Genomic DNA, 72,089 nt, shown 5'->3' with positions numbered 1-72,089 from the left:
ATTAGACAATGTCTGTATTTCCTCACAGAAAAATTCCCTTTCTTTGAATCCCTGCCTGAGGGTGACCCTTGAAAAAGTCTTCAGGCCGGATTCTTTTTTTTTATATTTTTTATAATTTTTTTGGTTTAATTTTTATTTGAATTTTTGTTTTTCCTATTAACTTGATTCTAATACTTTTGTATATATATATATATATATATATAATATAAGTGACATAAACCTTCAGAGTCTTTGTTATTTTTGAAATTTAATATCCATTATTAAGTTAGATTAATAAAAAAAACATATATTCTACCAATAACTACAAGATCCAGTTTCGTATATCCAATCATTTTGTTTGAGAATAAGTAGTAGAAATTTGTGCTCATATAATTTGTTGTTTAATGTAAAAAAAATTATAGCGATTTATTGTTATTAGGATTTGTTGGCATATTATAGCAAAATTGATTCTGCATGTAAAGAATCAATAATTTTAAATACTTTATTAATTGGTATTTAAATTTATTTACTTAAAAATTTTTAACTGTAAAATGGCAAATTTAAAGTAAAACAATTTTAACTAAATTTCTGTTTAAATCAAAAGCAATTATTTAATTTTTTAGACTCAATTGTTTTTCCTTTTCAGATTTAAATTGTTTAAATATATTTAGTAAATGTATTGAAAATATGAAGATAAATGGGGTCTGCAGATTTAAATTTTGAATTTTATTCAAAAATTCAATTCTGTTCATGTGTTTTTTTAACTAACAAACTTTTTAAGTAATTTAAAAAGTTTTGTTTATATTTACACAATGCACCGATTCTTTAGATTTAACATAAAATTAAAAGATATGTTTTCTTGATTTTTTATAAGCATTTTAAGTGCAAAATCTTATACATTTTTTTTTAACTTCAGCACTAAAACACATGTTGAAATTTATTTGTCTTGCTTGTTACATTTTTCATTTTCTCAAGTACGAAGGATAAAAAGAGAAACTATTGTAGTCGTCATAAAATACGAAATAGAAAATTTCGTATTTTGTACGAAATAGAAGAACGAATCTCTGCGGTTCAGATCTCCCTATGTTCGAAAAATACAATTTTGGAATTATATTTTTCTGTCTGGGATTTAATATGTTCAATTTTTCAATCAAACAATTCAATTCTTTTTTGTCTGTTCAATGACTCAACAATGTTTTGAGAAAAACGGATAAAATTTGATATATCATTTTTACATTACAGTCGTAGATTTATGTTAAATTTTGAACGAAATCAATTGAAAGAAATTGTTTCTTGGACAGTCTGAGAAAAAGTGAATATGAAAACTGCAAAACATAAAGATAAGATAAAATTTTATACACTTGTAATATAGATGGAAAGTGAATATGAGAATTGCAAAACATAAAGATAAGATGAAATTTTATACACTTGTAATGTAGATGAAAAGTGAATATAAAAATTGCAAAATATAAAGATAAGATAAAATTTTGTACACTTGTAATATAGATGAAAAGTGAATATAAAAACTGCAAAACGTTAAGATAAGATAAAATTTTATACACATGCAATATAGATAAAAAGTGAATATGAAAACTGCAAAACGTAAAGATAAGATAAAATTTTGTACACTTGCAATATAGATGAAAAGTGAATACGAAAACTGCTAAACGTAAAGATAAGATAAAATTTTGTACACTTGTAATATAGATGAAATGTGAATATAAAAATTGCAAAATATAAAGATAAGATAAAATTTTGTACACTTGTAATATAGATGAAAAGTTAATATAAAAACTGCAAAACGTAAAGATAAGATAAAATTTTGTACACTTGTAATATAGATGAAAAGTTAATATAAAAACTGCAAAATGTAAAGATAAGATAAAATTTTATACACATGCAATATAGATAAAAAGTGAATATGAAAACTGCAAAACGTAAAGATAAGATAAAATTTTATACACTTGTAATATAGATGAAATGTGAATATAAAAATTGCAAAATATAAAGATAAGATAAAATTTTGTACACTTGTAATATAGATGAAAAGTTAATATAAAAACTGCAAAACGTAAAGATAAGATAAAATTTTATACACATGCAATATAGATAAAAAGTGAATATGAAAACTGCAAAACGTAAAGATAAGATAAAATTTTATACACTTGTAATATAGATGAAATGTGAATATAAAAATTGCAAAATATAAAGATAAGATAAAATTTTGTACACTTGTAATATAGATGAAAAGTTAATATAAAAACTGCAAAACGTAAAGATAAGATAAAATTTTATACACATGCAATATAGATAAAAAGTGAATATGAAAACTGCAAAACGTAAAGATAAGATAAAATTTTGTACACTTGCAATATAGATGAAAAGTGAATACGAAAACTGTTAAACGTAAAGATAAGATAAAATTTTGTACACTTGTAATATAGATCCATATAAAATCCGAAACCAAATTCATCAAGGGAGGCCTTTTTGCCAGTATGCACTGTAGCATATCAACTCTATAATTCAGAAATGCAACAAATTAGGTAAATAAAACTTTGTTCTGTTATTTTCATTGTTATATGATCAGAAGTTTGGATTGTTTCACATTTTGATCTAATTTGTCATGGTATTAAACATCTGTAGGTCTTATTTTCGCATATTCAAACATGCAGTGAACTTAAATAAACGAAATTTCGTACATCATCTTGTCATTTGTGGTAGTTTTATGTGAAATTTTATTTTTTTATCGGTCGGAAGAAAGATGTCCAAAATACACCACCGATTTTCTGGTATTTTCTACTAACTAGGACTACTTTGGCGTTAACTGCATTAATCTGGTAGTATTTTACTAATCTAGTACTACCACTTACAAACGGTTAATCGCCAAAGATAACATGTTTGATTCGTCAAAAAATCTGGATTCTCGGGCAGAGTAATTATTGTTCGCCAATAGCATGCAATTAACACAGAAGCAGCGTTTGAATTAACTACAATTCTTTTCTTAACTGTTAACTGCAATTCTTTTCTTAACTGTCAACTGAAATTCATTTCTTACAGTTCAGTTCCCTTTTCTTACTGTACTACGAAACACAAAACTCTCGAGTGTAGGACTAGGAAAATAAAAATCTGAGCACTCAGGGCATTCACGGCTTTGTCACTTTTCCAAATCCACAGTTTTATGTGAGTGGAAGGGGCTGGACATCTATTAGAAAATTTGCGATGAAGTTTCGGGGAAACCACCTCCTCTGATTTCATTATTACTTTCGCATTTAAACGAAGGGACAGGTTTAGAAGACAGACAGTCAGATAGCTCAGTAATTTGGACCAGAATTTAATCAAAATCTACATTTCTAACGGTAAAATGTAGTAATATTATGTAATAAAGAAAATTTATTGTAAGAAAGATTGTTTAAGTTCCTCTTTTGATTCAAATCTTGAAGAGAGATTGTGCAATTTCTTATGCAAGGTATAAGCATTAAGTAAATAATTTTTAAATTGTAAAACACATTTATCTGTTTGAAGAAAACAGGCATTTATCAGGGTGCAACAATTTCTATTTCCTTACTGCAATGAGGCATAAAATGTCATGCAAATTCACTCTATGCATCTAATTAAATTCGTCACGTATAAATTTCTAATAAAATAAAATATTTTATCTGGTTTTCTTCATGAAGCACATATGAGCATTTATTTATTCTTGATTTATAATTTGTTTCATTCCTTGGAAACCCCAGAAGAACAGACGGATTTTACTCAAAAACGTAGTTAAGCTCTAAAATTAAAATAGACCCCATAAATGAGAGCTTCAGTGTGATTGGGAATTCTATGTGGCCATAAATTTTCGGAACATCCAGTCGACATTTTTATGACAAAATAGAAGGCTCTACTGCCCGTTCGAGATATATCTTCTTGACCGTACGTTATTAAGGTTCAACAAAAGAACCCTCATCGTATTTTTAGATTTAGATTTGGCGATTACTTTTTTGTCACAGCAGTTCCTTCAAGATCAAATTCCAGCATACGTTTTCAATACCAAATTTCAATTTTTTAATTTTTACTCCCTCGTATACGTAGTGTAGAAAAAGTGCAGTAATCATATAATTTTTTTTTTTTTTTTTCAAAAAATCGAACTCCAGATTTTGACGAATCTTCACGATTTAGAACTCCCTGAATTCGAAAAACACGTTTTTGGAAAATGGGCGTACGTCTGTCTGTATGTGACAAAGATAACTCAAAAACGCTGCAAGTTGAATTTGAGCTATGCGGTTCAAATTTGGTATATGGTGTTTAGCTAAAGTTGCATATTTCTACCAAATTTTGAGTAAAATGCTGTTCAGAGGAGGTCTATCTGTCCGGCTGTTTGAATATCTAACATAAAAATTAACAAAACGCATAGAGCTAGATGGATAAAATTCGGTACACAGATTTAGCATCTATACTGTAGACACATGTCAAATTTTGAGTCAAATAATTCAACAGGTTGATTGTCTGTCGGTCTATATTTTCTTGACTAATTTAATGTTTTAAATATATTACATTTCCAATGGAATTTTGTGAACACAAATATAGTTTTGTGTCGAATTTTTGTTTTAATCAGTTGGGAAAACAAACCTAAAATGCAAATTCGATTTTGGGATTTTTTTAACGCTTGCCAGGTATGAATTAAAAGAAAAGGATGATTAATACGCCAATTTAAAAGCCAAGGATGATATGATAAATTCAGCAAGAATGCTAAATTCATGCCAAAAGTTAATATTCTGTAATTACTGTACGTCAATGCATGCCAGGCGTTCTCTGGCCTGACAAGTTTATTGGAGAATACGCGAGAAAGTTTTGGGGAGATAACTCCCACTGATTCAAGTTATCACGTTCATAAATATACCCCAAAATAAAATGACCCACAGCTTATCTTTCGATGGATTTAACACAATATCTGATGCAGATTTACAATTTTGATTTAAGGTTATGTGCTAAAACTCATCTTTGAAATAAACACAAACAAATAGGTTGACACCTAATCAAGTCTTCAGCGAATTTAATAAAAAGTTTGTTACAATTCTATTACAAACCTGTAATTTTGCTTCCCAGCGCGAAGAATGTCATCATAAGAAAGACCGTTTTACAGTCATCTGTATTGGATGCTGCCGGATATCAAACCAGGAATCCCAGAGCTTGGTGACCATGTGGCGACTTGGCAACGAATTTGGCGACTTTGGCGACAAAATGAGCAATGCTTGAAACTTTGAGAATTGTATCGATCCTTCCATTAGGAACCAAGATACGCCTGATTGGTGTAGAAGATTCTAGTCCTGCCTCTCGGAACTATAAAAGACCTGCATTCTCAAGCTGCGGTGTGTCGTCGTGAATTGAAGCGTAGTCGGAGTCTTCGAGAGTTTAGCGAAGCAACAGCGGAGTGCCAGTGTTTTGTGGAGTCTGAGCTGAATTGCTGTGTGCCGAATGTTGTTGTCTACCGTGGAGGCAGCGTCGTATATTGTGTGTAGTAGCCAGTTGTGAGAAGTAGTGAGTCGGCAGCTAAAGCAAGAGAAGACAGCGAGAAGTTCAGCCGTTGGAGAGACCGTCGAGCGGAGATCCGAGGAATCCCTCTCCTGCTGGATTCTGTCTGGTCGCTTCGTGTGTTGTGGACGATTACTACTTGTGGGCTACTGTCTGGCGCAGTATGCTGTCCTGTGTTCGTCTCAGCTGTAAATATTTGTCATCTGTGTACTCGTCGTCCTTGTATTTGTGTTTGTCGTCTTTGTGTACTCGTACTCTTCGTGTAAATAAACATCGTCGTTGTTCTACTTAGGCCTGCTGATTGTGTGTTCTCACACCATAAACCCATTATCAAGCGAACCCGGCGGTGAGGAAAATCCGTAACAATTCTAATGATTCATATGTAAAATTTTACATACCAAACTCATTTTGGCCAATGACAAGTAGAGTATGATTTTTTATAGAAAAATGGCTTTAAAAAATCGACCATTAAATATAGGTTTGCATGAGAATCTTTCTATTGCTCTTTTAGAGTGACTCAGTTTCTTAATGGTCATGGTGAATTTTGAAAAATATTCAATCCATAGACCAGTCACATACATATGATCTTTTCTAAAGAGAAATTGAAGAAGGGAGTACTTTTTTTCCGTGACTGCATAAATATTGCCAGAAAAAAAAACTTTTTTTCATTGACCTTTTAACAAAAGATTTGTTAATACCTTTATACTAATTTGAAAAGACAAAATTCTGTTTCTTATCGTTTGCAGAATTTTTTCATGCTTGCAAATATAAATAATGTTATTTCTATACTATAATCTAGAATTTTTCCACCGTTTATTAAATAATTTATTATTATCCAGTGAGAACATGAAGAATCAATTTTTTTCACGCTTTGATCAATCATCATGCTTTGAAGCATCAATTTTTCACTCTTAGGATCATTAGAAAATGATAAAGAAAGTTGTCACATTCGGCAACTTACCGCCAACAAAAAGTTAAAATTTGGCGTCATATCCACCATGTAACCGATTTTCCTGTCTGGCCAATTAAGACAGGGTCATAAGAAGTTATCACCCGAAGATTCGCAAAGAAGAAAACAATATTCAACACCAAACAGCGAGGAGAGATATCGAAAGGTATATATATGTATATATATACTAGCCGCCTTTGGCGACCAGCCGGTTCGCCAATCTTAATGTTCGTTAAAATTTTAATAAATAAATATTTTATGCAATTTCAACTTTAATAGATTCTTCAACAAAATATTTTAAAACTTCAAATTTTGATAGTCATATAATTCACTCATAATATTATAAAGGCCTTCAGTCATAACGTGATATGTATCTCTCTAATTTTCTGTTACCCCTCGTAGAATTTATGCTTTAAATTAAAGTGTAAATGATTAATCTGCGATTAATATAATAATATTTTTTACTGAACCAAAGCATTTTTTTAATAATATGATTACTGATAATAGAGTCACTGAGCGTTTAAACTTTATGGGCACTAAAGAATATCTTTCTTAATTTATGTAATCTCTCAAGAATTTGTCAACAAAATTTTCTCAGATTCATCATGAACAGATCGATTCATTAACAATGTTTAATATTAAATGCATCAAACACTAAGAAAATAAAATGAATCGTTTAAAATAATCGGTCGAAAACAGGTTTAAAAAAACTACTTAAAAAACGATGTACTTAAAACTATAAGCATATACAAAAAAATATATAACTAACATAAATAAAATTTACTTACAAAAGCATGCAACTAACCAAAAAATAATTTAAATCATCCGTTGAGAATGGTTGTCATGACAACAATCAGAATACAATACGCATGCGTGAATTTTCTTCGCCAGTTATGCTAACGCAAATGCGTGAATTTTTCTACGCCAGTTGGGGTAACGCTATGCAGATTATACATTTTTAATTTCCTTTATTCTATGTTATTTTAATTCAAAAGTACTTCAGAATGAATCTGAAACATGGATTAATTAACAATGTTTAATTTTAAATGCATAAAACATTAAGAAAATAAACAGAATCGTTTGAAATAATCCGCCGGAAAATGTTAACCCTAGCCTCATTACTGTTGGAGAAAAGAAAACTGAATTTACTCATTTGGCGGTGGGGAAAATGGAAGATTTTTTTGGCGGGAAAGTTAGTTTTTAATTAATAATTAAAATTTCAAAAAGAGGAACCCCATTGCACATTCCCGACCTCTAAGGTATACATGTACCAAATTTGGTAGCTGTAAGTTGAATGGTCTGGCCTGTAGAGTGCCAACACACACACACACACATTGAGCTTTATTATAAGTATGGATTTAATTTTCAATTTTTTTAGATGCAAAAAATGTTTTGGAGCTCGAATGATTTTGAGATGGAAAAAAAAACCCTTAGTTTTTTAAAAGTAGACGATTGCACACTACAATAGTCACGTGGTCATTCAAATAGAGTTTAAACCAAATTTTCGAAAAATAAATAAAAATATAAATATCGACGCATGCGGAATCTGATAGTCACGTGATTGTTTCAAACCTATTTAAACCGGCTTGTCACGAAAAAAAATTCTGACCTCGAGGAAAAAATTTTAGAACTCGATGGATTTGGTCTAAAACCATTGCTTTTCTAAATTTGGTGATTGCGAAGTATGAATCATGTGAGAACATGATGCTTTTCCGTCAGATTGATACTCCATGACTTAAAAAAATAATGTTTTCACACGATAACTTGAAATTTGAGATAGCAGGTTTCATTTTTTATCATGTGAGAACATGATTTTGTTTTGGTTAGGAGATTTTGAATAATTGAAAGCAATGAATAATCATATCGAAATCGCGTAGGCAATGAATAAGGCATAAATGGCAATATTCATCAATATCTTTTAATCGCATATTTTTTACCTGCTTTTACCAGTATTGCAGTATTATTACGTATGCTTCTTTGACAGCAGATGCGTTTTTAAAAAGTTGACGTATAACTATGAAATCATAGCTGTTATTTTCATAAAATGTAATTTTTTTTCGGAAGAAATTAAATAATTTAATTTTTATAATATGTTATAAAAACTTCACTTGCGTTTAATAACAGTTTTGATAAAAGTATTTTAGCTTTCCTTCAATGGGGAAATGTCACTTCATTCATTATTAAGTGGGAAACATTGAAGAGTTTAACAACATGTTCTAAGGTTAATTTATTATGAAACTGTTTTATGATCTCAGGAATTAGAAAATAGCAGTTTGCGTTTACAAAAATATTGTTTTCATAAAAATTCCATATAAATTAATACGTTTAAAAATTTATTGACCAATAGTTTATCATTTGGAAATCGCATTGCGACGGAAACGCTCGTTATTCAGCTTCCAAATCTGGCATTCCTTTTTTTGAGAACATGATGTTGTTTTAGTTAAGAGGTTTTTAACCTAAAAATAGCATAGGCAATGAATAAAGCATAAATGGCAATTTTAATTTTTTAATTTTTTCTAGGCTGGCAAAAATGTTTTGGTGCTCTCGTTAATCTTGAATAAAAGGAAAAAAAAAGCATCGTTTTTTTAAAAGTTGACGCATGCGCATTAATATAATCGAGTAATCAAAAAAGAAAAATTCTCACATGATAACTTGAAATTTGCGATAACAGATTTCAATATTTTTTCTTTTCTTTTGATTATTTATTTTTTAAAATCTCTTTTTGTATTTTTTCACTGTTAATTTGTACGCATGCGCGCTCGTCTTGCATGTGCACATGTATCTTTCTTCTTTTAAATTTATATCCATGTTTGGTTCTTTAGAACGTTGTTTTCGAAACTGAAGTTCTAATTTTCAATTCTCTTTGGAATCAGTAGTGGTTTTGTATTTATTTCTTTGCATGTCAGTATTTTCGTTTTGTTTTTGTTTTTCTATTATGCGTATCTTGTATTGTTACATTTTGTTTCTTTCATGCAATACTTTTGTTTTGTTTCTAACGTTTGAAAAGAATTTTTATACAAGGTTTAAACTGCTTTTATACTTATTTTTGTAAGCGTTGCATTTCATATTTGTGGTGCATTAGGAATACCTAAATACCCAACGATAAATAAATAAATAAAAATTTTCTATCTAGCTAGAAGAAATTTTGAATTCTTATGTACATAATCAATATTCACAGCGATATAGAGGATGGTTAGATTTCGTAAAAATAATGATACAATTCTGCAGTTTGGTGCAAAATGCACAAATAAAATTTTTTCCCCATCCTCTAGATATGTTTTTGAAATAGCATGTTAATAAATATACCGACACATATTTTCCCAGTTCTCCAAATGGATTTTTTTCTTTGAAGTTCACAATTTTTTATCTCTATATATTTCCGTTAGAAGAAAATCTCCACTGATCTCTCTCAAACTTTTCGCACACTCCCTTATGAGGATTTAACCCCCCCCCATCTCCCCCATAAAAATTATGGATCATAGGCAAAGAAGTGAACGCCTCAAGAACTCAGGTTTTTATATTCAGAGTCCTGTACATGAACGCTTTCTGCTTCGTAATAATGTCAAAGAAAACTGAATAAGCACTTTGGGTGGTCTTTTTATCAAAAGACTAAAACCATAACTGACACAGAACTACAGTTATAGTTGCAAGATCACTTACCAAATTTCATTTATCTCAGCTACTGCGTTTTTGAGTATCAGATTTGCATGTATGCGAATGTACATCTGGACATATGATCAACCCTTAGACAGATTTAATTCAAACTGTGTTACGCATCTATCCTTTAAATTTTGAAACTGTATATTAAATTTTAACCATCTAGTTTCTTATATTCTGCCGTTAACGAATTCACTTGCACTTGAACAACAGGACAGACAGACTTCCTTTCAATGAATTTCCTTCAAAATTTGATAGAAATCTACAAGAAAATTTAATCCGTCTATCCCAAAGTGTTTTTGATTAATCGCTTTCACAAAGGAACAGAAATATTTCCAAAAATGTGTTATCTGAACTCGGGGTGGTGTATAATGTTCAGATTCCTCAAATTATCTGGTTATTATTATTATTTTTTTTTTGACAATTACAATACTTTCGTACTTCGAGTACGTGAAAGTAAAAAAGGAGGAAAGATTGCCACTTACACTCGCTACTATATTTTCATGAAACAACGGATGTTTCTTCTTTTGTTCTTTATACAAGGGGTGTTCAAATGAGAAGGTACGAAAAGACACTGTGGATATAAATGAAGACTTTATTCAAAGTATACACCATAGGCCTGAGTACAAACGATCTCATTAATTAACGAGCCGAAGGATTCCTTGTTCCCAACATACCTGTGGCCGTGACGAGACCCAGTCCTTCACAGGCGTCCTTGAGTTCGCCGTCCTAGTTGAAGCGCTTCCCTTTCAGATGTTTTTTCAAGGTACCAAACACATGAAAATCGCAAGGCGACATGTCCGGGCTGTAGGGCGGATGATCGAGCTGATCCCACTTGAACTTGGCCAGTTCCGCATGTTTGACCCTGGAGAGTGGACGCGCGTTGTCATGGAGCAAAACCACACCGTGAGTAGCCCTGGTCTTTTGTTCTTGATGGACCTGCGTAGTCTTCGAAGTATCTCACAGCACACATCGGAGTAAATGGTTCTTCTGTGCTCGAGGAATTCAACAAGTAGAGGACCTGCCACGTCAATTGAACGGTGCTCTTTATAAGAGTCTCTGCACCCTCCTGCGCTTCCGGACTCCCGCGCATGCTTCGATATACGCCGGAGACTCCAATCGCATTCCTAGATGTCTCGCTACGTTTTCCCATAGCGGCATAGGAAAATATGTTAACGATTATGTTGTTACGACGTTTCGTACCTTTTCATTTGAACACCCCTTGTAATTAAAGAATCAAAGCACCCAACACATGATACCTGTCTTTACTGCATTCGGAAAACTATCATTTATAAAACAGTTTATTATTTTTATGGCAAATATTTTTTCGTCTTCGTTTTTACATTCTTCCTTTGAAAATAGTAATTGAGGCTAGATATAGTTATGAAATAAAGAAGTATCTCAGAATATTTTTCTTCCCTTGGTGATATGACTGTTTAATCTATATGATCTGTAGAATATGATTGGAAGAAATCGAGCAAATGATCGGGAGAAGTTGATTGATTATATCAGCGAATTGATTATATTACTGAATATCCTTCAAGGGAGATATATATAATTTCTAATATACATTCACTGGGATAAAATATGCGGGTATTTCATGAACACAATTTGGCCCAGATTTGTGGTTAAATGATCCATCAAAATAATTTCCTCACGAAAGCAACTGAACAATGAAGTTCAGATAATGACATTCTACGTATTGTCCTCATTACTCAATTTCCATTAGCATTGTTGACTTAATCATTCATTATCAAACAAACTAAGATAATGATATGCGTAGGAGTCACGTGCTCAAGATCAGAAAACTAAAGAAGGCTAAAATCTTTTTAAGAGGAATGGTATAACGACAGAGTAGGGAAAAGTAAATGATAAATCAATTTAAAATTTTGGAGGTAAAATATTATTTCGACCAATTCTTAAAGTATCGTTTTGGATTTAAATCCAAATCACGTAAATTAATGTTTCTCATACAAAATTAATGGAAATTTTTATTACACTTTAAACTGTTATAAACAAAATTATTAGTGGAATTCTATCTATTCTATTTTGTAAATACTGTCTTTTATCAAACATAAATGATTCAAAAGATAGAATTTCATTTAAATACTGTGTATCTTTATTTTGAATAACTGTTATGTTGAATAACTGTTATTTGTTGCTAACAAATGTCGCCTTATTCCTATCGCAGAAGAACAAATGCAATAATTAAACATTATGTATTTTGGTTTGCAGAATGGTTTTAATTTCCTTTTTACTTTCTCGAATACAGAGTACACGAGGAGAAAATATTTTATTCTTAAAAAAAAAAAAGGGATTTGGATTTGATGAAGCTTTTTTTTATAGATCTCTCGAGTCAAAAAAAGCATAAAATTTGGTATTGCGTTCTCTACCTGCCTAAAATGGCGTTTTTTCACACAGACGTTGGAGGCGCTTGCCTCTTGCTTCGAGATCTGGAGTAATTCAAAATCTATTTAATGAATATCTCAGCCTAGTGTTCCTATTAGGTTTGGACATACATCAACCAACAGCTTACTGCGTATTGAGAACGTGAGAACATCATTAAATCGCATAGAACAAGCTTCTTTCATGAAATATCCATTTTAATAACTTGAACGAACAGATCAACTTGATTAATTGAGATTGATGGAATATATTGATGGTTCGTTAAAGCCTTGTATGGTAAGAACATATTTCCAAATAACTCGATGTTACATCATAACAGATATTATAAGGCGGGGATGTGGGATGTTTGCATACTCTAGTAGCCCAATGTGTCCAAATGCATTGTTAGAATATCTTCGTGATATTACTCATCATTCAGAAATCGTATAACATCGTGGAAATATCGTAAAATATCTGGTGCTAACAGGGTAAGTATTGATGGTCATTTACTGAATATTGAAGAAGTAACTATCCACCATTTTTTTTAGCATAGTCAGTCCAACGAAAATTTAATTTCCCCAGACTAAAGCCCATAATTATTTTTGTCTCCTTGATCAGTCAAGCCTTTCTCCAAGGTATATTAACTTCGTCAAAATTTCTGAATTCATATTCCCTAACAAACACTCCCTATTTTCATTATTGTATTAGGTTTATTTGCTGTGCTGTTATGTTGTGAACTAAAACTTAACTTGTGCTGTTCTGTAAACTTTACCCCCCCTTTTTTTTTCTTTAATAAATCTTTCTACGTATATCCATTCAACTGACAGGGAATCCTAGAGATTCCGAGTTCAGAGGATATTCTGTGGCCAAAAGGAAAGAAAGCATAGCCTGATTATTAAATTAATTCCTAAACACAATGTTTTATTGCTTCAGAGATTTTATTTAGTATGACAATATGTGTTGTTTCACAAATACATGGACCAATTTGAAAAACGAAATTGCTCAAAGTTGATCCAATTTCGAACCAGTGCTTGGTGGAAAAATAAGTCTCGATACTTTTGGACCTGTTTTTTTAGAAACGTTTTAGAGTCGATAAATTCTCTTTATTATACTATTTTGGCTTGCGTAACATTTCGTTGTAAATATATCAACGATAATTTTCCTTAACATTTCATAAATAAAGGAATTTCAGAAAGAAAAATAAAATCGTGTGCATTTCACAAAAATATGAAGATTTTTTTATATACCGAGGTTTAATACTAAATTCATTATTTTATCAATGCCAATAAGATAAATTCTATTTATTGTATCATTTTGGTTTGCATAATATTTCAGGTATACGTTTTCTTAAAATTCGATAAATAAATAAATTTCAGAAAGAAAATATCGGTTGCGTTTCACAAAAATATGAAGATTTTTAGATATTGTGGTTTGATATTACATTCATTATTTTATTAAAGCCAATAAGTTCTATTTTGTACCATTTCAGTTTGCACAATATTTCATAGTGAGTATTTCAACAATAAGTTTATTTAAAATATGAAGAAAATAATAATAGGAAATATAAGTTTTACAAAAATATGAAGATTTTTAGATATTGTGGTTTGATATTACATTCATTTTTTTATTAAAGCCAATAAGTTCTATTTTGTACCATTTCAGTTTGCACAATATTTCATAGTGAGTATTTCAACAATAAGTTTCTTTAAAATTCCATAACTAAATGAATTTCAGAAAAAAAAAAAAAAAATCGTTTGCGTTTTGCAAAAATATGAAGATTTTTATATGCAGAGATTTAGTATTACGTTCGTTATTTTATCAGAATCAATAAGATAAGTTCTATTGATTGTATCATTTTTGTTTGCATATTTCATAGTGAATATTTCAACAATAAAGTTCTTTTGAATTCCTTAAAGAAATGAATTTCAGAAAGAAAAATGAATCGATTGCGTTTCACAAAAACATGAAAGATGTTTTATATGATGAACTTCATTAAATTTATTATTTTTTCAAGTAAAATATAACATTCCAATTTCAACTAAATTTATTAAATTTATATTTTTAGTTCTAAATAAAGGGAAAGATTGCTTGCATTTGAAGTTACTGACTGAATTACGACTGACCATGAAAAAAGCGCAGTCGCAGCTGTTCTTTGCGCCATTGATGGTAATGACTTGTTTTCTTTTATTGTGATAAAAAAATCATGCTATAAACATTATTTAAAGGTTTTGATCATTGTTCTGTTACCACTTTTCCGGTTGTTCGAATATTTGTTAACATGAAAATTACAAAACGAAGAGAGCTAGATAGATAAAATTCGGTACACACATTCAACATTTATATTGTAGGCATTTATGAAATTTAAGCCATTTAATTTTGATTTTGAGCAAAGTCAAAATTCTCAGTAAAATTGCTAAATACACGCGATTTTATTTCGTAACTGTTGCACGCCATTACTATAGAATGCGTTCTTTGGAATAACACATTTATTAGAGAATATTCAATTATGTTTTGGGAAGAGAACTCTCGCTGATTAAAAGGCTAGATACAAAACAACATTTCAGAAGAAAAAAAAATCGCGAACAGTATCAACAAGTTTTATGTATGCAGATTTTTTTATAATTAGCATTAATTTTCAAATACCTTGATTTTTTAAAAAAATATTGTAATTTAAAAAAAACTTTACTTTTATAAGATACACAGACTGGGAAAAAATATTATTCTATGCGAAAGGCAAGAGTTTCCGTTCCTTTTCCTACTTTACTCGTACTCTGATTTTAAACCATATAAAAGGAAAGCAGAGCATTTCCAATTGAGAGAAATCTTTCATTAGAATTCTTTGCATTTGTGGCACCATCTGTTGGAGATGAATTCAACTATTCGAAAGATGTAATGAAAGATGTTTTGGAAAGAAATTCACTATTATGCTGATAGATTTTGGAAGTTGGCTTAGTGATCGTTAAATTTAAAAGACTACGAAATAAATGAGATAAAATAATAAAATTAAAATTTATTTATTTATTTGTAACATACAAGTTATAAACAGCATTTTATAATGATTAATATTATTATACCATGACTTTATCGAAAAAAAATTGAAAAATGCAATTGCCTCTGCGATGAGATTTTCACTTGATTATTTTATTTAAACCTAGCACATTAAACTAACATTCATTTTCTTGCATACTGCAAAAGAGTGTTTGATTAAAATATTTTATTTATATTTATATTTCCTTTTTCATGTATAGTTGTTGATATCATAATGATTTTTTTTAATGTTATTTAAGTTACAAATAATTAAACCATGCCTTAATAAAATATAAGATGTTGGTTTATAATTTCGTTCTAAAAGAAACGGAAAAAATTGTTTACAATGTATTAGTCAAAAACTTGTATTGAAGTACTTGTAAATGTATTGAAGATATTTTTTAAGCTTCGTTGACAACTATCTAGCATGTTACAGCAACTATTACAATCACATGAAAATTATAGAATATATCTAGTTCTTTTTTCATTAGGCAATTAATGAAAACCATAAACGAAGATCGAGATCCACTGGTCTAGATCTTATAGATCCAGTGCGACATGACCTCCTTCTGCTGCGAAATGTTCTTATCAATCGGAGTGATATTTATCACTGATGCTATGAAATCGACTATATTTCAGTAAACTTTGGATGTTTCTTATCAGCATGATTCTCTTTTTCTTTTGAGGTGGGATTCTGGAAGGTTGTTTACACGACACTTGACATTTTCAAAAGCTATTTTGGGGAATTTTAAGTTTATTTAAAGTATTGTCTGGCAACATACTTGTCTGTTGACAATCAACAAAATAATTTATTTCCTGTTTTGATAAATATCTGATTAACAATGCTGAAAGAAGAGCCGGCAGGTGAAGAAATTCCAAATTTGTTTCAGGTAATATTTATTGTTTGTGTATTTTTTCCCAAATATAAACAATGAATTTTAGTGGAATCAATAAATTATCATACCATATTTTCGCTTTTCCTTTGATTGTGTTAAATGAAAATATTTTTCTGACTGTCATTACTTATTTATCAGTATGGGATCATAATAGTTGTGTTCTTTGAATTAAATCAATTGATATTTAAAATTGTAGTGCTTTATAACAAATTGTGGCCTAAGTGAAGATTAGTGTGCACCAGCCGATTGTCGCCAATATTGCAACCCATCGGATCCCTCTTATAGCAACCGTACTGCTGTTTTGTTTACTACTTTTTGCAATGGTTGAGTTGTACTTAAACTACAATTAAATTATGAAAAATGTTAAAATAAAAATATTAAAAAAATATCGATTAAAGATTTTACTTTTGTTCTTTATTATAAAGAAATTTAAGCTTATAATTAAAAGTTATTTTCTTCTTTCTTTTTTTAATGTGAATACGAACAGAAAATATTTATTCTTTTGCAATTTTTAATTGTCAGTATTCGCTTTAAAAAAATCGTCTGCATTCTGACTTTCAAAGACAGCTGCAAATGGAATTCTTCGCAGTTCTCGTAATTCTTTTGGTGTTATAACGGTTGGTTCCCTTCATAATTTGTTATGTCGGGATTATTTCGAACCTGTAGAATGGATGAAGAGCGAGTTAAATATGCATACATATATATTTTACGAGTTAATGAAATTAGGAAAGGATGCTTGTTTGAAATTTTGTATTGAGAATGGTTTGATATCGAACCGGCAGAATGGATGGAAGGTGAGTGGAATATATTCTTTTACAAGTTGATGAAGGTGGGGAAAGTATGTTTGTTTGAAATTTTGTATGGAGAATGTTCCGATTGCTTATTTCTCCGTTTTTTCTTTTCTCTTGGTTATGTACTGTTTCTGTTTTCCACACAGTCTTTATGTTAAATGTGCTAGCGAAGCTACTAGGTTCCCGCTCCCGCTGCTAGCGAAGCCGTAGGATGTTTTTTTTAAGTTAAAAAATTCTGCCCGGTGCCTTCTACAGATGCCGAAGGCATCGGGCAGGATTTCCTCTGAAATCCGTTCGTACAACATCCTTCATTCTTTCTATTCAATTGATTATGTACAGTTCATGTTATCCACACAGTCCTTATGTTCAATGTGCTAGCGAAGCTACTAGGTTCCCGCTCCCGCTGCTAGCGAAGCCGTAGGATGTTTTTTTAAGTTAAAAAATCCTGCCCAGTGCCTTCTAAAAAAAAAAATACTTATCAGTAAAAAGTTCTAATTAGATGGCGGGAAATAGTAACCGTAACTGTTCCGCGGAAGTATTTGTTTATTTTGTCCGCCATCTTTATTGGCGACTTGGCATTGTTGGCGCAGCTGGGTGCACACTAAAAGTAACTTTTACCCAAACTGTTTTCATGTTGTCTATCATTCCATTGTTAAGTTTTTTTCAATGTTTTGGAGCGATTCGCGTAAATTTCATATCCGCTTTAAAATACAACTTTATTTAAAATGCAAAATATGTTGCTCTTTAAATGTAGCTTATTTAAAATGCACTATAGTTTGCTGTTTAAAATAAATTTTGATTCCATAAACCTTATTATTAAGTCGTTTTTCATAATTCTAGAAGTAATTAATTTATCTGCTTTAATGTATATTTTGTTTGCAAAATACTTTAAAAATAGGTGGAGTAGATTTTGGATTTAAAGTAAATCTTTCATATTTTATGAAAGAGAGAGTTGAAAAAAATTATTATAAATATTAAAATTTAAATAATATTTCTTGAATCTAATTGTTGATTTATTATTTTGTTGATTTGTTATTGATTTTTATAATTACCTATGTCTGCATTACTAATTATTTCTGTATATCTATTATTTAATTTTTGAGATTTTTTTAAAAGAATATATTTTAAAATAAAGATTAAGTATTCATATTTATTTTCAAGAAAGATTCAGATTTAACTTGTATTTTCATCATTCACATCAGTAATCTGTGATAATTCATAAAAAAGTGAAATTTATTTTATAATTCTGTAAAATGACTCAAACATTACTGTAATTATAATAATTTACTTTAAAACTTTGATTGGAACAGTGTATTGAAAAAAGCATTGCTGAAGCAGCATTTCTTTATGTATATAGTTATAATAATATACATTTTATTTTAATTTTAAACTCAAGTAGGTTATGATTTTTCATATTCTTCATTATGTGTTATATTTCTAAATACTGATTGTAAATTCTTTTTAAATTTTTTTTACGTAACAATGTTTATGAATGTATTTGGATGAAGGATTAGGATTACATAGTTAATTATGCCTTTGATACAAAGTACAATAATTAAGAATAATAATTTATAGTTCATTTTTGTTTTTAAATTTTATTGTGGATTTGTGTAAGTAATGTTTTAACCATGTAAAAAAAAGTGGAATTGTTGCAGTTTTTTCCTAAGTTTTTCATAAAAATTTTTAAGTATGTATTTAAAAGAAGGAATATATATATATATATATATATATATATATATATATATATATATATATATATATATTAGTATTGTATTGTTTGAAGATATTATGAATGCTGTTATAGATGAATGAAATGATTGAGTTTATGGATATTTTTAACCATTTTACTTGTAATGGGACATATACCTTCTACTCACCTTTTAAAATTAGTTTAACTTGTTCCTAGTAAACATAAGTTTTTTTTTTGGAGTTATTTGACCATATTCCAACTGTTGTTATTGTTTATTTCGACATGAAATGTTTATTTTTTAAGTTGTTTATAGTAAATTTGTCTTTTTCTGAAACTATTTTTTTCACTTCCATAGAAAATAAAGGGAAAAAGATTTTAAATTCTTTTTAATCAAATGTTACTATGGAAGATGAAAGGGTTAAGCTAATCATCTTTATACAGTTTCATTTTTTAGACTGTCTTCAACATAATTGTTTTAAGATAATTCTTTATCAGTTTTCTATATTTTATATTATTAATTAAAATTTCTGTAAAACACATAAGCTTTTTTTCATTATTGGGAATAAAAACTGTCATAAAAAGATAAAATCTTTAAAAAAAATTCACTCTAATAAAAAAAAAAAAAAAAAAAAATTAGAGAGGGGAGGAGAGTGTAAAAATTAGCTAGAGAGATAATTAGTTTCATATTGATTTAATAGGATTAACCATAGGGTGACTTTTCCTGACTTTACGTGTGATAAATTATTTTTAAGTTGAAAGTAATAGTTCAAATCTTCTTTTTGATCAATTCATATATGGTATCTTAATCCTTAATATTGGAGATAAATTAATTTGAATTAGAGCTATCAGTTAAAAAATAAAACAAACTTACTTTTCTTTCCACTTTTTTTTTGAAAATTACAATAATATACATTTGTCTTAAATTTTAAGCTAAACCATTTATAATTTTGAAAAAATTATCTCTAAAAAGTTGATCAAAAACTAGATTTTACATTCGTGTCATTTGTTTCATATATGTTATTCTTATTAAAAGGTAAAGAGTTTTATTATTAATGATTCAACATGTATTGGCATGGTTTTTTATTCAACTGGCTTTTTCTTCTAGCCTATTTACAGACAATAAAGAAGCTTTATCAAAATTTCAGTAAGGTAATATATATATATATATATAGTTGTTTCTTGCAAAATAATGCTTTCTTAAAATGCATGTGGCCTTGTTTTCAAGTTAAAATATTTTGCATGAATTAGACTTTAAGATTTTTAAATTGCTTGGTGTGGGGAAAGCTTTTAGGAAATACAGTTGGTGATATATGCACTTAAGAAGTACAGTTGGTGACAATATATCATTGTGATATTAAATACTTATCAGAAATTACTAAATTCTTCATAGAATGAATGGAAGAATAATATTTTTGTGAGATTTTTCAGAACTTCAATTTACTGCTTTTGTGTTAGCCTACTACGGGAGATCTAAAGATTCATACTATCCTTGAAAACTCTTTGAGTTTTATTTTACTATCTTGGAAAAGTATTTAATATTTGATTAGGTTCCTGAAAAGTCCTTACAAGAGTTAAGCAAAATGTACATTCTGTATTTTTTGCGAGTAAAGGTAAAGTCAGTTTGTGAATTGATTTTGCCTTGATAATTCCATCAATAGAAATAGCCTTTATGAAGCTTTCTCCCATACTCCTTACTAGTGATGTAACTATCCCCCCCTCCACTTAAAAATTAGGCAAAGTCATGAAAATTAACCCTTTACAGGGCCATTTTTTTTCTAGTCATATTATGTTAAAATATTTTTAGGCTTGAAATTAGATTAAGAAAAGGGATTCATTTAGCTTATTAGATAAATTTAATTTGATTCATTAATTAATTTGGTTAAATAATAATTAAGTAACAAATCAAGACACATCATTTTGATTGAGATAAAGAACTGAAGCATTTAAATTTCTTTCTTTCTAAAAAAATTTGTCAGAACTTATGCCAACCTACAAAATTTCATACAAAGATTGATAAATTTGGTGGGAAGCATACTTCCCGCGGCCCTAGAAAGGCTTAATGCTCATTTATTTTTAAATCCCTCATGTAATTGTTTTGTAGTTCATATTGCCGAATAGGTATAGACATAGGAAAAATTTGCTGCAGAATTTTAGTAACATTATCAAATTTCGTTCATCTATGCTGTTGCTGGTTTTAGCTATCGCATTTACATGCATGCTAATGCACTTAATGACAGACAGTAGGCGAACTTGAGTTAAAATTTGATAGGAATCCTCATTATTAAAACTGTAAAACAAATATTACCTAACTGGTCAAGTTTCGTTGTTGTTTCTAATGGCACTTGTCCTATATAAGCCCACTGATTTTAAGAAGTCATTTGTGGATTAATCCAAGAATACGTCTGTTGTTTTTTCAGTAGCGCCATCTAAGGTCAAGAAAACAACTTAGCTACTCATACGTCACAACTCGTTTTATGGGGCGGACTTCATTCATGCATTTCATTTTAGACCTGAATCAGAGAACGATCACCCTTAATCCCATTACATCCAGTGGTATTACTCTCGACATGGAGGACTTTATGACTACGACAGATTCCTGCGCGCGTCAGCCACCACACACACAGGGAGTCTTCGGCCGGCGGGGTTCGAACTCGCAACCCAAGGGACTCGAATCCAACGCCCTACCAACCAGGCTATCCCGGCCTTCAAGTTTTGTAGTTATCATGTTCATTCTCAAGCAATCATCAATCCAGAGGCTCCGTTCAAAATTTTATAGAATTCTGTAAATTTAGTATAAAGATAATACATCAAATTTCATTTATCTAATTTATAGCGTTTTCGAATTATAGTGTTCACAAACTGATATAATTCGAAAAATTCTATTTTCAGATTCAGGGCGATTTGAAACGTGAAGATTCTTCAAAATCTCGAGATTAGAATTTCGGACGATTACCATACTTACTAGTAGTATTTCCTTATTCTTAAAATTAAAAGGGGAATGAAAAATTAATAATTAATAAGTAAAATTATCTATTAAGCTGCAAATATTTGTTTATTTATCATTATTATTTTTGCTCTCATTATTATAAAGTAACAGGTAACAATATTTCAAAAGTTCCGATATGGTATTATTTCTAATTCTTTATTGATATACTTTTGCAATACTTTGAATTTCTATGCGAGAAAGTAATCAGCAGGAGTGCTCTTCCCAAAGCTTTCTCGCGTACTCTCTAATAAAGGAATTATCCCAGAGAATATCTTGCATGGCATTGACGTACAATAGTTATGAAATATAAACCTTAGACGTGAGCTATAATTTTTGCTGAACCTGTGGTTACAACTACGCTGCAAGAGCAATTGCTTTTGTATTTTGGTCATGTTACTGGGCTGCGAACCACAAAGTCCCAGGTTCTATCCTCGCTCATATCAATCCCCTACATTGGTGACCTCGGACGATGAACCTTCAACTTTCGTACAGCTGTTGTGGCGCCATCTACCCACAGCAAACCAAAGTCATCAGATTCACTTGACGCGACAACCCAAAGTCGTCAGACTCACTTAACGCAGCAACAGCATCGCAACCACTCACCCACACACGCTCGCCATAACGCTTGGCGCTACTCAAATGGGTACATGCCCATTAGAATCAACAGCTAATACATCACCACTCACCAGCCATATCGTTCGTCTCACTGGAGGGAGAGTCTGTGGTGAATAGCTTATAAGCCAGTTAACAACTACGCTACCGACCAATTGCTTTTGTATCATGGTCATATTACTGGACTGCGAACCACAAGGTCCCAGGTTCTATTCTCAGTCATACCAATCCGCCACAAACCTGACGCGTGATAATTTGCGAGTTTTTCAGCGATTATTCCTTGGTATGCGGTTAATAGCATCCAAATATCTAATTTCGTGTTTTTCCCAACTGACTGAAGTCAAAATATGATACATGTCTACATATGGTTAGATAATCAAATTCATACATACATTCATTCATCATCAAATTAAACATAATTCATTCAAACATCATCATACAATTCATTCATACATACAGGTTAGATAATCAAATTTTGAATTTCCTATATGTAAGTCATTGCGTTTTTGAGCCATAGCGTTTATATGTTTCTGCAAATACAGACGGGCAACTCCTTGTCAGATTTGGCTCAATCTTTTGAAAGTGTCTACGCTATAGACGTTAAATCTGTGTACTCGACACAGTTATCATTCAGTGTACTATCATAAGGCTTCAGAATGAAAAAACAACAGTTTTAAGTGCCGTAATGTTAATTTTTTTTTTTTTTTTTTAATAAGCCACAGTTATTTATTGCATTTCTTTTCAAGTATTTTAGTTCTGATGAAGAACTTAGCGAAAATTTATTGAATTGTTTTATTTATTTTATTTTTTAAATGATTAATATTTACATTGATGGAATCTTTCAACACATTCTTTGAATTGCTTATTTACCACTTTTTGAATCGAACCGCATTCTATAGTCGTAGAGTACTATTAATAGACCTCATTTAGTTACGATCACTTTGTGTATAATTTAATGTTAACGAAATATTCTGCCAATCTTTGCAAAGTAGCAAATGGATTTACGCATTTAGTTTTGGTGTGAAAAAACAAGGAAGTTGAAACCAAGTATGTGACTTCAACTCATATTGGCTATTCTATAGGTGAAGATATTTTACAAGATTTTCGTAATTAAAAATTGCTTTTGAGAAGGGTTTTATCTATCTTTAATTCTTGATCGATAGTCCACCTTCAATAAAATAAAATCTTCAATAAAATACTAATCTTCAATAAATCCTTCAATAAAAATAAAAATAAATTATTGTGTATCTGTCTCTGTGTGTATTTTGGCGTTCTATAAGCCAGATCGTTGGATATACATTTGCAATGTTTGGCACACATATATCTTGGATGTTAGGAATCTGCATCTCCGAGTGTTTTTTTTTTTTTTTTTCGAAATTTTAATTAATTGAAAATTGAGCTGAGTTTAGACTTTTTTTTTTTTCACGATTGTTTTCTAAAATAGTGAAGCACAAAAATTAATTTTACGCCATATCAAAATTTAAGAAAATTGCCTTATTATTAATGATACCAGTTTAATAACGTACCAAATTTTCCTGAATTTTGACATTAAAAAAATCTTTTTAGCATAATTTCCAACAATAGATTACGTTGATGCCTTGAAATTCAAACCGCTCTTATTGTTTCATGACACATTTAATTGCAAGATTTTCTTCCATTGTTGGATGCTAAGCAAGAAAGAGTGTTTAATGTATCTTAAGCTTAGGAGACAAATAAAAGGGTGAAGTTATAATACCTGTAAATTTGGAAGATGAACCCAGTATGTACGTTTTTAATAGCACTGTGATGTATCGGAGTGGTATCGATTAGAAAGGTTCATGTATACTACAAACAGAACATATGTAAAACAATTAAAATATTACGACTTTAATGCCTGATGATTTGTCGGAATCCTGGGCTTGTAACATCTGAATGAGTTATCTGAAATTAATGCCGGGTTTACACTCGGCCAGTTATAAGACGGCCAGTAGGCAGCGCATGCGTAGAAAGGGATCGATTTATGTTTGCCACAATTTCATAAGATAAATTCAGGCATTCTATGCTTAACTGCAAATCTTCGTTTGGCGTTTCTTTTTCAATGCGTATCGTATCAAAATGATGAATATTTACACAAAGAAACATGGTGGATATTTACACGTCAACATACCTAAATTTGGAAAATTATAGAAAAAAAATAACAAATAAAATGAAAAAAAAAAAAAAAGAATCTCGCATCAGAAAGAACAAAGAGAAAAAAAAAAAAATGTCGAGGTTAATCTATGATAAGCTTTTAGTTTTTTTTACACCGAATTCTACAAACGCATACGCAGTAAGAAAGGAATACAATACAGTGGCATGTTGTTGTCCAGTCGGGCCAATTGCTTGCCATGGACCGAACAGAATTTTTCAGTCTTTCTACGCATGCGCTGTCTACTGGCCATCTTATAACTGGCCGAGTGTAAACCCGGCATAAATTTAACCAATATTCATGGCCAGTCTGCAGTTGCCAAAAATGATTGATAAGTAAATTGATGAAATGCAAAAAGAATTTTCAGCATTGTCATTAAACAGGAGTAGCAACAACCAGCATATTGTTAGCAATTCATTTAAATGTTGCATAATAGTATACACATCGGACATTGAAGATCCTCAAAAACTCATCGGTGATGAGGGAATACTACTTAAAATGTGCAGAGAAGGTGAAATGTTTGAAATTTTTTGGCAGAACCAGATGTCTATTGAAAGCAGCTGTTGCTGATCAAATAATTGAAATGTGGGGTAAATATGTGTTATATGTTGAGGCCATTCAAAAAGTCAAGTTTTTTGCCTTAAAATCTAAATTATGTAAATTTATTGCAAAATATAGCAAAAGTCCGGTCTTGTTTGTTCAAGTTTTTTTTTTGCTATTGTTCAAAATTTTCTAACCATGTTACATTTTATTCCACGAGAAATCCACGTTTGCCAGTTTTGTCCTTCACCCCTCCCCCGAAAAAAATTATGGTAAATTCATACTAGTTTATGAAAACATTGGGATTGAACAGACTATGTTTGTTTATTGATCACCTTCTGTATTTCTAGATTTTATTGTGTTATAATATATTCTTTCCGAAATGCACCTTTCTTTTCATTTTGCACGGCAGAATTTTAGTTGCAAGCTGTTGATCCATTTTTCCATAAAATTATTGTTGGCATAATCTATCTCTCTCTCTCTCTCTCTCTATATATATATATATATATATATAATTTAATTGTTTTATTAATTGTAGGCAATTTATTCTGCCATGATCCACTGGAGCCGTCTGCTTGTTGGTGGAATTGCTCTTCCACTTGTTTTTCCTTGGCTAGTGTACAACCTATACCGTTCCCATTTCAAGAACAAAATTTTCCGCAATCGATCTTTGGAAGATAAAGTGGTTTTAATCACTGGAGCAAGCTCTGGGCTTGGTGAAGGTAAGGTCTAAGCTGTGTTTTCATAATCTATACTTATATATAAAGCTCAATGTGTGTGTGTGTGTGTGTGTGTGTGTGTGTGTGTTGGCGCTCTACAGAAAAGACCATTTGACCTACAGCTACCAAATTTGGTATATGTATACCTTGGAGGTCGGGAATGTGCACTTGGGGTCCTTTTTTTTGAAATTTTAATTAGATTTAATTTTAATTATTAATTAAAAACTAACTTTCCCGCCAAAAAATCCTTTCATTTTCCCCACCGTCAAAGGAGTAAGGCTTCAGTTTTTTTCTTTTCTTTTTTAACAGCAATGAGGCTAGGGCTAATATTTTTCGGCCGATTATTTCAAACGATTCTGTTTCTTTTCTTAATGTTTGATGCATTTAAAATTAAACGTTGTTAAGGAATCGATCTTTCAGATTCATTCCGAAGTACTTTTGAATTAAAACAAAACAGATTAAAGGAACGGAACAGATTAAAAATTTCTAATCTACATAGCGTTACCCCAACTGGCGTAGAAATATTCTTGCATTTGCGTTACCGTAACTGGTGTTGAACATTCACGCATGCGCATTGTATTCTGATTGTTTACATTTCAATGGAAGTGGACTCGATTTAAATTATTTTTAGGTTAGTTGTATGCTTTTTTAATTAAATTGTATTTATGGTTAATTTAAGTTCATCGTTTTTTAAGTAATTTTTTTAACCTGTTTTCGACCGATTTTTTTAAACGATTCATTTTGTTTTCTTAGTGTTTGATGCATTTAAAATTAAACATTGTTAATTAATATACCTGCTCAAGATGAATCTGAAAAAATGTTGTTGACAAATTTTTGAGATATTACATAAATTAAGAAAGATATTCTTTAGTGCCCATAAGGTTTAAATGCTCAGTGACTCTGTTTTCAGTAATCATATTACAAAAAAAAAAAAAAAAAATGCTTTGTTTTAGTAAAAATTTTTATTATATTAATTGCAGATTAATCCTTTCCACTTTAATTTAAAGCATAAATTCTACGGGAGCTAACAGAAAATTGGAGAGATACAGATTACGTTATGACTGAAGGCCTTTATAATATTCTGAGTGAATTGAAATTTGAAGTTTTAAAATATTTTAATGAAGAAGCTATTAAAGCAGGAATTACATAAAATAGTTAATTATTAAAATTTTAACGAGCATTAAGATTGGCGAACCGGCTGGTCGCCAAAGGCGGCTAGTAGTGAATATAGTTGTTGTTAATATAGTTGTATATGGTTAATTCGTAATGAAAAAAATGAGAGCGTTTTAATGCAATATCTTATCAATTTTACATTATCTACTAATGAGCTATATTATTATACTTGAAAGTGATGAGACATGGCATCTTTCGTGGAAATGCTCTTTCAACATTTTCGGATTCGAATTTTGTCATTCTTGAGGTGGATTAATTATTTTATTTAATAATTTAACAATATTTTCAATATTTTAGATACTTTTTGTATAAATTTATTGATTTTATTGTTCAATTAATCTTGCTTATTCTGTTTATCAGTGTTTATATTCTGATTCATTATTTTATGAACTTCAGCTTCTTCTTCTTTTCTTTTTTCTTTTTTTTTTTTTTTGTTCCAAGCTTGTGTTATGTCTGCATATTATGTTTTAAAAATTATTCAATTTTGTATTATTAATTAAATAAGAGAATTATTTATATTGCTTGTTAAATAAAATTTTTATAGTTTTGAAGAGCTTTGTTGAATTGTGTGCTTGTATTAAATAGCGTAATATATTATTTAAAGCTATATTTAATGTTCATTTTATGTTTATTTAATTAATTATAGATTTTTGTGTCTGTAGTTGGAGGTGCGGAATTTCCTCACATAGAATGCATTATGAAGTTGTGTTTTTTCGATTTTTTTTTAAACGGAGAGCGTGATAAAGGACATCGATTCTTGATGATTTATTTAGAAATCATTATCTTTCATATGAAACTGAAGTCCTCGAAATCGGGTTAGCTAACGAATTTTGTTGCAAAAGTTTCTAATAGAGAATGTATTATGCAATCGGGTTTCTCCAGTTTCTTTCGAATGTAAGGGGTGGTGATGGGCAGACGACTTTTGATGACATATTTAGATGTCATGATATTTTATTTCAAACAAAAACTATCGAAATCGGATCAATGATTGGATTTGGTCGACTGTTTTTTTTCCTCTTTATTTTAAATATATAGATGCAATTTTGTAGCAAAATAAAAGTACCTTTCCTTCGTAATATAGATTTGTACTTTCAAGCCAAACAATGTGCAATTGTTTTAAAAGTGATTTTTTTTGTGTGTGTGTGTGTGTGTGAAAAATTAATCTGAGTTGGTAAATTTAATTTTTCTTGAAATGAAAGAAATTCATTCTATGAAGATAGAGGTGCTTTTAAAATGGGATTTGTTTTAACTTAAAAGATTAACTGCGTGTAACTATAAGGACGCAAAACAATACTTAACTACTTAATACACATACAGAACGCCACTATCACGCTCTCATAGTAAAGTGCAAACGGTATTATATATATATGTAATATACATGCAGCGATCAGATTTGTAACTTCTTCAATGATCTGCAAATTCGAGTCAATCATTAATTCGCACATGTAAAGCATAAAAGAAGATACTAAACAATAGTTCAGCATATCATTCTTGTTAGTCAGCATCAATTATAGTGCTGCCCCATTGGAGCGCCAACAATATATAAGCTTGAAAAAGAGAACTATCAACTTTTTCGATAAAAATCAGGAAAGTTTTAATTTATTGCCAGCAAATTTTTCTTCTGTTAGTTTTAGGGTTGTTCTATTGTATGCAGACTAAGTTAATTACATCCATTTGAAATTAGGGACTTCTGCTCTTAAATTTACTTTTTTATTTTGGAGTCCAGCTCGATTCTGTTGCGATCATTGTTCTGCTTATATATTTTATTTCCGCATGATTGGTTTATTGTTCCAATGATCAAGCATTTTTCATGGAAGTAGATACGTCAACTTTTCGTTTTGGAATCTTTAAAATCTTTGTAAGTATTCCTATTCTAGCAGTAGGTGAACATCAAAAGAGTTTAACAATTTTTAGGTAGACCTCTGTTATTTCGAAAAGTTTTAATTCCATCGCTAGCTGTGTAATTGACACTTTCCACTGGGAATTCGACATTAGCACTCCAAAATTTTTTTTTGGAACCATAATTCTCGAAATTATTCGACTGAATGTAAAGAATTTTCTTGCGGATGAGTATTTTTCGATTCCAGCTTGATATTTACGAAACGCGTCAAATTCCTCATCTTGGTTTTGATTAAAATGCAAGCTACTTTCGACTAAAATCATCGACGGAAGTTATTTAGCAGCATAGACTGTTTTGGGAAAAGACCACAGAGATTCATGTAGATAGTTGTAATGACTTTTAAAACTTAATCCTCTTAGGATTTGAAGGGTTTCCTCCCCCCCCCCCTTACCAGTTTGTTTGATATGTGATCAATCTGTCAGCATTTCAGAATAGAATGTACAGCTTCACAATACATTTCTGAAACTGTACATGCACAGCCGTATATATAGCTGGGACAATATATTTGATGTTAATGTTGCTTTCTCTGGTATGATTCGGTAAGGTTATCGAGTTTTTCTACAAATCGCTAGCTATATTACGGCATGAAAAATCGTTTGTGAAATATTAAAAGATACTACATTTGAATTGGTTTCGGCACGTCTTGTAAAGAGCACTACTCAAAGTCACTGTAAAGAGCCTTTTGTTTCTGCCAAATATTTGAATTTTTCTTAGCTGTCTGATGAACTTCCCCTCTCCTTGATCTAATTTGGGCTTGAATAACAAATTATGCTTTATTTGGGTAGAATAAATAAATTATTCAAGAAAATGCGTTAGCCATTTGGCGAAGACAGTTTTATAATTCCTTTATCATCACTGAGACATGCAGCGCTATTTGCTAAGTAAATGTATTTAGATTGATTAGATGGATCAAATTTAATGACCCCCCCTTTTTTTTATCTGAAAAAAAATGAGTCGTAACTGCGCTGTCTATTAATGCATGTATTTGGATCCGATCTTTCAGTTACGCTTGCCTCAGCTGTGAAAGAGTTTGGACTACCTTTTTTTCTCCCCCAGAAATCTCTATTACTATAATCTTTTTTATGATACACCCTAAACTTGTTTGGTGGATGATTTAGTTTTCAACGGTTTTCCACTTTGGCTTAAAGTGGAATGACACTATGTAGTTCAAATCGTTCGAGACTTTTTGAACTCTGCACCAGACGTGCCTTTTCATTTGTAAGTTCATTTAAAACTTGGTAAAATGTGAACTGGATATCATTCCACTTCTGAATTGCTTGGACAACTGCCCCGAAACAATTTGGTAAAAATCGAATGAGTTGAAACGCTTGGTATATTTTATGAGAATTTTTTCACTTAATAGAAAGTTCTCGATCTTTTGAAGTCTGACTGCTTACAGATAGATTCTCTCATGAGTGTAGATCCTGCGAGGAGAGAATTTATCCATTAAACCTATTGCTGGAGTTTTACTTTTTAATTGAAAATATTTATGAATGAACTCTCATGCTGTTTTATCATCTGTTATGTCGGCGATTAGAGGTTGAAGATCCTTGGATTCAATAATATAGATCTTCCAAAATGCTTTATTACAACATCTTTTCCTTTTGCATCATCCATGGAAAAATTTGCCTTTCCTAAAACAATATCATGTACATTATGATTTAATAAGATAGCAATCATATGTTGTTTTTAACTTGGATAGTTATCAGACTTCAGTGAGACTATTTTTTCATTACCCATGATGCTCCCTTTGCCTGTTTAGCACTGCTTGAGAAATCAAAAATAATTTTCTTGTACTCTTAAAAAAAACTCAGTCAAAAGGTAGTTTGTTTAATAAAGGTTAAAATCCAATTTTCATTGTGGTACTTTGATATATAAATAATCTTGAAAAACTATTCTGAATTCATAAATTTAAATTTTCTTTAAAAAAAGATTCACACAATGGCAATGGAGTCGCTCTCAAAATAAAACTTGGAACTATATTTTATCTTAAAAGATTAATTGTTCATAACCATAAGGAAGAAAAGCAGTACTTAAGACAAATATCAGAATACCACTCTCATGCACTTATAATGCTTCTTTACAAATAGTTATATATATATATGTATATGTGCAACAGTCTAATTTATTGTCTTCTTCAATAATATGGGAATTATCATCAGTCGTTGATTTCAATGAGCATATTATTCCAGCTGGTCAGTGTCAATTATATTGCTGGCCCCCAATTCAAAAAATTGATAAGCATGAGAAACAAAACTTTCAATGTTGCTGGTAAAAAAAAAATTTAAAAAACAAGAGTTTTAATTTGTTTTCAACAAATTTTCCTATAGGTACTTTTAGGCTTGTTTAGTAGTATGCAAAATGGATTAAGTACATAAACTTTAGATTGCAAAATATATGATATTCCCTACATTCGTAACATAAAATTTCTATATATTGATGCTCAATTATTATCTTTTCTATTGACAAAACTGATGTTTTCTTTATCATGTATTATTCATGTTGAGTTAACGAAAGAGAACTTTCCAGGTTAATTGTTTCATATTAAAGTATTAGAAATAAATTTATACAATTGTCAATTTACTCTCATAAATCTCTAAATATATTTATCTTTATGTTTTCTTCTTTACAGCTCTTGCTCATGCTTTTCACAAAGCAGGAACAAAGGTCATCCTTGCTGCAAGGAGGAAAGATGCATTAGAAAAAGTCAAGAATGACCTGATAACGAAAGTAGGATTCATTACTTTTATGTAATTGAAAATTTTATTTTGTTAATATATCTAATAGTAACTGTTCTATATGTTTTTTAACTTTAAATGTAGCACATGTTTTAAGAGATGTGTTTGAGAGAGACCATTGGTCTCAGAATAAGTTCATCTTTCTAATATTTAGGATGATCACAAAGTTTTATCCTGGTTACAAAAAATTATCATGAAATAATTATAATAATTTCGAATATAATTATTTCAATATGTTTTAATGATAGTTATAGAGTTTTTAATAAAATAATTTTTTGTCAGTAACTTTAAATGTGAATATTTATAGTTGCTTTTAAAATCTTATATTTTTATTTAATGTCACTAAGTTTTCAGTATTTTGATGTTGCATTAGATACAACATCTGTGACCCCAATTCTGAATGTGCCAGTATCTTCAAATGGCATTGCAAATACTCTGTCTTTTATGCAATCCCCCCCCCCCCCCTGCAAAAAAAAAATCTAGTGCTGCACTATTGGGTGAAAGTGGCTGTCATTTGCAATGTCATCAATCAGTAACATCATTTTTACAACAGTTAAATTTAAAATCTCTATTTCTGCATTAGTTACACATCAGACTAGACTAAAAATAATTTAAGAACATGATTATTCCATAATAAAATTTTTGCTGAATTGTACTCAGTTTTTTTTTTTTTGTAATAATTATTTTGCAATGAGGAAAAGACTTTGTTATCATCTTGCATCTTTCTTCTATAGTGTGTAATAAGTTTAAATTTAAAATGAAAATTTATGATATAAATATCAAATTTTAATTTAAATTATCATAAGTAAATTTACTTTAATTAAATGAATAATATAAAATATTCCAACAAGTTTCAATATCTTTACATAGTTGTTTGGATTGTGAAGGGGGGGATAGGTGAGAAATGTTTTCACTTCTTAAGCTGAACTACTTTAACACTAATGCAATGTTGTTTTTTCGTCGGTTATATTGAACTTTTGTCCGATTCTCATGTTCTCCATTTGCAGTAAGCTTACAAGCATTTTTCTTGTCGATATTTGCAAATTAACATTTCATTTACATTTCAGTCATCTTCCACTGTCAAATATTATAATTATTGATTCATAATATTATAATATATTGTTCACATTTCCATTTTAAAATTGGCATTTAGCTCTAAAAATTAAAAAAAAAACGTTGATTATAATCATGGTCTTAATTGTTCATTATATTAAGAAATGTGATTTTCTTAGTACTCAGGCCTAATTTTTGAAGCCCTCCATAAAATAAAATATATTTTGGTTGAAATCTACTTTTAGTATGAATGTAGATTGAAAAGCAATAAAGCTACATTTGTTAGTATCATGGTTACTGAATTTATAAAAATGTAATTTTCGTTTTTATCATTGCAGATTGTTTTACAACAAATAATTTTTGTTTCTTTCTGTATAAAAATTTTAACTTTATTCTTTTTTTTTTGTATCATTTATGTAAGATCTTAACCTTGCATATTATTTCTGTTGCCAAAATTCCATTTTCTCAACTAATTCAAAATATACAACATGAATAAGGTATAAGTAAATAGATTTTTTTCCCTGACTTTGGACATTTATAGCTTGTTTTGAAATGGCTTGCATAAATAGCATTACTTAAAATAGCTTACATTACTTTCAAATAAATAAATATTATACTTGTATAAGCTTTTTTTTTTCCCCTTTTCAGTTAAAGTTTCTTACTCAGCATGATTAAATGTTGTCTTATAGAAAGAGAATTATACAAAGAATAGGGTAGTATAACTTACTTTAAAATTGCTTGCATAAATAACATTGCATGATAGCATAGCATTACTTAAAATAGCTTGCATTACTTTGAAATACTTATAGTTATGTAGACTGATTTTTGCTTTCTTTCTAAACAATATATATATTACTCAGCATGATTCAGTGTTACCTTGAAGTTAATGATAGACAATAATAATAATAATAAACTTATACAACTGCAATTAATATTTAGGTCATAAGTGAAAATTTAAGGATCAGGGAGAACAAATCATAATATGACACCTGTTTGTTTCTCATAACATTATCCATGATTGCTTCTCATGCCTTTAAATTTTCTATTATGATTAATCTTCATAATAATTAAAGTAGTTTTATACAATTCCATGAAATGAAAAAAAAAAAAACTTTTTATAAATTTTGCTATTTTGTGTATTGCTGTTAAGTTAAAAAGAATTGGAACTCTAAAGCTACTTCGAGTTGTCTGATATCATTATTCATCTATGCATGTATTAATTCATCATTTCTTTTATTCAATAAGTTTATTTCTAGTTAGCAAATGCCATTTTTCAATCGTTTTTAAATGAAGCCTTGAATATAAAAATAAATATTTTTTTTCCACCTTGCATAGTGGTTGCCCTCTTAAGTTCAAGGCTTGAAGCACTGCTCTGATGATTCTTACAGTCCTGCTAATACTTATATAAATTTTTTAACAGTCATTTAAAAAATTAAAAAAACATGGATGTATTATTTATTTAGAATTTATATATAAACTTAGAGCTTTATTGTTTTTCTAAAATTTCTTTATGTAAAATCATATTCTTTGTATAGTATATTTAGTGTTGTTAGTTTTGTTTTTAAAAAAATATGTTTTGTCTATAATTTTTAACTATTTTATTTTTTTCTGTAAAAAATAACTTTATCCTTTTTTATAACCTTTTGTTTGTTCCCCCTTATATAATCAAGATTTTTTTTTTAATTTACCGTTAACAGATATAAATAAGTTTTTTTTTTTTTTCCATTGAAGGAAAGAGTTTCTATAATATTTATACAGCTGTACTTCATTGTAAGAATATGTGCTCTTTTCTTTCAGTATCCATCAAAAAACACACCTGTTGTTCTTACCTTGGATTTACATGATCTGAAGAGAATTCCACAAAAGGCCAGAGAAGCACTGGACATGTATGGACATATTGATATTTTGGTAAACAATGGTGGCATTAGTTACAGAGGTGAAATAGCTGACACTGATCTAGAGGTCGACTTAAGAGTCATGGTTACAAATTATTTTGGACCTGTTGCACTAACTAAAGGTTGGTTATTTTGTGGTTGATCATATTCTTCATTGCATGTATTAAAATAAGGTTTATTAAATTGTGGTCCATAACCTGAATAAAGTCTCAAAAATTCTGGAATCATCATCTGGTTTTGAAAGAAATAATTTCAAAATCTTTGCTTGAAGGAAAAATTCTTTGTGACTTAGATTTTTTTAAAAAATTTTATCTAATTATTTTTTTTTTCTATTTCTATATTTTTACAGCACATTTAAATTTTGTTCCAGTGATTGTTAATCAGGTTCGATTGTTAATTTCACAAAATGCTTTCCATCAATAAAATAGATCAGTTGAAAAAGTTTTAAGAATATTGAAGAAATAGATGTTTGACAAATTATCTTATTCTATTATTAAATTTATTGTTATTACATCTTCTTTGTGTAACTATGAAAGTGACAAAACTAAATTAGTTAATTAATTTAATGTTAATGCAGCTTTTTTAAAACTAAAATTAAAAAAAAAAAATCCAAAGTTGCATTAAAATATTTATTATTATTTTCATTTCAGCTATTTTGCCATCCATGTTGGAAAGAAATTCTGGATGTATTATTGCCATCAGTAGTGTCCAAGGGAAAATAGCAATTCCTTTTCGATCAGCTTGTAAGTATGTTACTGATATTAAAACTTAATGCTCCTTAAGAACATAAGTACATAAATAAATTTACTAATTATCTGTACTTTTCTAAATTTGTTTTAACAATTTATAGTTTTGAATTTCTTAATATAGTTGAATATTTTTATTATTTATCATAGGTGCATAGTTTCTAATCTTGTTGATTAAATATATTCATACATATAAATTATTCCTGCAGACGATTTGATAATTCTTTTATACGAAATAAAAGTTACCAAGATTTATGTGGAAATTATATTTACTGTCAAAATTTGGGGAATTGTTGAAGATGAAAATAATTACTTCTAAAATATTAATTTGAAATTAAAAAAGAAAAGATTCAGTTATGGAAATTTGAAAAATGTTTTTGGTTAGCACACTTTTGGCATGTGTCTAAATAGTGATGTATTATTCTATCTCCAGATATTTTCATTTTTTCCCCTTTAAATCTAATAACTTGCTGTAAATCCAAGAATTATAAACTTACATTAAACATATAAAATACCAGAATTCCAGTAGGTTTTTCTTTGGATTGAATTAGATAATATTTACATTTTGTCATTTTTTAAAAAAAATTAGATATGAACTAAGGGAGAAAAAATATAATTTAAAGACTGATTTTGCTATTTAAAATTTTTGCTCCAGTTTTTCTAATATAAATTCTTTGACCGAACAATATTTTCTCTACATTAGATTTTTAACATTCCCAATCTGAACCATCAATAATTTTATTTGTACATATCAACAACAACAACAACAAAGCATCATTTTTTTAGAGAAAGTAGAAAAATACTATAAAATAACTATATAAGTTACATTATATTATCAAGCATTTGGCAAAATAAATAAAGAATTTAAGCTACTTTACCATTTATTATCAAGGTTATATTACATGTAGCTGTAAGTTTTTGGCTTTGAGAAGTAAAACTTTCTCATTGAAAAATTTTGTATATTGTCAAGCATATAACTGATATAATTAAAAATCTTTAGGGATACATCTCTAAAATTTATTATTTTATTGGTTTTTTTTATTCTTTATTTTAAGTAATTCTTATTTAATCAGTAAAAATGCAATATAAACATTTAATTTTTAATTTTAATAAAGTAATACTTTTTTTATTAGATTTGCTTGAATTTTATATTGTTTTTAACAGGAAATAGAAAACTTAATAAATTTAAGCAGTTAATGAAATATTTTTGTATTATATTGAACTTTTTTCTTGTGTGTGTGTGGATTAAGTCAGTATAATAATAATCTAGGTGATAAATAAGCAATTTATTATTATTTTTTAATTTTTAAAGATAGAGAATTTTGTTCTCCAGTTTTTTAAATATTATTCCTTCCATTTAATAACACAATGAATTGCAAATAATATTTACGCTTTTAACCTTTCATATTAAGAAAGTAAATTTAACTAATTTTAATTTACAACATTAATTGTGCATTATTTAAATTATTAACATGATTCTAATTTAAATTTTAGATTCTGCATCAAAACATGCAACACAAGCATTTTTTGATACCTTAAAATCTGAGTTGAGTCACACAAACATTCATGTGTGTGTAGCCAGTCCTGGATATGTGCAGACCAATCTATCTCTGAATGCAGTCACTGCTCATGGAACACCGTATGGAGGTAAGAAGTACTAATTTTCTGCAAGACTGAATTCCAGGCTCAGTTTCTTAATTATTTATCAAGATGAGTTAAAATAAATATTGATGAGCTAAGAATCTAGCAATCTACACACACATACACAAAGATTATATATATATATATATATATATATAAAGTAATAGAGAAAAAAGTAAAAAAAAGATATAAAGTAAAAGAGAAAAAAAATAATAACATGATATATATAGATATATGTATAATATTATGATATTTTAAAATTTATTTTTAGGCATCTTAATTAATTTCCAAATTTTTATTTTAAATAGCATATTAACTTTATTCTGAAGTGTTCTCTTATTTCTTGATCCAATTCTGATTTTTTTTATTTTTTTTATTTCTAACACATGCTTAGCAAAATTGCTGACTCCATTGTTCCTATGCCGGGAGTGATATTTTTAAATAGATACATAAGATTTCCTTCCCTAACTTAACATATAACTAAGAAATCCCTATCAGAATCTCTTAGTAATATCACTAAAGGAAAAATTTAGATTCTCTTTTGACTTGCATTAGGATCTAGACTGACACATATTTTATTGCTTTCTCCCTGTACATCATATGGTGAAATAAATGAATCAAAGTTAAAATTTTAAGTTTTTTCTTTTCGACTATGTATCTGCAAAATTATGTTCATATATATATATTATACACACACACACATTAACAACAGTAATAACAAATAAAGTGAAAACTGAATGTAAAGTAAAGTAAAGAAAAAAGTCCTTAAAACATGAAAACAGAATTAAAAAAAAATATATTATAATGCTATTTCCATATATAAATAATATATAATTACTATTATGCTATTTCCACTATAATATTTATTTTTAATAGATATACAGTGGTGGCCAAAATTGTGGACACTTGAAAATCATTATGTTTTGTAACTTTGTATGCTTATAGAAAATGTTACATTTCACAAAATGCAAATTTTTACATATCATTTTAAAGAGAATTCAATGCTGATTTCAATGCACAAAGCAAAATACAAATATTTGTAATACAAAAAAAGTTATTCTTACTTTAATCTTAATAACAAACAGTGATTAATTTCTAACTTTCCTGACAAATAACTGTTCTTGTTATGGGAACCAATAAAATGTTAATAACTGCTAGCAGATGCTGACATCATGTTTAAAACTGGAACAAGTCATTATTGTGCTATTTTCTGTAGAAGGAAGACTGTTTTTTATGCAATTTTGAAATTTTTTAAACTTTTTAATATATAGTTGGAATTTTTATAAATATTTCTAATATTTAGTCAAGAAGCAATGACATCAAATAAAAGAATAGATTGGACACCTAAAAAGAGAACTAAGATTATTGTGTTACATGAATGTGGTCTTTCCTATGCTGAAATTGCAAAACAGGTGGGTGGTTGAGTAGAATCTGGAATCTGAAAGTTTTGTTTACGATATCAGAAGACAAATTCAATAAGAAACAATGCAGGAAATGGCTGATAAAGGTGCACCACATCTCTTGATGACAGAAGAATAAAATGACTATGTCTCGAAAATAGAAGAATGTCATTAGTGGCCATTAGAAGTCAATTGAATGATGCTGGCATTTATATCAGTTCAAGAACAATCAGAAGGTTATTAGATGCTGGACTAAGAGCTAGAATTCAACAAAAAAATCCTTGTCTGAATTTACAGCAGTGTATAAAAAAATTAGAGTGGGCAAGGGAACACATTAATTGAACAGATGAACAGTGGTCATAAATTATAAGAAATGATGAAACAAAGATATAGTTATTCGGTAGTGTTATAGTTATGTAAGTCATAAAATTGGCGAATAATCTTGACTTCATTCATTCAACTAGGAAGAAACTCTTGTACATATGAAGCGTTCATCAAATAAAAGAGAATTAATTGAGACTGTAATTGTCTCCTGGCATCATACAGTAACTAAAGAAGAGCTTAAAGCTCTCGTCAGCTCAATGAAACATCAATGTGAAGTTGTAATAAAAAATAAATGCTACCCTATTAAGTACTAATAACTTACTGCAGTTATCAGCATCCAATGTATCTTGATAATTATTGCCACTCAACTTTTTTGCTTTTTGTATTGAAACCAGCATTAAATTCTCTTTAAAATGATATGTAAGAGTTTGCATTTTATAAAACATTACATTTTCTATAAGCACACAAATTTAGAAAGCATAAAAAATTTTTAAAGTGTCCATAATTTTGCCAACCACTGTATATTATTAAAGTCAAATATATTTTAACCTTAATAATATGTAACATTAAGGTAAAGAAAAAAAACCTTAGATTGATCGTGTTTTCAATACAAATATTTATTTTGTCCTTGTGGATATGTTAGCAATTATATACATACAATTGTTTGTGAATATATTTGATTATAAAACTTATTCACATACTGCTAATAACTATTATTATTTAACTTTGTTGCACTTCTATTGTTCAAATTATAGCAGTTATAATTTTTGGGGAAAAAAAAAAGAAAAAAAAAAAAAAAACATAGCATTCAATTCTACATAAACATTAATTATATAACTATAAATAACCATTTATGCTATGTATGTCGCTTTTTATTCCATATAATTTTCACTCCAAGCTCTAAACAGACAGTTCCCATTTTCCATTCAATAGTTATCAGTTAGGAAAATGTTTTTTTTTTTTTGGCCTTTTTTTAACATGCATATCAGAAAAAAGTAAAAAAGCTATGGTGTTTTTATGTCAAAAACAGCATTGCAAAATAGAATAATACAAGTTATTTTCATTCTAAAAGTAAGAAATAAAATGCAATACCAATTACTTTTTAATTGTATAAGATTTATTGAAATAACCATTAATTGTTCAAATCCTTACTTTTTTCTGGTATATAATTATTAAGATATTTGTATTAAGAATAAGATATTACTATTCTTTTGTGATATGAAGTAATTTTTTTTTTTTTTTTGGTTTTTATATTATGTTTGTAAGACTTATTTTGTGCAATATATTTACATATTTGACCTAAACTATTATGTTAATCTTTGCCTTCAGAAACTGAGATTCATCATTTTTCTTCGAATATGCTTGCAAAAAAATTTATGAAAAAGTGCATTTTGATTTTAAAATTCATGACTTCTACAAAACATATTATATTGATATCCTTATCAAACAATTAGAGCAATAGTGGTAATTTATTTTAATACCTTGTGTTAACTATTAGGATGAAATTTCAATGAATGAATAATGTAATAAATTATACAGCTTAAAAGTTTAGTCTGAAAATTTCTATTAATTTGTAGTTTTTGTCTTATAATTAAACAAAATATTGATAATAGAAATCCAGATCTATTTTGTATATTATTTCCCTTATAGCAAATATACCATATTTTATGTTTTCTTTAACATATAGATTGCATTATATAAGCATTTAACATCATTAGTATAATTATGAGAATCATTATTTTCAGAATTTATTATTATTTCAGGCCTAAATACAATGGTGCTCTAAATTAGATATTGATTATATTGTGATTTAATGCAAGAGATTCTTTCTTAGTCTGATTGATATCAACAGCTGCATTATACACTTTTTTTAAAAGTATTTTTTAATGGCAACTTTTGTGCAACATTTTTTTTAAAGTATTGTAAAATTTTGCATGCAACTTAACATATTGTAACTTTCAAAGTGTGTATATTAGGAATAATAAAAAAGATTACTACCACTAATACTGTGTTGTGTTACATCCATATTTCTAAACATGGAATATTACTGATCAGTTTAGAATTAATATGAATGACCATTTTATTTTATTCATATTTCTTCACCTTCAGCATTATATAATTCTTTTATCTTAATATGTTTTTATGTATGTCAGCAATTGTTATATTTTGCTTAATTTATGTGATTTGTACATGTGCCTATATCTTTCCACTTTAAAACATTGACAAAAACCTTTTTTATTAATCTGTATGCTATATTTGTTGCCACATAAGAAGTCTTTTCTTTAATGCCTCATAGAAAAGTGGAGAAAATATTTTATAATCTAATTATGTTGAGAAGAGTGGCCTGTAATTTTAGTATCTTTTCTTTTTTTATAGTTATGGATGAAACAACAGCTACTGGTATGGATCCACATGACGTAGCAGAAAATATAATCATTGCTACAGCTGCCAAAAAATCAGAAATCCTATTAGCTGGAATATTGCCTAAAATCGCAATTTTCATTCGAGTCTTTTCATCATGGCTGTACTTTTATCTTATGGGAAGTCGAGCAAGAAGAATAAGGGCAGCCAACATGATCAAAGAAGATTAAAAATTTTGTGGAGATTTAATCATTGTGTACATATCAAAACAGTGATGTTTACTGAATTTGTAAATATGAATCTTTTATACTGATATTTAAAAACTGCTGAATATAAAATGATTTCAATGCAGAATTATTTTTTCCTCATTATTCTTCTGATTTTCATGATGATAGTTTATTAAAAAAATCTTTTTAACCTGTTGATGCTATATCTTAACTTAAATTGTAGAATTCAATAAATATCTTGTAAATTATGTTTACAGGATCTAGGTAAGGTATCTGAAAAGTAAATTTAAAACCCAAATTTAAGGGAAGCTATCTAAAATTCAGTAGAAAATTGTTTGACACACCTTTTGTTATGATTTTTTTTTAAAAGTAGAACACACACATACATGTTTGAGTGACAGGAATGAAATATAGTAGTCCTAAAAATATAGAACATTGAAATCCTGGTACTGAATTCTAATCAAAGATATTTACTTTTGGAATGTTTCCCAACTAATTTCTTTTAAGAAAAAAAATCAAGATAAATAATACAGAAATTATATAAATAAGTTTTAAAAAAACAGCCATAAATAACAAATCACTTGAAACAGCAGTTTCTAAATATAGATGAAAACATGTTTACTAGAAATAGTTTAAATACAGTATTCTTATGGTGAAAATGCTTAAGAAAATACTTTTCAAATAACTCTAATTAAAAGCAAAATATTATTTGATCATAATTATGAATATGTTTATGGTGTTTTAATTGACATTAGTATGATTCTGAAAATATTAGATAATGTTTTGTTTTTTTTTTGTTCAATGTGTTAAAATTATTGAGAAGACAAAATGCACTGCTACTATCTAGCATTTTGTTAGATATTGAGATCTGTTGCACTTTTAGGTAAAAATGCAAAAACTTAAAGATAAAATTCCAAATGCTCCTAATTTGCTTCTATTGGTAAGAGAACATGTTTCAAAATAGGAAATGCAAATTCATATGCTTTAATACTTCATTTTTTTTAAAAAAAAGAAATTAGATGCAAAAATGAGAACATTTTAGATTTAAAGGCAAAGACTTTTGAGAGACTAGAAACATTTAGTTTAATGATTGCTTTACTTGCATTTTTTGACAGAAATTACTTTTATTCGTAAAATTATAAATAAGAGCAGAGAATAAAGAGTAGATCAAATATTTTTTTTTTTTTTTTTTTGAACTCATATATTTCCTGTTCATAGGAGGAGTGGGGTGGGAGACTATGATTCATAGATATGCAAGTTATGTCTTCGTCATACCAGGGTGGGAGACATGTATTCAAATTGAAGATTTAGAAAATCTTATATATTCAACTTAGATGAAATTAATATCTCAGCTTGCCATTTTCAAACATTTCCGTACTAATAAATGTCTGAAAATAATCTTTTTCCATATTAAATGTCAAAATTAAAGACTATGTATTTGCATTTAAAAAAATATAAGGTAAAATATAAATAACTTGAGATTAAAAGCTATAGCAAAGTTCAAGTATAATATCCTTAGAGAAAAAAAAGAGAAAATTTTGTTGTTATAAAGATTGTTTCAAAACAAGGTAATAAGAAAAGCCCAAGCGCTTCCACAAAATGCCTTGTCTTTACTTTAAAAGCTTCTATACTCACTTACAAAAAATCAGATAAAGCACATAATGAATGAACATCAAAAGAGAACATAAAATATCCAACGAATATTGCAAAATTTTTATTAAAAACTAATTACATATTTAACTTTAAATATATATTTTATAACAAAAGGCGGATGTTATTTTCTATGAAATCAAAACACCCATTAATGACTATAAATGACTAAAATCGAAAACAACTTAGAATTTGCTACTTTTTGTTTTTGTATCAATAATGAAATAATTTTGTGTATATAGAATTTAAGCAAATATGTCAGCGGTCAATAAAAATACAAAATTATTAGTACTTAATCATCTCGCAAAATTTGAAATCAATATTGTCAAATATATTATGATGAATAAATATAGCATGATGGATTATCAATCTGTTACAAAAGATATTCAATTTAATTAGCTTTACAACAGGCAAAAAAACTTTTTTTTTTTTAGTATTTCTTTTGAAAATTTCTCTTATGTGAGTTAGAAACTAAATAAACAGAAAATGAAATTTAGATCATTAGATACATTTTATTGAATTTTCTAAAATTTTTTTTCTTTTTCTGCTTGTTGGAATTCCAATCAAAATTATTCATATCTATTTTAATCCTAACCTAAAGAGCTCACAGATTCTATATTTGTTTCTCTTTATAACCGAATACAAACACTTTACAACTAAATCCTTTGAATTTCATTCTTTTCATTCAGTTAATTTACTTGTCTTCCAAATCTCCCTTTCAATAATTTAGCAAGCATGTTTATTTTTTGTATCACTTGATGTGTGATAATTAGATTTATAGCTAATATGGTAAAAAAACATAACTCCATGAATGGTCAAAAGAAACTATAGATCTTATTTTTCCATTATTTTAGAAAATCATTTTAAGTACTTACTTTTTCCTCTACCCAAATATCCACTTTTTGAGATTTCATCTTCCTATAATATAATATCGCAAAATAAACTAAATTTCGATTGAAATGTATTAAAACAGGAGTGGCAAAAATGAATTAGTTTTACATTCAAAGAAATGATACACAAGACAAGAAAAAGTTATTTTAAAACTTTTTAATCATGCTAGGAATATATTCTTTTAAAAATATAACTAAAAATGGTGCCTTTGATTCTTTAAAATTTAATTCTACAGTCACGGTTCCATTACTGTTTTCTTTACATTCACACGTAAATTCACACAAAATTTGTCTGCTTCTTTCTGATTGGCTAATCAATTCCTTTGAAATTAAATGTTCTATTTCCAAAGGAAGTTCATTATTATTATTTAACTTTTCAAATAACCAATCTCTGCCTGTCCATGTATTATGATACACTTTACACTGTAATTTCAAAATTACTTTTGATTCCGAACTTTCTTCTGTGTCAATGTAGCTTGGAGAACAATGAAATAATAAAGCATGTTCTAAGATCTTTTTTACTTTGTCAGCAGCATCAGGAGATGATGGAATTTCCATTGTATGAAACAAGTTCTTTTTCCACCGTTCTTGCATTCTTGTTTCAGATATTGGTCTGTTGAAGAGAAGAGGCAGACCCCAACTTTCTGTTGAAGGAGTGAATCTATTGTTTTGATAAGCTTCACAGGCCAGATACAAGCTGTTTCGAAATCTTAGGCAGCTTTCAAAAGAAGGCGTGGCTGTGACATTGAAATTTGGTCGAAATGGGTCCTGGATATTCACAGTATTAACCTACAAAAAGAGTTAAAAAAAAATAATCAAAACATTCGTACAAAAAATACTTCTAAATAACTGAAACTCTATTTTCAAAGTCCCTAAAAATTGCCAGGAAAAAATTCGACATAATTATAAATAATTTAGAATACATACATATTGTTCAAAAATTTCATCAGCAAAAGATACATTTAAAAAAAAATATTATTAAAAACTGCATGAAAATTATTGAACAATATGAGTTTCACAATATTTATTTTCTTTCTATTTACTAAATATTAAATAATAATAATTTATAAGTTAAACTTGCTGATTTTCAGGGTAAAATTCTGTGGATTGCTGCTTTTGTAATCTTTACTAGCAAATGGTAAGCAAGGTATTTTGATATATGCAGTGGCTTTTGATTTAATTCTTTGTGCATTAGAAGTGTATTTGTTAATGGATTTTGATAAAAAAAGACTAACTATTGATAACTTAGATAGCTGAATCTGAAACTAGTTAAGGTAAAGCTACACATATATAAATAGATTGTCTCAATTGTGACAAAACATTTTTTTTTTTCAATAATGTATCAACTGTCTTACAAAGTTATTTTTCTCTATAGAAAAATCATTGAGAGAACTAGTAATCGAAACAAGCAATAACTAGTTAAAAGTCTAGTTTGATTGACTGCATCTTAGGAGTTCAGGCATCAGAAAGCTAATGCTTAGATTTCAGAAAAAGAATGATTCGTGAATACAAAAATTTTTCATAAGATGTTCAGCCATTCAATAAGTTATTGCTAAAATATATACCAATATGGCCTTAAAGATTTTCTGATCATTGAAACAACAAGTATGATTTGAATGAATTTCAATTGCACAAAAGTTTTAAAATGTACCCAACATTTAGATGATATTTATTCTGATACAAAATTTGTAAAAGGTAATAAGTCTGCATCAACATTTTTTATCACCCAATTTTAAGTGATAAAGTATAGAGAATTTTAATTTTATTTGACCACAAATACTCTTGACTATTAGACAAATTGTATTATATATATTTATGAAGATTTTTAATGTAAATTTGTTTTACATTTGGCATTGTCATACATATTTCAATTCCAAAAAATTATAATTTTTATTTCTTTTCTATTTAATGTAACATAGTTTATGCAAAAGCAAGTAGGTCAATACTGAAGTTTTTCAAACACTGTTAAAATTTTTCTTTCATTTTAATATTCTAGTGGAAATAGATTATTTGAACTCAGAGAAATACAAGAAAGAATTAACTATACATATTTTGATATTAGATCAATGGAAAAGACCAATTTACTATTCTTACATTAATTTTTTTAAAAACATTCATCCTTACTTAGCTTTGCTGTTAAATAAGATCTTATCTGATTCCTATTTAGGCATTAATTTAAAAATAAAAACATGTTTTGTGAATATGAAAATAAGAAAAAGTAATAAAATACTAACAAATATCATATAAACTTCTCAAAATCTATTATTTAATAGAAAAACACACTTTTGCAATCGCCAAATATCCAGATACTTCAAATCGATAGTATTTTAATGGTAATGAAAAACTTTAAAAGAGGATAAACTATAATCAAAACTTTTTAATTCCAATATATTTTCACCTATAAAACTTTACACAGCTCTATATTAATTTTCAAGTTAAAAATGCTAATTTAATTACTTGAAGGATGATGACAAACTGATTTTCATAATAAAATAGAATTGTTAAATATAAATATACAGGATGTTTTAAAATTAATATGTCAAAATTTTCAATGTTGATATGGCATTTTAAAAGAAAGTCTATATTATATATGACTACAGGTTCAACTGTAACAGTCTAGAGGCCACATAGCAATATTCCTGTCAGCAATGTTTGATATCTAAGTGCAACAAATATCATTCATAAACACTTGAATAAAAAATACCTGTCACTGAAATGCTTGAATAGGGTGGGGGGGGGGGGGCAAACCTGACTATCTTACAACAAATCTTGAGTGAATTGTAGGAGCATGTGTCAGTTATAAAATATGGCTACAGTAGATTGCTTGAAGATTAAAAATATTTCACCATACTATGTTTAGAGGCCACTAGACTGACCAAAAACAGCATTATTTGGTCTCTACAATTATTAGATATGTCTGCTTTGTATTTTTATTTTATGGAATTAAAGAAAATAAAAATACAATTTTTGGCAAGTGCTAAAGATTATGATTGCTCTAAGGCAGAAATGTCACCCTTCCTATGAGTGTTGGAGCTATCAGAATCATATGAGTATTATAGCCAAGAAATTTCTAGAACATTTCTATTATTTGCTAATTCTTGATATTTATCATTGCCTATTGTTTTAGATAAAGCTTTATCAAATAAATACATCTTTAATTATTAAATAAAGTTAGTATGTGTTTTCTAATTCCAGTTCTCTATGCTGGATATATCCTTTTTTTTGGGGGGGGGGGGGAGAAAAAGCCAAATTTGTTATAAATCTGCATTATTTACAAATATGCAATCAATAATGTAAATAAATTTGTTGCAATACATTATTTCTTCAAGAAGTCTGTTGCATTATAGAGAGTAAAGAATTATTCTATGATTATGAATTTTCAAAGATATGTTTTAAATTAATGACTTATGAACATAATATTAAGCATCATATCTAAACATAAATTATTATTGCCTAAAATTCATATATAATATTTGTCCAGAATAAAAATAAATAAAGAAATTATAAATCCAGGAAGAAAAATTGTATACTAAACCAGAAGCATAATGTTTATTGCATTATGAATTTTTTCAGTGTAGTTCACAAGACAAAATGCTATTTGGTTCAAGCTGAAAAATTAAAAATCAAACTTTGGATTTACAATTTAATCTATCATTGGAAGAGAGATGAAAGATGAATCATTAGTTCTGATAGGTTACAATAATTTACTTCTATTTTAATTCAAATAAGTCAAATGTGTTCTAAGAATTTTAAATATCAACTTATTTTGATTTATTTATTTATCTTTACATGAAAATTTCTAAGAAACAAAGTCTAAATTTCTTATCTAAATTGTTTAAAATTTATTCAAAGCATCTGAATTTAAAGCTACTGCATAGCATTATATTTGGATTTAACACTAAGAATTCAATAAAACCTGTCATCATACATTTTATATAATTACCTCAAACTTATCTTTAGAATCTTTATCTGGCACAAAATCAGCAACAGGAATAGATGAACTCAGAGATGGTTGCATTATTCTTGAGAAGTCATAAGTTAAATAATGAAAAAAGAATTCTCTAAGAAGCTCCTCTAAAAATGAATAAAATGCACATTTTATTTCGTTACTTCATTTCACAATTAACTTAAAAACAGTGAACCAATCTGATCCAGTATAATACATTTACCAAAAGCAACAGTGTGAGAATATTGTAATTTGTTAAATTATAAGTTGATTGCAATCTTCCTTTTCTTCAATTAATCAATTTAAATAATAAATGTATCATAAAATATATACAAATTATAAATTTTAAAATAAAGCTACACCACCTACATTATTTAACATACTTATACCCCATTTATAGAAAATTGAATATTAATATCAATACCTGTAGATTTACTTGCTTTGAAATTATGATACAAAAAATAAATTATTTTAAAAACCATGAGTCATTTCATTATTATTGCAATTAAAAGTTATTAGTATAGAATGTTTTTGAAATATAAATAGTAAGAAAAGAAATTTCATTGTTAAATAAATAAATCAACATATTCAAATAATTCGGTTTCAAGCATACCTACTGTTTTAGTATTGACTGAAGGTGAAAATTTCTTAATATCTTCAAACATCAAATCATCATCATCTAAAGATACTCGCTGAAGGTATTCTAAAATACAAAATAAATTATGAAATAGTTTTATTTTAAGATATATTACTTAAAAATAATAAATCTTGCATCTTTATAACATTATAATACAATATCTTAAAACACATAACTATTAATAATAAAAATGCATTTTATACAAATTTTAATCACCTTTCATTATTTAATAAAATTTGCCAAGCATCTATTTTTTTAACTAACTTAATATTGAATAAACTGGTTTCCAGTGCTGTTATTTGCATAGTGAGGAAGAGGTTTTACAGATATTTTAATGGATGCCAGGTCCAAGGCACTCCAGCCTTAGTAAAACAAATAAAGATTTTCGAAAGTGCACAAATTTTAGTGAGATCTTTATTAGAAGCTAACAGTTTTTTCTAGAAGCTTCTATACCTTATCACAGAAGATATATAAAAATGAAAGCACAATACGAGATAATTCATTCATTGGATTGTTGATTGAAGAATGAAGCACTCTAACATCACACTCAGCACTAGTATGTTGTGCTATATTCAATAAATGATTTTCATATTGGGTGTGTGTTCTTGATTTCTGCAAATACTATATGTACGTATGACTGCGTTTTGCTACTCGTGTTTTGTGTTTTCTTATGAAATAAAGAAACATTATTGTATTTGTTTGGTTATTCGTTATGTACCACCAGATAGATTTTCTGCTACAATATAATAGTTATTTCAAAAATGTCAGCTGCAATATAAAATACTTTTTGGTTTTGGTTATATTAACGTCCCTTTTGAAGCAACGCTAGGGCTATTTTGGGACAGACCTCGTAATTTTGAACCGTGGTCAGATGACGAGGACGACACCTGAGCTGGCACCCCCCTCTCCACACCTCACTACACCAGCGGGAGGACGTTTGGTCATGACGGATTTAACGTGCACCAGACACCCTTACACGGTGGTTCTTCGGTGGAATCGGGTCACGAACCTGAAACCCTCCGGTTCCGAAGCCGAGACCTTACCACCAGGCCACCACGGCCCTATAAAATACTTTTAATATCTGGATCGAAACATTCATGTTTCTCAAAATATATTTACAAGAAATTAATATAAAATATTTGATTTTATTATAAGAAAATCATTTTTTAAAAAGCAGACGATTTATTATAAAAACATAATTCAATCAAAGTTAAATTTGTTAATCAATCACCAATATACAGTAGATTTTAAGACAAATTTGCATCATTCCCTATGAAGAGCAAAATAAATTTAAAATATAAAACAGTCTTATATGTTTAGTTATATACAATAACAATAATGCATATTTTTTGCTTATTACTAAAGATAATTTCCAATATAGTGGACAATACAAGAATCTATGTTCTTATTTTGACATTAAGATATCACTGATACACTATGTTTATGTGACAGAATTAGTGAAAATTATATTTTAAACATTAGAAGAATGCATGTGATGCAAACTCAAATGTGGAAAGATCAGATGAATAGCAATTAGTTCAAATTTCAATAATTTGATTCAATTTTCTTAATTAACAACTGATTACCAATAGAAAAATAAAATTTACCTGATTTTGAATATACTTCATTAATAGGTGGTAAAACTGGAGGATTTCTTGTCTGAAGAAAATGTACAACAAGCAGCGAGAAAGAATAACTGTTGAATCTATCAATATCACCAACAAAATCTCCATATTTCCCCCAATAACGAATTATTTTTGTCAGAATTGGGAACCTTGCATCCAAATGGCCTAATAACCTCAGTAACATTGTATTCCGTATAGAAACTCTGCAAAAATAAAGCTTATAAGTAAAAATTAGATAGTTTTTAAAAAAATTCAAAGTTACGAATTACATACAATGCTGAAATATCTACTTTAAAAGAAACTTATATTTCCTCTATAAAATGGTCCAGTATTTTATAAATTCACTTGAAATTGAAGAAATGTAGATGATAAAAAGGATACTCAATATGCTAATTTTTATAAATAGAATTTTATAAGAAATTTCAATTAATTTCCTTTTATTTTTCAAGAGTAACAAGGAAGAAATGTAGTTTTTCTAAAGAGGGAGATGCAATTCTACAGTAGCACTGAGAAATAGTAAAAGTAGAAGACATAAAGTATGGCCATACTGTTAATAATATATAAACATAATATGGGAACCAAAATTACATCTAAGATAGAGCAACTGTTGATGATCATGATACAACAAGACAATAGCAAAATAATTAACCACAAAGGGATTTAAACATTAAAACATCAGATTATGCTTTTAAATTTACAACAACCTAGATTTTTAACATCTGCAATTTAGGATTTTTTGGTGTTAGGCATGCATCATGTTGCACCATAAATATAGATCCCCATTTTCAAATTGTAAGTATTTCTTTTACTATGTGAAATATAAAAATTTTAAATCATACTCTTTTTACATTATAGTAAATTATGTCATACAGCATGCAATACAGTGGCATACATAGTTATAAACAGTCATAAATGAAAAAACTAATGTTTCAATCTTAGAAAAGGATTTTGGATGTTTTCATGTTACGGAATTCATTAATGTAATTCATAAAGAAGTAATTAATTTCAAAAATCAAACAATATGAATATAATGCCAGATATGTAAGATAATTATTTAAGATTTTTTAAAAAAAATTATAATATTAATGTGGTTGTTTCTTGCCAAAATACATTACCATCAATTTCAAGAAGTATTATTAATGTCAAGAAGCAGAAAAGTATAAAATACAAAATTTTTTAATGAGATGAGCATTTTAAAAAGAAGGAAATATTTAATAAAAACATCATGCATATAAATTTGTCTTGCATCTTATAAAATACAAATTTAAATAAACTTACTTGCTTTCTAAAGAAAAATCACAGAATATGTCATATTTAGACCTATAGAACCTTAAAATAGGGCAGCGAGCTTTAATGATTAGTACTTTTGTAATATCTGGACAATGAGCAAACAATATCCTTCTGACAAATCGCAACATGAAATATGGAGTCATACGCATAACAGTTTCTGGTGGAACAATGCCATTTTTCACATCGACCAATGAAGGCACATCTTGAAGGTGAACATAATTTTCTTCAACCTAAATTATTAGAAGAAAAAATTAATGTCAAAACAATTTTTTTATTATTGAATTTTAATAGGAGACAAGTAAATGACATTTTTCTTCATATAAGAATAAAATAAGTAAGTAAAAATACCTTCCTTTTAAGGTATTTTTACTTCGTTCATTTAAATACCTTCCTTCACACAGGAAATATAGGCAAATATATAAAATTGTCATTGAATTATTAAAATGCAAGCATGATTTAAAAATTGATACCCTTTCATTAAATATTTAATATAGTTCTATAGCAAATTTTCAGAAAAGAAAATTTGTTATGATTTTGATAAAAAAATTATAAATGTATTGTTAAAAATATAACAATGTATTCAGTCAAATAATTAAAAAAAAATCATGATTAATAAAAAGTAATGTTTAACTATGCAATTTCATTTCATATATCTTTCATAAATCCCTTTTGAATTCAATGTATTTTGAGAAAAAATCCATAATATATGCCATGTTTTCAATAAAATACAATCTTTCATAGGGAAAATTTGAAATTATGATTTCTTTTGACAGAATGAAACTAGAATTTATTTTAAAAAGATAAATAGTGTTTCTTTTTGCTATAGTTGCTAACTTGTTGAAAAGTTATATATTTATCTGCTTAAGTTTTCCTCAAGGTCAGAAGAATATAATCAAACAATATTTCAAGATTTTTTTTTATAGACCAGATTTCTTTGCCTTGTGAATTCTTTCTGCGCAATGAAAATTTTCTTTAGATAGATTTAGAAGAGATTTCATGTCACTGAGTAATAAATAATCAAAATGTATACATGTGCCTGATTCATGATCTAGTTTCTTGAAGTATATGAAAACCAAATCTGACAGATTTTTATATAAAAAAAAAATTAAACTGTATGAAGTATGAGCTCTAATTTCAAATATTTTTGAATCATAGAATGAAAGATTAACTGGAATTATTCTTTTTAATAAATATAATAAATAACTGAATTAAAAAAGAACATACTGCACACAAATTTAAAAAAAGAGAAACTAAAACAACTCATGATTTTTATTCAAAGAATAATTGATAGCATTATTAAAAACCTGAATATATATTAGCAATCTTAACAAGTTGAATATGAATAAAAAATTATATATAATTACTAAAATACTGCAATAATCACCTACTAAATTTAAATACAAAAGTTTCCTTATCTTTGAATCGAACAAAACAATTTTCTATACCTCTTCCTCGAAATTCGTCTGAAGACATACATCTAAATCACACCCTTTGAAGCCCAATCCGTTGACACTTGAACCAAACTGATGGACTTTGAATTTTGGAAGATACATTCCAAATATTTCTTCTAGTTCTTTACAAAAAGATGTTCGCTTTTCAAAATCTTCAGAAGTCAAACTTAATTCAGAAATAAAAATTTCAATCTGTTCAGAAAGCTAGAGGGGGAAATATATAAATACAAATGTTAAAATTCAGCAAACAAAGTACAAGAAAAATATTAAGACAGCTTAAAAAAAAAAAAAAAAAAAAAAAATTCGTACACTAAATGTATTATTCTAGATCTTATTAAATGTAAACTTAACATTGGAAAAAACGATTTACTTTTTAATAATAAAAATAATGTTTACAAAGAATACTGAAGAATACTGTGTGATTAAATTCTTGGATATTTACTTCGAATATCTTAAATTACCCAAAATTATACATAATAATAATATATTTTTTCCTCTTGCAGATAAAACTAATGTATCAATAGCGTTTAGTTACACTTCAACTTTAAAGAAAAAAATTTGTAATTATAATTACTATAGCAAAAATTTAGATAAAATAAATAAAACAGATTGTTACTGTAACAAGGAAAAATATAAAGATTTTATAGATATTGATAAAGGTCATATTATTACAGGTAATTTAAAAATTATTGAATCCAACTCTTTAAGAGATTTGATGGGAAGAGGAACAAAATTTAGATTAAGAGAAAAAATAAACCATAACAAAATTTTGATTTCTATTGGTAATGATTTGGATGTTTTTATTGCCAAATTATCTAGAAAATACCACTGGCCTGCGGAAGGTTTCGGGGAATGGAAAGTGAGAATTTTAAAGGAAATTAAAATAAAATTGAATACTGATTTTGACAGATCTAAAGAACGTGGGATTTATTTTAGTAAAACATTAAAAAATGAAATAAAAAATTTAAAAGAAAAATTTGTTATTACAGTAATAGATAAATCAGCAAATAATTTCTGTTTAATTTGTAAATATTATTATAAAGAACTTTTAATTAATGAATATAACTCTAATGCAACTTATATGTTAAAGAACACCGGGAAAAAGGAATTAGATAAAAGAATGCTAGCTTTCGCAAAAAAAACCAAAACTAAGACTTTCTCTCTTAACTATCCTTATTTATTCCCAACAGTTAAATTTCATAAAAATCCATTAAAATTCAGATTCGTAACCTGTAGCACTGGTAGTTATAATTACTATACGGGTAAACATTTCTTTAAATACTTAAAAATTATCCTGGACAAAATAAAAAATGAAGACAACTTTATTATTTCTAGTAACAAAGAAGTATTGGATTTTCTTAAAGATAACAACATTAATAAACTTAATACTTTTGATTTCGAAAATTTATACACTAATCTACCTCATGAAAAATTAATAAAGGTCTGCACTTTTATATATGACGAATATTTAAATGAAAATATCATTCCTAAAAATAACTGGCTTGAGTTATGTAATTTTAATATTACTGAAAATTACGTGTTTAATGGTGTTAATTTTTATAAACAAGTCAAGGGCATTCCAATGGGGACAGCTTTCTCAAGTGCTTTAGCTAATATTTTCCTGCATTACTATGAGAAAAAAATAATTAAATATAATTTAATAAACGGGTGGAGATATATTGATGACCTACTTTTGATTAACTTCGACAATACTAATATTATTACTAATTGCTATCCAAAAGATTTAATTCTAAAAGATACAAATATAAATCAACTTGAGGCTACCTTTCTAGATTTAAAAATCGAAATTGCTAATGATAAAACAATAGTTGGTATATACGATAAAAGGGATGATTTCAACTTTAAAATAACAAAACTATGTAACTACCATTCCAATCTAAACTCTAAAATTTTCAAAAATCTTATTTTCTCACAAGTTAACAGGATCAAAAGGGTTTGCAATAATAAAAATTCTTATATTGAAGCATCAAATATCCTCCTTAAAAATTTAATTAAAAATGATTTTCCTAGAAATTACTGTAATGTCAATTTTTTAATTAAACAAGGTATGGTTTGGGATTAATCTTTTGGCTTAAATAAAAATAGAAATTTACTTGCATATTGGATCACTCAATAGATGGCGCTGGGTGCCTACCTCTGTTTACATAATTTACCGTTAACTTTCAAAAACAGGAAATCACAATCGATTGTTTAAAGTTTCGTTCACTGTTGGATGGTATGTCTTGGCCTTTTCGTTTTTAATTTTAATTTTAATTTTAATGCTGTTTTTGTTTTTATTGTTATTGTTTTTATTGTATTTTTACTTTGTGGTTTTTTTCTAATTTGTTATTTTGTATTTCCTTTCTGTTAAAATGGTATATCTCTTGAGCATAATTTCGGGGGATTTTCGGGTCACGAGGAATCATTATTAGACTTAATGTCTGTATGTCCTCACAGAAAAAATCCCTTTATTTGAATCCCTGCCTGAGGGTGACCCTTGAAAAAGTCTTCAGGCCGGATTCTTTTTTAATATTTTTTAATAATTTTTTTGGTTTAATTTTTATTTGGTTTTTGTTTTTCCTATTAACTTGATTCTAATACTTTTGTATCAATTCATCTGTGTTTTAGAAGTAGCTGCAATTGCGCTCTCTAAATACTATGAAGTTCCTTTTTGGTTTTAGTTTAAATAGGTAATAAATTTTAGTTGCAATTTCGAAACTGTTTTGTTTCGTTTTCATTTTAGTTTCGTTTTCAAACTTTTTCTTACTTTAGATTGGTTATATATATATATATATATATATATATATATATATTGGCTTAAAAGGATTTTCAAATTAAAAATTGATGCCTCAAAACATTAGTGTTTTTAGTCAAAGAATAAACAATTTAAATTTATATTATTTAGTCATATTCATAAATGAAATGCTTATAACAGAATGAAATATATTAATACAATGTCTGAGTTTACTTTATTGTAACTAGTTTCAATGGTTAGATTTCATACACATTAATTTCAAATATATGTAAGGTTCAAGTCATGACTGAGATTGTTTCTTTATGTAAATAAGGCATTAAATAAGCATGTAAATAAGAATTACAACCATATGCACCATAAAAACTTTTCAATATATATGTATATATTGAAAGGTCTAAAAAATTTCATTGCATTTTCAGAAATTTATTTACCGTATATTTCTAAGTAAAAGTCAAGAATTTTTGGAATTGTTTTTAAGTAAAACTATGGGAAGACAACTATATGGATCCTTCAATTTTGTAAACAAACATCTGGTACATTTATGTACATTGGGTGAAAGTAATTAATTGCTAAATATCACCAAATATAGCATTTTTATTTTCATAGTTTATATTTTTAAAGTTAAAAAATTTAATTTTAAAATGAAATATATAATTCTGTTTCAGAAAATGATATGTGTTGCTATCAAAATTGTTTATTGTTGCTCAATACGAAGGATTTATTTGTTGAGAACAACAATACTGAGGCAAAATATTGAGCAACTAAGTTGTAAGAATTTTCCACAAATACAATCATCCATAATTTGAAATTACTGAGAAAGAATTTAATTTCCTCTTTATCTTTCAGACAGAAAATAAGAATAGTATAGATCATACAAAAGACAGCAAATGAATGGGTAGAAAAATGCATTAGCTTCAAATAGAATTCCCAATATTAAACTATGGTTGTAGGTGTCAGGCAAGTTATTTTATTGACTGTAAAATATCCCACCTATTTTACCTGCAATATGTTTAAAAGTCAAAAGAATTTTTTGTAAAAAAAAAAAAAAAAAAATCATTTTTGCTTATAAAAAAACCTTTGAATTTTCAGAAATTTTTTTGCAAAAATATAAATAAACAAAGTTTTAATGGCTTGTATTCAGGAACTATATGGTACATTCAAAAAAATCTTACAAACATAAATTTATTTATTTATTATTTTTTTAAACCTATTTCAGAGATTTCACTCTCATGAAATAAATAAATAGATAAAAACTAAAGCATTCTTAAAATGAAACATCATTTTGCAAAGTACCCAAGGATATGACCAGTATCATAGTTGCCATAGGAAGGGTGCCCAAAACAGAGACAAAAATGTATATAAATCCAAATAATAAATATTAAAACATCTAGAATCAGGATTTTATTGCCTTTTGAAGTCTATAGTTAATATTATATTCTTAGCTTATATTATGATATGTAATTGAAAGGCTCATTCCATGCTGGCCCTAAAAGAAGTGGGCTAGGTATAATGCTGATTTGTGGAGGTCCTGAAACAAGTTCAGTTAAATAAACATTTTTTTTTTTTTTTTTGTACTCCACCATAGATAAATTAATTTATTTTGCAAATTGAAGAAATAAATATTAAAAGAATAGATAAAAATCATAAAAAAAAAAAAATCAAACATTTTTGTTTTATAAAGTTAACATTTAAATAAAAAAAATAATCATTTATAAATTTTTAAAAAGTGCTTTATTCAGACACTAATAAAATATAATTTGATATGCTAATTACTAGAAAATGATATTCTTGTTTTATTTTCTTATCTGTATATGTAGCATATTAATTAATATCATAGTTTCATTTTTTTTTTAGTTAGGATCATAGGTAAAATGCCCAAGGAGATGAATAATGCTGGATAATAAATAATTATTTATTATTTTTAATCCTGGGGAAGATTTTTTAGGAGATATGATGATAACTAATAAGGTCAATATAATTTTCAGAACAAAATTATACTAATGCACAAATATTTTTTTAATAGATATTGCAATATTTGTAATAATATGATCTTTCAAAGCAAAGGTTAATAACAAACTGATTTTATCAAACAAATCAAAGTAAGTAAACAAATCAAGGACTTAAATGCAACCTTCTAAGAAAATATTAGTTATTTTGATTTTATCAAACAAATCAAAGTAACCAATATTTTCTTAGAATGTTGCATTTAAGTCCTTGGAACACTTCAAAAGATTGTTTCCAATCAGTTTGTAAATTTTAGCACAATTATATTAACAAAAAGAAAACAGTACAATATCTGATGTCCACAATTAATTTAGAATATTTTTCTTAAAGAAATATTCTAAAATAATAATGATTTTAATAAAGAATATACTTTTGCTTACAGTCAGAACAATGTAAGAAGAGTTAATTATTGGTAAATGTACTGAGATTCAAAGTATCCAATATTGTCTTGAATTCGTGACGTGAAATTTCCAAAAATTACATGATAACATTCACAATTATGTATGGATTTTAAAAAAAGTAAAACCATTTTCTTTTCATAAAATCAGAGAGTGATGTGAGATCATAAGAAACACAGAGTCTGGTATAGTTGCACAGCTTCGAGCTAGCTTTATATGTTAATATGGGGAAATAATACATAACTTCACAAATGATAGACAATCATTGAAGCATAAGAAAAGAAGTTCTTTCACATTTTAGCATTAAAATTTTTATTTTTTGGAGAGATGTTGCATTTTATTTAGCCATAATTAAATGGTTAATATTTTTATAATACGTTTTTAAGCCAAATATGCGTATAAAAAAGTAGTGTCAACAAAACAAAATTTCAGGATAATTTCATCAAATCTATATTGAAGCTTATTGTTTAAATTTATCATCAAACAGAGTTTCAATTTGTTTCTGAGTATTATCTATAAAGATTTAAATTTGGCAATAAAAAGAAAAGACATAGTCCATTTTGCAAGCAAAAGAAGATTAAAACTGAATGAAGAGTGGAACTAAACTATATTGTATTATCACTAGAACAATGACATAATTTATTAGTAATAAAAATCCTATCAAAAAAACTTTTAAAAAATATATTTAATGACTAAAAAAAGATATTTAGAAGATAACAATACATTAACTGTAGTTTCTACTTCAAAATGTGACAGTTGTTTGCTTTTTTTATATATACATTCTGCTTAACACAAATAATCTATTTAAAAATAAATATAAAATAGTAATAAAGATAATGATCAATGAGGGAAAAAAAACCTTACAGAAGAGCAGTTTTGTAGCCTGGACATTAGAGCTAAATGACGAACAGAATCACTGCCCTCTTCTACAGAAATAGTTTCCTCAGAAGGTGCCTTATCTGGTCTTTTGCCATCTCTAGCTAAATATTTCCAGTTTTTTGTAGTATGAGGTTTCTTTGATAGTGTTGCAGAAGTGAAAATATTTGACTTTTGCTAGAGAAAAATATTGCAACATAACTTCAATTAAATTGTTAAACAGTAAATTCAACAGAAATATAAAATAATCTACAGGGGAAAAAAAAAAAAAAAAAAAAAACCTGCCAGTGACACCAGAGCCCAGTTTGTTTTAACTGGGCTAGTGTAAATGAATACTATAACAGATTATATTTAATATATAATTATATTCATATTATACTGAATTTAAAATATTTTTCATTATAATCTACATGGCAAATTATTATTTTCTGCAATTCATAATGAATATTAAAAGTAATAAATAGTCTTTAGGTTGCTTATTAATTTGAAGTAATAAAGATAGCGAGCTCTTTAGTTCCCAGAAAAATATATTTCTAAGAAGCAGCCTTTTATATGTACTTCAATCATTACCTTAATTAACTCGTAAGGACAAAAAACTCAAGTATGAGGATAAAATCTGGACTTGGTAGGCTTGGAATAATTTTTTCTTGACAAAACACACAGAAAATTACATTTAATTTAGTAGAAAATATTTTTTGTGCAAGTATCCAATTAATAAAACTTTTTTTTTTGAAGATTTTATTAAAATAATGAAGCATGATGAATGCTGTATTTGTGAGAAGAGTATTCTTTTTAACTGATAGTTGTTTCGATGATGGATATAAGTGTTAATGAACTCCACAATAATCAGTATTATTGTTTCATAAAAAAGCAATTTCCAGAAACTTGAATTGCTTATACAATTTTTGTTTATCAATATTTTGAAGCAGTTTTGTGGCCACTTTTTAATTTCTTCTTTCCCATCATATCCCTTTTAATACAATACCTTATTTCCAATTTTCGTCTTAATAATCAGTGCATTTATAAATGTCAATTTCATTGTTTGAGTCAAATTTCTTTTCAAAATTCAATTGATGATCAATGGTTCATCATCAACAATTTCTTTACCCTCTTCATTAACTGCTTTCTTATCAAATAATGTCTCAGTAATTAAATTTTCTAATCTTCTGATTTCATATTCATGACTCAAATAATGAAAAAAATTGGAGATTTATTTATTCCACTTCCCAAATCTTAATGGCTGCAGCAGTAAGATTTTGGCTTTGGTGTCCAGGTTTTAAAACCTAATCCCACCAAATATATGTTTGCATGTTAAATCTTGCATGATAGACTAAACAACAATCCATTAGTGTGTTCTGAAATAGCTCTCCAGAAACTTCCAAATGGGACATTAACATAAATAAACTATACCAATCCTTCTTAGAGGTGCGAAGATATTCACCAAGTTTTGGAAGTCTAAATGCATGCTTTCGAAATAAAAAAGTGGTAAATATTGAAATGGCTAGGATTTTGATAAACAAACAAATGGTTTTAAAAATAATTACATTGAAACAAGAGTTTTTCCTAAAAGTGATTAGTTATCTGTACTATATTTTATCTGTCCTCGGGCTTGAGAAACCCACATCCAAATTCCAAGTACATATTACCATCATATGCAATAATCTTTTTTCAAAGAAATCAATAGTATTTATAAACTATAATATAAAATTCAGCTTATGAAGATAGAAGTTTCTCAATCGCAATGTCACTTACAGTTTTTTAACAGAGAACCCGATTATTTATTGCCCAGGTCTTTTTCATATTAGCAATAACCAAATGATATATTCATAATAAGATATACAGTACCAATAAAAAAAGGTGTCAAGTTCATATTTTTGTAGTGCATTTTCATCCATAAACATCAGAAACTATTTTAAAATTTAAATGATGATTTTATATTTTTGGAAGTATAGTAAACCGAAATACAAGTAACTAGAAAAATAATTCACAAATTTTAAAAATTTCATCACATTTGGAGGGATGTCTTTTTTTATCTACCAGTTCTATTTTAGGACACTTCTACATAAATGTTTTGCTTAATAAAACTTCCTAGACTCTTGCTGATAATGGGTTTTTACCATGTTATTTATTTATTTATTTTGCTGATAATGGGTTTTGAAGATGCCATGGGTTATGGCATCTTCAATTTGATGATTCATCAAGAGGAAATCATAGTTAATGGATGAGATCGTCGGACTCTTCTTGAATTTGAAAAGCAATTCAATATATAAGAGAGTGAAATTCTTGAAGAGATAGTTTGATAAGGAAAGAGTTCCTAAATCTGGACATTCTCGTTCTATGTTTCATCATTTCAACAAGAACATCACACATCTTTCATGTGCCAATCCTCACCTGAGACAAAGCACATGAGCTTTGTGATGCCGCAAACTCAAAATAATCTGTTTGTACTATCAGGCATAGGCTTCAAGCAACACATTGGATAGAATGGAATTATCTCTAGAAATTGCAAGGCATAGGAAGGATGGACGAAGGCATACAAGAACGGATCAAGAAAGAATGGGAAGATGTCCTTTGGATGATGAAATCAAATACGTGCTATTTGGTATGGATGAGACATAGTGGATTCATCATCCCCAAAGACACTCATTTTGATCACAAATACCAAATTCCAACAATGAAGCATGGAGAAGGAAATGTTTTCTTTAGGGACAGCATCTCTTGTCTTAGCATGGGTTCCCCTAAGGAGATTCAGAGAATCACGGACAGGTTTAAATATGAAAATAGCCATGTGTTTGTATACATGCAATACACTTGGTTGTGGCTCCTTCAATTTCCAACAGCGTTATAATCCACAGCATCGATCCAAGCACATCTAGAACTAGTTCTATTGTCATGCAATTTTTTTGATTGGCTAAGCCAATCTCCAGACCTTAATATAATTGAATTGGTATGGGCCAAGTTGAAAAATCATCTGTAGAAAGAAATGTAAAAAAAAGAAGAAAAAATGCAGTGAAAAGTTCTCCCAAATTGATGAAAAAAAAATAATTGTCACTTATATCCAAACTCTTCTTGACTCTATGCCTCATAGATGCTAAACTGTTATTGATGCCAAGGAATTTGCCACCAATGTATTAATATGCAATTATTCATATTTTCATTGATCCTGACGAATTTGTATATTTTTGACAAACTCAAATTGCTATTAAAAATGTTACTTATTTTGAATAAAAAAATAAATTTTTAATTTCAAACAATTTTTTGCTGTTTAAATTATAGTTGGTTGATGCACTAAACAAATACCTAAAAATACACACTGTGAGACAATTTCAGCCAAAAAGGTTCACTTTTTAATGAGTTAAGAGTCAAAAAATATGAACTTGATATTATTTTTAGCAGTACTGTAATTAAAAATTAATTTTAATTCAGCACAATAATTATGAGAAGGTGTATCAGGTGTAAGAAATCAAATATATTTTGAAATTTAATCATCTCTTATAGGTTCCCAGTCAGATATGACAAACAACTGTCAGATAAATATTTCAGCAATAATTAAATTGAAAATAAATTGTGATCTAAAAGTAATGTTCATAATTTCAACAGATTTCAAAATGTACAGATCTGAAAACCAAGTACTTTAAAATGTACAGATATATGGTAATTAATATACCTAACTATTTAAATATATGTTTTGCATATTTAAACCAAATACTGAAAAGTTAATAAATAGTGTAATTTTTAAAAAAAATGAAATTAGTATAGTTTGAATGATTCTATTTCTCATAGTTATGCTCTAAATATTTTTCCAAGTTATATGCAAGATCTGAAAACAGAGTTTCCTGCTTCCTTCTGATAAAATAAATGGTTAGGAGAACATGGACTTCTGAGCCTTTAATTCTATTCCTTTGCAAAATTGCAAAACATTTGGGCATAGTGTAGTGCAATAATTCATAACTTTCTTTTTATTATTCTAGGCCTTCTTGCTATATTGAGAATTTTCTAACAAATACTTTTTTTTTACAAAATAATCACAATTTTTTACATGAGATAAATAAAAATATAAAACAATTCTAGATCATATAAGAATTTATTTAATATCTTTTAATATATACGATAATCTGAATAGAACAGCTTATTGATCACATTAAATTGCACATAATACCTTCATTTACTTTTTCGGATTGATCATCATACATTGCATCATTTTTACAAAAGCAGTTACTTAAATAAAACAGCTTTACAGAAAAATAAGAAATAGTAATTGGAATTAAAATTATTCTTTAGTTTCTTATTTAATTTCTAACAACATTCCTATGAGGAAGATGATATATATTAGGGTAGTAATATATATACTGTGGGAATTGTTGGATTAGTGATTTTAAGGTAATGTGTCATGCTATGGTAAGAAATAAAATAATTTTTAATTTAAACAATAGAACTTAATTATGATTCATCAAATAAATTGATAAAATTCTTTATGCCATTAATATTATCAATAATTATAAAAACTATTTTCAAAATCAACTCTTAATGGGAAAAGAAAGGATGTTGCAAAATAATTTTGAATGATATAAAATACAAAATAAGTTTTTTATGAACCCTCAGATATTAATTGGTATGCAAATACTAGCATGCATTCAAACTAATTTAGATGCAATATATTTATTTTTCAACTGCTTATATTACTTATGACACTTTTTTTTCAGAACATTATTAACATAATTTATAATACAATTAGAAATTATCATATAAAAATCCGTTCTCAAAAATGTGAGTATCTACATTAAAATTAGTAGTCTTTCGAAGTAAAATATACCCAACATTGTCTTTAAAATAAAATTTTACAGTTTAAACTCATAAATAACATTAAATATTTAATTTTTGTTTCTGGTTTCCTAGATAATTACAAGGAAATAATTCAATTAATTAAATCACTCATAATACACAAAAGTGAAGAACAAAATGAATTTACTTGATTTATATATGGAAACTGTACATCAATGTCTGTGTGGCTATTTTTTAACACGTTTACTATATTGATACAAACTGAGTTAAACTTCCTTGCACTGTGGATAGTACATTTTAAAACTCTGTTAAGATGAAATGAAAGAGCCATGAGTAAATAATATAATGTATTTAAGTATAAATGTTTAATCTAATTTCTTCGCGCAGAAAAACATTGAAAACCAGTTAAATTGCGTTAAAAACAGAAGCATTTTTCACTCAAGGAGAGCGCCATATTTATGAAATGTTTTGTTGCCATTCAAAAGTATAAATTCACTGAATTCTGATGCAACACTTTAAATTAATTGGCATATTCATTATATAACATCATATATGGATATAAATAAAGTGAATCAAATAATAATATGCATATGATAGCCTTGTACTAAATTGCAGGTCATACACATGTTAAATACTTTTATATTTTCATAATTCATGATTACGCTGAACAAAAGCAGAGAAATGGAGACAAAAAGAACCCCTCCCGAAATGGTAATGTGCTGACTGAAAAAAAGTTAAATAAATTAAATGATGTTTAAGCGAAGAACATCCAGAGGTGGATTACTTCTAAAAAAAAAAAGAAAAAGAATGATTTACCTGATTTTTTTTTGTTTTTTTGTTTCTGGCAGATATTTAGTGAACATCATTGGTAAAAGCAGGTTTCATCCAACAAACTTTGTGATCGATTGATCAGAAACTCAGAGTCTACCCCGCCCCCCTCCCAATTTTCAATTTCATCTGCAAATAAATTTTCTTTCCCTCTGGGAAAGTTTTTTTAAATTCATTTATGGACTAATTATTCCACTATATCATTTAGAATACGCGATATTTACTGCTGTGGAATATTGTGGCATAAAAAAATAAAATAATAATAAATAAATAAATAAATTTTAAAAAAACAAAAACAGAAACTATTTGATAATTATTGTGAGCTCCAAATTTAAAGCATGATTGTATTCATTACTTTTTTGCGTATACTTTTACTTCTTTTAATCTCTTAAAGGATAGAAGGGAAAAAAAAAAAAAAAATGTCAATCTTTTACCCAACTTACAGATACAGCGTATGTTTCGAGTTCTTTGAAATATCTCTGAAGAGTTTTTTTTTTTTTTATTTTTCCTCCTTAAATTTTTTAATAAGGATAAGGATATTTCAATAGGGGAAGTTTAAAAATCAAGCGTTCATCTACAATATATTAGAAATTTTTAGAATGAGCATTTTTAAGGAACGTTTGTATTTAGGAAATATTAAACACAGAAATATAAAATTATTAAATTATTTTGAAATATTTTTTGAAAATGCAATACATTTTGTCGTGTCATTGGAATTGCTCATATGAAAAGTACTTATAAATTTGGGTTACTTCGCACATTTTTGTTTATTTATGATTGAAATTGGAAAACGATTTTCACGAAATTTCCGGTTCCCATACTCACCTTGAAAGTAATTTGGCTTTATATTATATTAATTCTTAGAAAATACAATTGCAATAACTGCTTTAATATTTCCGTATTTTTAGATTTACATTTATTATGAGTTCAATTCATTACATTATGGAGCAACAGGTAGTCTGCATTATTTTAATGTCTAGGAGAGATAATAAATTTAAAGACCGAAGAAATAAAATTAACTTGAATTGTCGAAATATAAATAGGTTGATGATTCACAACGAGGCGGTACTTGGACAGTAAAAGAAATTATTGTTCTGAGCTTAGATGTGAAATTCCAAATGAAAAAGAAGTTCATTCTGCAATGGACTTATTAGTAAGTAAATTGAACGCGCACTTATGTTTAAAGTAGTGTCTAATTGGCATCATTTGAGAGACATCATCAATCCAGGGACAAAAATTATAAACTAGTGCTATTTTTTATCGCATAATGCTATTTTAAAACGTTTAAACGTTTTTTGAAGCTATGTTCAGTTTTTTCGTCTTTTTTGAGGCAACAATAGTAATATAACAGAAAAAAGTTTCTTAATATTTCACTTTTCAAAAGCGAGGCTGTAGACATATAATTAGAACTTTAATATTGTGATATATAAGAGAATATTTATTTGATAAACTAAAAGGAGTGTTCTCCTCTCATCTTTCTAGGTTACTTCCCCAATATAGGGTGCTGTATAGTTAAGAGAGTCAAATATGAATTTTAAAACAGTTTCTTTTCCCTTCGAATTTCCTCTTCATTACCTTTCTTTCTCTTTAGTACAAAATTCGACACTGATCCACAATAATGGTAAATTCAAGCTAGATGCATGGATTTTAGTCTGTGATATACTAAAAATTCATGCATTCGTGTTCGCATTTTTAAGTTACCATGTTGCTGTAAATGCGAATACTGACAATTATTCAATCAAAAGTTGTATTTGGACCCAAATAGCAGAAACGTCCTTGATTCTGGAGGAACACAATTGATAAATGAATATGTACCGGATTGATTATGAGTGAGGATAGAACTTGCGACCTTATTGTTCGCAGCCGAGTTACAAGACCACAAGACAATTGTCCGTGTTTCTTAGCTTCTAACTGGCTTATAAGCTCGTCACCACAGTACTCTTCCTCCAGCGAGTAAGAGCTATTGAGTCTAATGTGCCTGTACCCATTTAAGTAGCGCCAAGCGTTATGGCGAGCATGTGTGGGTGAGTGGGTGATGTTGCTGATGCTGTTGCGCCAAGTGTGTCTGGCGACTTTGTGTTGCTGCGTCAAGTGAGCCTGAGGACTTTAGGTTGCTACGGGTAGATGACGTCGCAACAGCTGTACGAAGGTTGAAGGTTCATCTTTCGAGGTCACCAATGTAGCGGTTGTTACGAGCGAGGTTAGAACCTGGGACCCTTTGATTTGCAGCCGAGTAACAAGACTACAAGACAGAAGTGCAAATTGCAAGTGTTTCGTAGATGTTAACTGGCTTATAAACTCTTCACCACAAATAAATGAAAATTTACAAACTAATTCCATTGTCCTTTCGAACAAAAAAAATATTATAATTTTAAACATGGAAAAACATGTCAATGATAAATAAAAATGTCTTGAACTTAAAACTAAATTGCCATCACTTTTGAATGTCGCAAACTTGCCTTAATGTTGTGTTAATAATGAGGATTCCAGTTATATAACTGAGAATGTGTTCTAAAGCTAACAGAATGTTTTCAGAGGAACTGAATTAAAAATTGGATCTAAATAATTTTATGAAAAAATGCTTTCTGACAAAAAAAAAAAAAAAAAAAAAAATCATTTCGTGGTGGCGAAAATCTCAATTTGAATCTATAAATACTTTATAAGAGACAAACTTCGTTACAAATTTCATTTTTTCTGGTGGTCAAGTAATTAATATAAAAAGGCGAAGATTGTGTTATGCGAGTAATTGTAGAAATGAGTCAACAGGTGGTAGGAAGAAATCTATAAGGAATAATAAAGGGAAAGAAAATTAAATATTCAGTGAGCTAGTCGTCCAACCTCATCCACTGATCCGATTTCACCACTTTTTATTTTATGTAAAATATCATGCCCTCTAAGTTTGGTTTCAAGGGTCACTGGTTATCCTCCACAATATATTTACGAGATAAATTGAAAAAAAAAATATTGCTTGAATAGCGGGAACATGTGATAGAGTTTGTAAGATTCAAATACTGAATCAATTACAAAAATTTAAAAAGAGGTGAAGTATTTTTTAAATATGAAAATACATCAGCTCTGGATATTTCGCCAGTGCTCATCTTTTCTTCTCTGGCCTTCATTTCTCAGAAAAATCGAAAAAGTGCACTTTCAATCTACATTTTGTATGAGGAAAAACAGTGTCAGAATTATCCGGTCATAAGTATAGCAAAGATTTTCCCAATTTTTATTTTAAATGAAATCTCAGGATTATTAAAATATGTTAGAGAGAAATATGATAAAATTTGTAGAGATCCTTTAAATTCAGCAAACAGAAAATTTCGTCAATTAATTTTGTTACTTTGAAATAATATAGCTAATCAATCAGAATGTTTTATTGTTACTGCAGATAATTTTAAACAAGTATTTTTATTGTGATAAAATTTTGCTCATCAAAGATGGCTGACATGATTTATTAATATGAACAAGGGATCACATTAATGACATTTATATGATCATGTCGATCAATTTTGATGAAGTATATCGACGTTGGATAAACTTATAAATGCTAAGGTAAGTATTATTTTAAATTATGATAGCAAAATAATGATAAAGTGTTCTGAGCGATTCATTGTCTCGGTGAAATGGCGAAATCGATCCACTTGTTGTCATTAGGGATTTATCAAAGTTTTATTTTGCAATATCTGTTGAAAGTAGTGATGGAATACGACTCTTCATGACGGATCTAGAGGTCATGAGGTTTCATATGAATCAGTGGGATTATTGCATTTGATATATTGTTTAATGATAACAATATATCACTAATGGTAACTCTGTGAAAAATAAAATAATGTTTTGAAATTTTTTTGTGAAATAGATGATGGTTGAGACAAAGGCATCACTGACTTCCTATGACCATTGATGCCATCAATTTCATATGAAATTAAAATTGTTGAAACTCTACAACAATTGTAACTGGAAACTAGTTTTTCAATTATATTAAAGATATAGATGATGGAAAAACAGCTGACTGCTGAAGGTGGCTAGTTATAGTATTAAGTTTTTAACTATTCTTAGACAAATAAAGCATATGATGGTATTTTATGCATTAAGAGCAATTTCAAGCAGATTTGATAAAGGGAACAAAATTTTAATTTGAACCTGCAAGATGAAGTGGAACACACTCTCTCAGTTTCCATACTATACCAGCGGAAGATCCATGATTTTAACAAAATTAGTATCATTAAAAATACGAATCTTTAAATTTTGAAATGTTTGAATGAAAAAATAATTACATTTTTGCCATAACATTTTTGGAAGTTATCGCGGGAAAACACCAAAACTCAGCTTAATGTTTATTTGATTAAAATTCTATTTCAGAAAATTAGAGGATGTGCACATTTCTAATCTGTACAGAAAGTCTAACCTTTAGGTCACACACACACACACACACACACACACACACACGCACACGCACACGCGCGCACGCACACACACGCACATTTTTGTTATTAGTAGAAATTTGTCATTAGTTAGTACCTTAGTTAGGTATGAATAATTAGTTATTTATGAATAAAAATTCATTTCGTTTAAATATCATCTTATGGAACGAATAAAACATCAAAGATCTTAAAACTGAAAACATCAACAATTTAAAAATAAAATATCTGAAAATACTTTAAAAGAATGGACTATAGTAACGAAATAAAAGGTATTTTTGCCATGGATCACTGATGCAGATTACTCACTGATGCATTTTTAAAGTTTTGGCTTTAAAATCGACGCGATAAAATGCATAATAATATTTTAAAAAATCTTTACAAACTAACATATCAAGTTAAATAAAATATTACTCTGTGAGAAGATAAAAGACAGATGATATGCTAATTGAGCGCTTTAACATCTTAAAAATGTAAAAATATAAAACAGAAACAATTGTAAAAGACAATGTTTAATGGTGAATTATTATATGCGTATATTAAAATTTTTGTCTTTATTCTAGACAATAAAAGCAAAAATGAAAATGCTCGTAGCAGGTGAATTAATTTTTATATTGGGATAAACATGCTCAAGATAAATGTGATTAAACGATAAAATAAGTTTAATATTTGTAAAAAAAAAAAGGAGAATTATTGCAAACTTTTTTGATTAATTTTACAAATTTGATTAAAAATCAAACAAAAATTATATAAAATGAAAGTGAAGTTGGTGAAAAGGTTTTCTTTTTAATTTTAAGAAGGTATAAAATATAATTTTATCCTAATGATATGTTCTGGAGTTCAAGAAGAAAAACCTGAAATCTTTTTACCGCCTTTTTTCCTCCTAATTTCATTCGAATTCATTCAATGAATTATATCAATTTCAAACAAGCAAATATTCATTCCATTTTATAAATAATTTTCTGTTTTACAGCTAGGTCTCAAAACATAAAATAATAAGATCTGGCAACACTTATAGGCTTAATTACGTGATTTTTCGAATGTAATCCAACGAGTTAGATTTGAAATGAAGCCTGCTTTTCAATCAGCTAAATGCAAATCACAGCTGTGCTATTGAATACTGAGCTAATGAATCAACTAAAGAGAATTTAGAAACTCATTGGAAAAAAAAATAATTCGTTTTTGAGATCATCAGCTTGTTTGAATAATCATGTTTACGAAGAAATTCGGTGAATATGAATACAACCCTAACGAGCTCAGTACGAGGTCCTTTTTTTCAGTTACTGAAGTTGATCAATCTTTGATCGTTTTATTTTTTTTAAAGTAAATTAAATGCTTTGGAGAATTCTCAGAAACATTCATGTATTGATTATTTTCAGAATCGAAAGTATGTTGTTTACCTAAAATTTCGGCATTTGCCATTCGTTTTACGCTTTTGAAATTTAAATAACTTGTTTCACCTGCCTGATGAATATGTTTTGATAACAAACAAAAAAGAAAATCCTTTTCCGGACCAACAAATTGTGTTCTTTATTGATGAAAGATAAAAAAAAAGTTAAATCAATTTAGATTTTTATTGTTCCATAAAATTATCTTTTCTTATGATAATTTTGCTAAGCTGTCAAACCACAAATTCTTTATTAATAAATTTAAATAATTTACATTTCCAAATGTTTTAATTTATCATAAAATTCATATTTACCATTTTTCTGCATTTTGATAATTTTCAGTGGTATTTTCGTTTGATTGTTGAATTTGTCTTTTAATCACTTTCAAAATTTCAATTTCATTCTTTTTTTTCTCAAATTTAATTAATTTACTTTGCAAATTTTATTTTTTATTTATCATAAAATTTTTAATTTATGATAAATTAATTTTGCATAATTACTTTTAATAATAACTTTTTTGCATTTCTGTAATTTTCTTTATTATTTTCCTTGATTGCTGATTTTTTTCTTCCAATCCGTTTTAAAAATCAATAAAAGAAAAATAAGAAAAATTTTTCAATTAAAAAAAAATTAACTAATTTTTTTTTGTACTGATTTAAGTTAGAATGCAAAGAGCCATTGCAAAAATAAAATAAAAATATTAAAAAGCACGCTTTTATTAATATATTAACGAATACAAAATGTATCTTTTATCAAAAATTTAAATCTTGAAAAGGAGTCGTGAAAATGTGAAGTACTGGTCGTCATAGAGAAACTGTATTGCATCACATAACATGAAAAAAGGGTTAATAAATGGTAATTAAAAGTTAGAAATATGTTATGATTGTAATGAAACTTTTGTTTTCTTTGAGTAATTTTGATCGGTTCTTCATGGTTTTACTATATTGCTTCTTCTTCCATATTTTAGATTTCTATTCAAAAATTTAAACTTTTTAGTACACAAGTGTTTTTAACGTCCCGCTTTTAAAGCAACACTAGTGCTATTTCGGGATGAATCTCGTAATTATGAAACACTATCAGTTCCCAAAGACAACACCTGAGATGATACCCCCTCTCCAACAAGTACCATACCGGCGACACACATTTGACTTAAATGGATTTAAAGTACACCAACCCCGCTTGAATGGCGATTCTTTAGTAGATTCAGGTTTCGAACATGGATCTCTCCGATCACGAAACCGATCCCATATCACCAGGCCACCTCGGCCATTTTAATACATAAATGAAAGCATGCTATTAAAGCACTTTTATTTTAACATGATTCTTTATAAGAATATTACCTATAGCAACAGTTTTCATAATTTGGAGAAAACTTCAGCTGAGTGTCTACCATCTTTGGGTTATTAGAACCCAAACACACACACACACACACACACACACACACACACACACACACACACACACACACACACACACACACACACACACACACACACACACACACACACACACACACACACACACACACACACACACACACGCATGCACATACGCACACACGCACATTTTTGTTATTAATAGAAATTTGTCATTAGTTAGTATCTTAGTTATTTAGGAATAAAAATTCATTTCGTTTAAATATCATCTTATGGAACGAATAAATCATGAAAGATCTTAAAACTGAAAACATCAACAATTTAAAATTAAATATCTGAAAATACATTAAAAGAATGGACTATAGTAACAAAATAAAAGGTATTTTTGCCATGGCAAAATTTATTAAT

The 72,089-nt window shown here is 28.1% G+C and overlaps 2 protein-coding genes across 4 annotated transcripts; one reads left to right on the top strand and one right to left on the bottom strand.

Annotated features, from left to right (window-relative positions):
• The first annotated feature begins 16,147 nt into the window (after positions 1-16,147).
• Positions 16,148-41,497, top strand: LOC129989299 (dehydrogenase/reductase SDR family protein 7-like). 3 transcript variants are annotated; one of them, XM_056097741.1, is made up of 8 exons: positions 16,148-16,401; positions 20,005-20,037; positions 25,732-25,915; positions 31,618-31,715; positions 34,574-34,793; positions 35,322-35,414; positions 36,912-37,064; positions 41,159-41,497. In XM_056097741.1, exons 1-8 carry the CDS (start codon positions 16,354-16,356, stop codon positions 41,371-41,373), a joined length of 1,044 nt encoding a protein of 347 aa, XP_055953716.1. In that variant the 5' UTR covers positions 16,148-16,353; the 3' UTR covers positions 41,374-41,497. The 3 variants fall into 3 exon arrangements, with proteins under 3 accessions (XP_055953716.1, XP_055953718.1, XP_055953717.1); XM_056097743.1 differs by having other exon boundaries at positions 16,152-16,401; positions 19,994-20,037; XM_056097742.1 differs by lacking the exon at positions 20,005-20,037 and having other exon boundaries at positions 16,153-16,401.
• A 2,553-nt stretch (positions 41,498-44,050) lies between these two features.
• LOC129988446 (poly(A) RNA polymerase, mitochondrial-like) lies at positions 44,051-64,111 on the bottom strand. Its single transcript, XM_056096674.1, has 8 exons — positions 63,862-64,111; positions 58,881-59,069; positions 52,854-53,063; positions 51,397-51,638; positions 50,101-50,321; positions 48,470-48,559; positions 47,854-47,984; positions 44,051-44,699 (listed from the first exon to the last, which is right to left on the bottom strand). The coding sequence occupies exons 1-8, from the start codon at positions 64,003-64,005 to the stop codon at positions 44,058-44,060; spliced, it is 1,869 nt and encodes a 622-aa protein (XP_055952649.1). The 5' UTR covers positions 64,006-64,111; the 3' UTR covers positions 44,051-44,057.
• Positions 64,112-72,089: the final 7,978 nt, after the last annotated feature.

The sequence above is a fragment of the Argiope bruennichi genome, chromosome 10 (genome assembly GCF_947563725.1).
Source record: "Argiope bruennichi chromosome 10, qqArgBrue1.1, whole genome shotgun sequence".
In the NCBI taxonomy this organism is placed as follows: Eukaryota; Metazoa; Arthropoda; class Arachnida; order Araneae; family Araneidae; genus Argiope; species Argiope bruennichi.
The sequence above is the reverse complement of the archived record's forward strand: the minus strand, read 5'-3'. Positions and strand labels throughout refer to the sequence as shown.

What these genes read in the sequence shown, in the direction of transcription:
- LOC129988446 (XM_056096674.1), bottom strand. Translation starts at nt 64,005, where the DNA reads ATGGCTCTTTCATTTCATCTTAACAGAGTTTTAAAATGTACTATCCAC. An exon ending in AGTCAATACTAAAACAGTAG is followed by an intron (nt 47,985 to 48,469) that starts GTATGCTTGAAA and finishes ATTCATTTTTAG; the next exon opens with AGGAGCTTCTTAGAGAATTC. An exon ending in ATTCTAAAGATAAGTTTGAG is followed by an intron (nt 44,700 to 47,853) that starts GTAATTATATAA and finishes CTCTTTTTGTAG; the next exon opens with GTTAATACTGTGAATATCCA.
- LOC129989299 (XM_056097741.1), top strand. Translation starts at nt 16,354, where the DNA reads ATGCTGAAAGAAGAGCCGGCAGGTGAAGAAATTCCAAATTTGTTTCAG. An exon ending in AAGCTCTGGGCTTGGTGAAG is followed by an intron (nt 25,916 to 31,617) that starts GTAAGGTCTAAG and finishes TCTTCTTTACAG; the next exon opens with CTCTTGCTCATGCTTTTCAC. An exon ending in AATTCCTTTTCGATCAGCTT is followed by an intron (nt 35,415 to 36,911) that starts GTAAGTATGTTA and finishes TTTAAATTTTAG; the next exon opens with ATTCTGCATCAAAACATGCA.